The sequence below is a fragment of the Phyllostomus hastatus genome, unplaced genomic scaffold (assembly GCF_019186645.2).
Source record: "Phyllostomus hastatus isolate PE091 unplaced genomic scaffold, TTU_PhHast_1.1 phas_contig_34, whole genome shotgun sequence".
In the NCBI taxonomy this organism is placed as follows: Eukaryota; Metazoa; Chordata; class Mammalia; order Chiroptera; family Phyllostomidae; genus Phyllostomus; species Phyllostomus hastatus.
In genome coordinates, this window is record NW_025333857.1 from 18,084,005 (window position 1) to 18,156,093 (window position 72,089).

Genomic DNA, 72,089 nt, shown 5'->3' on the forward strand with positions numbered 1-72,089 from the left:
ATAAAAAATACAAAGATAATGCTTGAGAGGAAGGCCAAGAGACAAGAGGATGGAATGCATCAGTGATAAAAGAATCAGAGATTTTATGACTCCTCACATATATTCCTTTGCATAAGAAGAAAAAATGCAAAGTTGATAGCTAAAACTACATTTGATTTATAGGTGGATTTAGCTGGTATAAAAATAATTGTAGTAAATTATTCTGAGAATAATCTAAAAACATCAAGAATGTGGCATTTCCCCTACTGGTACACCATCCCTTGTTAGTCAGAAATGAGATGATGCAGGTTCTGACAACCCTTCCTCCCACATTGGATGAACAGGCTCTGTGTGCGATGTTAATGACTTGAAAGATGCCAGCTCTGGGGAGTGTTTGGAATTTCACACTCTAAATACAGGTGGATGTGAGCTGATCTCAGCATTGGCACTAGTTTGGCTTGACCAAACCTCTGGTTAAACATGCTACACAATCCAAAATGATAGGTGAGAAGATTTGAAAGAATGTGTATTTAGTGGGAGTGCTCTACTAAACATTTAAACAGAGATAACTATGATTACATAGAAATAGTGTGAGATTGATGCACCAGTCAATAAAATCCAAATAGAAACTATATATCCTGTTGTGCAAGGAATTAAAACCCTGTAAAAATCCAATTCTGTCTACTTCCTTCTCTGTCCTATCATATCATACTTCTACCATATCTCTGTACTTATCCTGAGAACGCCTTTTGCTTTGCAAAACTGGATTTAAATCTTCTAGACTTAAATGACATGTGACCATACTAAAGACACGTTGTCTATAAATATAACTGCATGCAGACAAATATTCTTTTGAAACATCTCATGCTAAGACACATGGAGTTAAGCATAATGTTTTTGTGCTACAATCCGCATGTTCTGAGAAGTTTTGGAGTCTATAAAGCTCAAGTTAAAATCTTAGATCTGACCATTACTCTCTGAATGAACTCGAGTAACTTATTTAGAGATTTACCTCAGATAGCAGAGAGCATGGACTTGCTAACATATATGAAGTCATCAGACTCCCCCAAGAGAATAATGTTCCATGTGACAGTTTATGGTATTCAGTGGCTGGTATTAATCAAGGAAATAGTATTTTTGCTAATTTTTGTATTTATACTGATTCTATTTAATAAATCCATCTTCTTGGAACAGGCAACAAATGAGTACTATGACAAACTCTAAACTACCAATTTATTAGCATTATCTTAATAGTTCTCTTGGAAAATGGTCTAGGATTAAAACACAATTTAATGGTGATCAGTAAGATTTGTGAAGAAATAATTTTATTATGCTGTGCCTTTGTTAATAATGAAATAAGTAAAATAAACCTCCCTAAGATATGCCTTTGATATTTCCCAGTGATACAATTTAGTGATTTTTGCATTAATTCAATTCCTCTTTCCATATTGGACCATGCTTCTTATTTAGCATCTATCATACTATTTCATAATTGCCTTTCTTTATTTTTCTTTAGCTTATTACCTCCATATGGGCAAGAAACATATCTTTTCAACATAACTAAATATTTTAGAACAACTTTTATTTTTATCTTTGGTTTAGGTGGCCCTGAAAATAAAGAGAAAAGGAGGCTGTGTTATTGGCTACAGAGACATTTTATTGAAACTAATAATTAGAAGCACTTTTATAATATCTTTTTTTGACAGTACAGAAAATGTATTCGAAGCTTAATAGATTTTCAAACAAATAGCCATCCAATAGTAAATACTTCAAGATATGGTAATCTTGTGTATGAATCATTGAAGAAATAAGCAAATGAAAATTATCTTATGGAAATTAAAGTACCCAGTTTTTAAAATGAGTGCTCTCCCACTTAACCACTGTGCTGGGCAGAGTACAGTGCACACAGCTGATCTGCCTTAGTAACGTGCTTCAGCCCCCCGAAGTGAGTGCTTCTCAGGAAGGTGTGCTTTCAGGGCTTCCTCCCAGAGCTGTGGCTGATAGTGGTGTCACTTTAGCTGTTAGGAGCCCAAGAATAGTTATAGAACTCATCATATTTATTCATGAAGTCAGAAGGAGTGGGAGTTTGTTTCTACAGCGGTTATCCTAAAACATTATTTATAAAAATTGTGGGCAGTTGGCCAAGTCTAAATATAGCTTTTCTCTTATAATTTAGCCCAGAACTCCTTGTTCAGGTATCTTCTTTGGCAGTAAAAAAGCAGAGAATAAAGCAGAGAAAGACATCAGGAGAAGCACTGTATTTGTAAGATAACACAAGGTAACATATTCACAGGTTTTGAAGATTAGGGTGTAGGCATCTTTGGGGTATCAGTACACCACATATGAAAGTTCCCTCCCTGGACCCCCACAGTGCATGCCCATCTCATATGCAAATTACATTCACCCAATTCCAAGATTCCCAAATGTCTCAACTCAATAAATATCAACTTTTAAGTCTGAAATCTCGTTGAAAACTCATCATCTCAAAAGTCCTACACATCTTTATCTAGATTATCTAAATCAAGTATGGGTGAGGTTCTGGGTATAATCCATTCTGAGGCATAATTCCTCTTTATGTGCAAACATGTGAAACTCAAGAAACAAGTTATTTGTTCCACAATGGTGGGCTAGGCATGAGATACCAATTATAGATATTTCAATTCAAAAATGGAGGAAGGGAAGAGGTGAAAAAAATTCAACAGTCCCAAGCAACTTTAAAATGCAGCTGAGACATCAACATTAGGTTTAGAAGCCTGGGACTCATTCTCTGTGGTTTTCAGCTCTCTCTGGATTTATGACTCATCCCTCTGAGGTTGAGGACCCGCCCTGGTAGTCATCCTCCTTTTTTTTTTTTTTTCATCAGGAGAAGCCTGTATTTGCAGCTGCATAGTTTTACCAGCCTGTCTCCTGATTCTGGGATTTTGGGGGGTTCTGTAGCCTTTTTTCACTTTGACCTCTCTATCCTTTCCAGTCCAAGCTGACAATGTCTCTGCTAGTATGAAATTATCAAGACCTTTATGAGTCTCCTGTGTATGTCACAGGAATTCACGCCACTAGACGAGAAGCTCCTCTGCAGGCCTTTCATAAGTAGTCATATCTTTTCATTTTTGTGTTCTGCTGATGTGGCTGAGGGGATCCACAAATCACATGCCTAATCTCTTTAAAGAGATTTCTCTGTGACTGAATGCTGTGACCTTCTGAGACATTAGAAAAAAAGTTGCCCAGCCACACTCTTGGCTTTCCATCCAGAACACTTTTTCTTGACATTGATTGTTGAATGTTAGCCTCTTTTGCAATCTGGATAGTTAAGAATGTTCCATTTCATCAAGTCCTGCTTCTTTTCGATTAAGTTCTTCCCTCTTGCTTATATCTCTCCCCTTGCATTTTACTATAAGAAGCAGGAAGAAATCAAGCCAAATCTTGAACCACTTTGCTTGTGAATCTCCTCAGAACAATATCCAAGTTCATTGGTTACAAGTTATGCCTTTCATATAACTGTAGGACACAGTTCTGCTAAGCTTTCTGCTACTATGTAACAGGACTTCTTTTTCTTCCAGTTTCCAGTATCTTTTTTGTTTCCTTCTGAGCCCTCATCAGCAGTACAAAAGTACTCATCTTTCTACTAGTCATCAGCTTATGATGATTTAAGTATTCTCTGAGACAGTATAGATTTTCTTTCCTGTGCTTCTCACTTCCTTTTGACTCTTAATTAGCAGAGCTATTAAAATCCATATTTCTAATGATAGTTTGTTTAAAGCAATTTAGGCTTTTTCTATCATGCCCCTCAAAATTCATTTACTATTTACCCTTTACTCCATTCCAAAGCCACTTCCACATTTTTAGGTATTTGTTACAGCAGCTTCCTACTTCCAGTTTCCAAGATCTGTATTAGTTTCTGATTGCTGCATTAACAAATTCCTACAAGCTAGTGGCTGAAAACAACACTAATTCATTATCTTATAATTCTGGAGGTCAGAAGTTCAAAATAGGTCTCACTCAGCTAAAATTAGTTGTCAATAGGACTCTAGGGGATATCTATGTCTTTGCCTATTTTAGCTTCTAGAAGCTTCTTGTGTTTTTTGACTCATGACTCTTCTATTCTCACAGCCAGAGTTATAATACATTCATACCTAATGCTACTGCCTCTTGTACAGAGCCTCATAATTACATTGGGCCCACTTGGATAGGTCATACATAGATCAGGGTAATCTTCCAATCTCAAGATCCTTTACTAAATCATATCTGCAAAGTTCCTTTTGCCATATAAAGCATTCACAGATTCTAAGAATTAGGATATGGACATCATTAGGGAGGTGGAACATTATATTTCCTACCAGAGAAATATAGTATACATAGCTTCTTAAAAGTAGAATTTACACCTTCCTTGTTTTTACATAGCCAGAACCTAGCACAGTCATTGCCTGGTACCTAGAAGGCATTCAGTAAATTTTTATTAATTGTTTTAGTACAAATAACATGTATTTGGCATTTGCTATGTGACAGAGACTCTTCTAAGAGATATGGCAGTGAAAAATGCACAGTTCTTATTCTCACAGACTTTACATTCTAGTGTGGGGGAAAAGAGAGTATACACATAAAATATTATTTATTAGGTGATGATATGAAGAAAAATCATCCAGGATAAGTATAGAATATGCCAGGGGTGCTATGTAAGAAATCCTCTCAACAAGGCATCATTTGATTGGAGACTAAAAAGAACTAGGGAGTCAAGTCATAAATATTTGGGAAAAGAACATTTCAGAATGAGAAAATGCTAAGTGCAAAGATTCTGAGTTAGGAACATTCAGGGGTTTTGAGATTTTTAAGGAATAGGAGGAAGGCAAACGAGGTTCACAATGTGGGGGGATGGAATAAGATGAAGTCAGACAGGTAGAAAGGTAGCAGACTGAATAGTATTTTGTAGTCTACAGTAAAAAGTTGGATTATACTCAGGGAAATGGAAGCACATTATAGGGATAGAACAGGCTGGCAAAAATCTGACTTGTATTTTGAAACATTATTGTGGTTGCTATGTCAAATACTGCCTGCAGGAAGGTAAGGCAGAAGCAAGGAGACAAGACACAGCTGTTGCAGTGGTCCCAGGGACAAATGAGGCTGACTTGGATCAGACTGGTAGCAGAGCTAATGTGAGAATTTGTAGCTCATTCTGGTTATGTATCTAAAGTAGAGCTCATGTGATTTCCAAGGCAGACTGAATGTGGTATGAGAGAGAGAAGTTAAAAATGATTTCAAGAATTTGGGCTGAGCATTTGATAAGTGGAGGCACCATTTACTGAACTGGGGAAGATTATAGAACATGAACAAATTTCCGTTTTGGATAGGTTTACATTGAGATGCTTGTCAGACATTAAGTAGAGATGCTGCAGGGTCAGATGGACATGGGAGACTTGAGTTCAGGAGAGAGACCGAAGCTAGAGATACACCTGTAGGAATCTGAGCACCTAGGTGACATTCAATGCTGTGAAGCTGGATGAAATCCCAGGGGGAGCCATTTTAGCGGAGAAGTGGTGCCAGCACTGGGCAAAGAGGCACTGCTGTGTTTGTAGGTCAGGAATCTGAAGAGAAACTAGCACAGAGTGTACTAACAAGCAGGCAGTGGGGAGTGAAGGGGTCCAAGAGAGAGTGAGGTCCAGGAATCCAAATGAAGACACTTTTTTAAGAAAGGAGCCATCAGCCCTGGCTGGGTAATTCAGCTGGTTAGAGCACTGCCTGGATATACCAAGGTTGCAGGTTCAATCCTCAGTCAGGACACATATAAGAATCAACCAATAATGCATAAATAAGTGGAATAACAAATCGATGTTTCTCTCTCTCTTTCCCTTCCTAAGTCAATCAATCAATATAAAAGATTTAGAAAAATATTGGAGTGATCAAATGTGTTAGCTTCTGTTCTTCTGTTCAAATGTCAGTAAGATGAGTACCTCAAAATAACCATTTGTTCTGGCATCATGGAGGTGATTGTGTTTTGATGGAGTTGGGGATAGAAAGGTATCATTGAAGTTCTTCATGGAACTCCAAGGGCCTTTATAATCCACTAGACAGCAAAGAATCCTTACTACATTTCTAATTGTTGAAGAAATACTTAAAACTTACTGCTGAGGAATTTGAGCTGACTGGTAGTATAAACACTGGAATTTATTTGAAGTGTAGTCATGACTTCTAATGTAGTCATCTAGAGTTCATTTTTTTTTTTGCAAAACCCTGAAAATGTACTAGCTTTAAATTGTCTGAAATTCCTTACCTTCAATTATCTCCCTCTCATAAGGCAGATGAGTCTATAAAAATGGAGAGATTAATATAACTAGGAAAATTCCATTCTTCTGGGAGAACACAACTCAGTCCATGTGGAATAATTTGAAAGGCAGTTTTGTGTTAACATTTTTATCCCATTTCCTTATGGTGCTGACAGAGATCAAATATCAAATGCTTCAGGTCAGAGATTAGTTATGGGATTCTTTAGTTGAAAATGCATTTATTCTCTTGAGACCAATGAATATGTTGGCAATTAACTAGTGGTGTTTAACTGCATATTTCCCTCCTCTTAGTAAAATCAGCTATGAAAACACTGTTGGCTTATACATTGACTACATATATCTAAATCACAGAATCTATATTTGGTATCTTTTGAAAAAAATGGGCATAACTGTAAAGCACATAACATACTGAAACCTGTGGAGCTAAAAAAATTCTCCTTAAATATTCTGCCAAAGTTCCTTACAGGTTCTTTAAAATTTAATGTATAAATGAAAACTATCTCACACACTTTTCTCATAGTATATTCCTATGCTTTTTCATTTCCTTTCTATGGATGAAATGTATAGAGGGCATGGGATGGACAAATGACAGGAAGCTGATGGGGAAAAAGGAGGGTGTAAAAGGAATTTGCAGGATTGAATTTATAATGTGAAACTGTGGATCCGAGGACAGAAACCAACTTCTCTGTGCCTGGCTTGATCTAGGCAAATGCTAGATTTTGAAGGGGTTAGAATTTGCCCTTGATGCTTCATGCACTCTTGCCCTCTGCCTGCTTCCTTCTTATTAGGGATGTTCTCCTTGCAGTGGTGCAGATATAAGGTTATATATTTCATCACCCTGTGTTTGAAATTTATCAGTCTTAGTTCTAAGAATGTTTTCTTGGCTGGTTCATGAGTGCTCTTGGATTTTAATCTAGTAAGCTATTTGTGCTAAAAATTGCTTGGTTTAGTTTCATATTAAAACCAAACAGAACAGTCAACCAACCAGCCTTTTTTAAGTTGAATGTAAAAGAAAGCAGAAAGAGTGGAAACATATGAGGAACAGTTAGCATATGACCAACTCCCTGATTCACCTATAGGCACAAAACTGACTCCGGACTTGTGATTTCAAGAAAGGGTTTGGAAAGCTCAGTATTGGAAAATGTGTGTCCCACTGATTGGAAGGAGAATGGGTGGTCACATTTTTCTTTTTTTCATGAGCTTATATTTGCTTTCTCATCCATACTTAATTATTTAACTTCAATAGGTATCAAGAGGGCTCCTGCGTGTTATTGTTAAGGATAAGATATACCTAAGTTCACATCCCAGCTCTACCACTTACTAAGTGATTTGACCCAGTAATCTACATTTCCTCAAACATAGAAGGAAAGTCCCCTCATTATGAAATTGTAATAAGCATTATATCAAGAAGTTTATGGGAAAAGACCAGTGTAAAATACAGAGCCTGTAGATTTTAATTGATAAGTGAATATTACATATCCTGGAAACAAACATGGTTCATTACAAAAATATAATTTGACATCTCAGTAGATTCACTTACTAGGAATCATCAAGGTAAAAGAACTGTCAAGAATTAATAATACTGCATCAAAACTAAATGTTTATCACATAAGTTATATTTATGCGATATAACATTTATATGTTATTTGAGAGAACTAAGAGATCATTTATCCATCCCAGGATGAAATGATATCATATTAGACTTCATAAGTGAGTTATGATTCTGCTTTTCATGCTATATATCTACCCATCCATCCATATGCATTATCTAAGTTTTTATCTATCCTATTAGGATTGCAAGTGCTGACTGGTGTGGCTCAGTTGGTTGGATGCCATCCCACAAGGCAAAGGGTTCGCAGCTGGGGCACATGCGAGAAGCAGCTGATTGATGTTTCTCTCATGTTGATGTTTCTTTCTCCCTCCCCTTCCTCTCTCTATAAATAAATAAAATCTTTTCAAAAAAGAATTGAAAAATGCACCTAAGTAAATTACAACAAAATCTCAAAATACAGTTAAAATCAAGACAACTTAACCTCTAATCACCATCATACATGATCTTAATTATCTCTGAAATTTGGGAGGTCAAATATTATCACAAAACCTAGTCTACGGTTTCAGTTAGAATTACTGATGAGAAAATGCTGATCTACTATATAAACACAAAGGTGAACTGACTGCATATAGTTGGGGCTACCAAATGATTGCCTTAAGAAGTGTGTGACTAAGAGTATTGTTGATTTTTATGCTAGGAGGTTGGGAACTAGAAACAATGGCTAACTTGGTCCCAAGCATTGTGTTCAGTCTACTGTACACACAATAATAAACATCATTATCTTCAAAGACAATAAAACTTTGAGTGAATTAAGAACACAAGCAACAAAATTAGCTGTTATCAGACTTTGGTTTATTGTAAAATTTAGCAAAGTTTTTGATGTAATCCCTGACCCCTTGCTCTGAAAACAAAAGCAAAAACATTAATTATTGCTTATTCTTCCCCCCTACTTTATTTGTGCCACTGTAAAAGAAGGGAGAAAAATCATTGTAATAAATAAAAATAGAAATGTAGGAAAGAAAGATAAATCAGTCCAGATGAGAAATGTTAGGAGCAACAGAAATATCAAGCAGTTTCAAAATATGCATCTTTTTTAAAGGTTGTCATGTAAAAAAAGTCACACCAAAAATATAGCAGCAGAGAAGAAAGATAAATACTAGTTAATTGCACACCAATCCCATGCAAAAAACTGGGTCATTAGCCAAAGCAGTAGTATTCAGAATCCAATTTGGGATGCTTGTGCAGTGCCTGGGAGTCATCTATTATGGAGCTATCACTGAACTGGTCCAAGTCCGATGGGGTCTGATGGCCTGGGACATCATCTGCCAAAGTGTCCAGATAGCTCCCCACAGAGATGCCATCCAGCCCATCACTGCCGTCATGTAGGCTGTTGTAGCTGCCATGGAAGGAGGTGCTCTGACTCTCCAATAGACTGCACAGGCTGCCACTGAGACTGCTGCCTCGGCTCGTGATGGTGGCTTTCTCTTCAATCATCCACTTGATGGACTCAATGCTCTCATTGATAATGAGCAACTGGCGCATGAGCCTGACATCTGTGGCTCTGAGATTAACCTATGGAGAAGAGAGAGAGGGAAGGAAATTATAGTTAGTCGACATTCCTGAAAGACCCAAAACTCAATTGGGTTCAGTCTTATTCAGTCCATAATTTTAGGTTCATAGACTAAATTCACTTCATCTCAGGATGTTTTGAAAACTGCTGACCAATGGTAGGAGTCATAAAGAACTCACTTCCTGCCAGACACATCAGGCTGCAAAAGGGACAACAAAACTCCGGCTGAATCCCTGATCAAGAGGCCTGGAAATACTGTATTGAACTTCAGGTTCTCAGCTAAAAAATGTATTCTCTCTCTGGCCTGATTCAGTCATTTATCCAAGTTTACTTGGGAATATGTATGTGGATGCTGAGAGGTAAGGAGAAGAGAAATGTCTGGAATTAAGGAATCATCATACCATCCATGTAGCAGCTTCTATTTTTTGAGTGATAATGTGACAGCATTGTTAAAAAAGCTTGACATTCATTATAGCAACTCTGTACCACAGGTATTATTATTTTCATCCCCATTTTACAGATGAAGAAAAAGAAAAGAGTTAAGAGTACAGAATAGATCTGTTTTCTTTGTGGCTGTATTGACATAATATTGCTGAATTTATGTCTAAGAGGAACCAAATTGCTGTAATATTCCCTGAATCCATGAGAGTACCAATATACTAGACTGATCTACCTCACAAGATGAAACGTGCAGATATTTTCTGTAGATCTGTCTATTTGCTTCAGATATATCAGGGGCAGCCCCAACCAAAACTGGGATATGATTCTCTTAGAAGGTTCTAAAACTCTCCTAGGTGCCTTCTAGGTATGTATTTCTTCTGATAGTTTTAAGTTACTTTGGAGAAATAGGTCTTCAAAGCCACAAAGCAGAATATCTTTCTAGATCCTGCACTTCAGTGGGAACATTTCCTGACATCAAAGACGTGGCATTTCTGGGGAAGGTGGGAAAGGGAGGCTGCGCCAACACTCAGGGTGCCCTTCAGAGTCACTGGAGTTGGAGAGGTTGGGCTCCTCTAGACTTCAGTGCCTGGACTGGGAGACAGGGGCACATCTGGCCACTAGCGGTCCAAGTCACACTCGGAAGTCACAAACATATGGTTTCAAATGGATTCCTGTCTTTTCCGTTGGAGTCTTTCTTTAACCCATGAGGCTGGGTTTTGCTAATTCTCTCCCTAAGATCCATGGCTAATTCAGATTTGTGGGTTTCTAGAATTATCAAAGGCACTCAGTCGTGAGTGATTCAACCCACAAGGGAGAAAGGAGCCCATTGTCTTCAAGTGTGTGCATTCATTTTTGTAGAAATAGTTCCTGGTGAGGAGTTAATTCATAACTGAAGGAAAACTTTGGATTTAGTGAATGTGATGAACAAACATTAGGAGGGATGAAATTTCTACCAATGCTTTCAAAAAAGTAAGATTACATGTTAGAATATATATATGCACAAACACAAAATGCACAAAGTCCAATTTAAAACCCTTAATTTTGCCAGGATATTCAATAAAGTGCCTAGTGATTTCATTATTTTCCCTGGAAAAAAGCAGTGAAAATAAATTCTCTGGAAGGTAACCAGTGAAAATCATTCCTGGCTGAGGCATTCACTAACAGAAGGATGTAAACTAGTAGGTTTTGAGATGTTTTTCTACTTGTGGTGTCATCTCAGTGACCTTGCAGTGACCTGTTGGGGAAGGAGTCTTTCTGGAAGTTTATGTTCAAATTCACTCATAGACCCCATGAGCCATCAAGATACTGTAATGCAACAAATATTTACAAATCAGCAACAATTTGCCTAGGTCCACTGAAGGGCCTAGAAAATCAGTATGAGCCAAAGTCTTACAAGATTTTTCAGTTAGGCATCTGTAGCTGATAAAGCTCACTGTGCCCACTGCAGTAATGGTTCCATATAAATGTGGCCATTTCCCAAGTGGTCCCCAAATGAACTACAGCTGCCCTTGTTCACATTTCCACCCTGTCCCATGGAAATACTACAGCTCATGCTCAGCTCTGGGTATATTCCCTGTTGTTCTCCTCACTTGAAATATTCTACTCTCTTCCTCCATAAATCCTCTCCATTCTTGAAGTCCTAGACTTCCATCAAGCCTGCTTGCTGGCTCCAGCATTCTCTGCAGTCTTTTTAGTTTGGATCTCAGTGTATAGCTTAATTTTGTACTGTATTATATTGCTACTTATTGTTGTATCATCAACTACATTTGAAGTTTCTTTTAGAAAGAAGACATGGCTCCAAATCTTCTTCCATCTCTTCATGTGTGTCCTAAGCATTGACTGATTTTGTTTTTTTAGAAATAGTCATCATTTTAGGATTATGCCTATTCTGAAACGTTCAGCTGTTAAGAATTTTTCAGCAATTTTGTCTGAGTCACACAGTGGCTGCATCAAATATAATTTTTTAAAATTTTATTGTACAATATTGCCCTGCCTGGTGTGGCTCAGTTGGTTGAGCATCATCCCACAAAGCGAAAGGTCACCGGTTTGATTTCTGGTCAGGGCACATGCCTGGGTTGCAGATCTGGTCCCCACTGGGGCACATGCAGGAGGAAACTAATAGATGTCTCTGTCCTTTTCTCCCTCCCTTCCCCTCTCTAAAAAAAATATTGCACAATATGAATAAGAGGGGAGTAGACTATGAAGTAACAAAAGCTTCCTTTGACCGTGAATGATTTATTTAAATAAAAAAATTCTTTTCTTCTGAAAGCAAACATTCACAGGCCATTGAACCACTGTTGGAGAAAAAACTGACGACAGTTGGAACATGTTGATCTGGCTGATAATGATTACAGAGTTACTGTGTCTAATTCTCTGTCCTCTGTCCTCCGGGTGGTGGGAGAGTAAACAGCTTCCCGCTGTGGGAGCACTGGGCCAGCCGGTTCACACGGCTGCCTGTCCATTTCCTGGAGCTCCAGGCTGCTTGCTCCATACTTGCTGCTTTCTCCTAGTACTAAGGTGTGGTTATGCTACTACTGATGAACCTTGAAAGTATGAGCAATCCACCCCAGGACTAAATCACAATGTCACCTCTGTCTCCAGTAGCTGCCCCACCTTTCCTCAATATTATTCATGTCAGTCCTTATAAAGTCTGGCGATTGATTAAGAAGGCGGTACACTTAAAAAAAAAAAGAAAGGAAGGAAGGAAAGAGAGGGTAGACTTGCCCTGTTGGCAGGGAACAGTGCTGTTCTTTCACTTGAGGCTTTGTAAGGTCCTGTGGCTTTACTTCTTATGGTCTGCATTTGTGTCCCCACTTTGGAGAAGGGGACATGATATCCAATCCACACATCGTATTTCTAGTGTTTTGCTCCCTTCATAATATTTATGACTAGTTGACATCATTGTGTATATCGTCTGTTTATTAATTTTCCATCTCCCCCATACTGATGTGTGTATATGCACAGAGTACTCAGGACTTAGTGTATCCTCTTCACCCCTCTGTGCCCAAGACCTACAAGAGTGCTTGGCATATAGTAAGAGTGCTTGGTGTATTACTTACTCAAGGCTAAGTAATTGCTTCAGATTAGGCCATCCGTCAGGAACGTCCCTCCCTTGGGTTTTGCTGTGGGCTGCTGAAATGTGACTTGAGAGGAAGGAAGGAGAGTTTCCGGGCAGAGCACTTGCGCACTGAAGCATTCCCAGCATGCTGTCCCACTCCTATTCATTCATAGGATTCAAACACTGAGAAACTGGTGCAAGGTAATTCCTTTTTTAATACACAGATTAGGAGATAGTATCTCTGAAAGGAAGTGGACTTTAAGGTATGAATCACACTCCAAACATTTCTGTGTTTGTTCTGAGGTGATAACCTAGCACAGCACAGGTGTTCTGTAAACACTTGGTGAAATGAGTTAAACAAAGGGAATACACAAACAAGTAGGATATTTACAAAAAAATATGGTTTGTACTAATTGATACAAAGAGATGTGGATGTCCTTTCCTCTTCTCCTGTTCACTCTCCCCCACTCTGGCCCTTACAGATGTTGAAATGTGGTTCATCTTCATACTTAAGTCTCTCATGCTTCAGGGCTGTAGCATAACAGGTCTTTGTACTCTAGACTGAATAAATGCTGAAATTGCATTTCATTTTTAAACAGTTGGATATGAACTGGGTCTATGGTAGAGCTTGAAATGAGGGGTCTGGAAAGAGCATATGTTCCTAATAGTACACTTTTCCAGATCTATGTTTTCTTCCAACTATCATTTTAATACTGAGAAAATACAAGGTTATGAACTGGCTCAATGGAATCAAAGACAGAGAATGCAGTCAAATTTTCAATTAATAAGAGAATCAACAAGTCAACTTGTTTTGTGGTGGCATGTGAGGAGCATGGTGCAGGGTTCTGGGCTGCCCCTGTCGCTGCCTCTGTCCACCTATGTGGCCTTTGGGCAAAGCTTCCAGGCACATAGGACCTGAAAACAAATTTGTGGTGTTTTATGTGAGCTGCAGTGGATTCAGTGGACATAGTAAAGCAGTCTTACTGCTACCCAATTGTGAAGACTTAATTGGCTGAGGAACCCAGCTACCCCTTTTGTCTGCCTTTGGTGGTAAGGTGTTATTTGATAAGCAGATTCTGCAGATCTGATCACCTCAGTATTTCCCTCCATTCTGACACTGTCTCTGATTCTTTGTCATTCCCGTGGCCATTTGATTACTAAATTGTTTTCTGCTATGAGAAAATTCTGCAAGTTATAGAGAAAATAAGTTGTATCAATTTTGTTGCTCAGTGTCTCCAGCAAAAGATTTAGCTGATACTCAGGGCCACAGCCAGAAGTTTGGGCTCTATGTGAATGATAATCACCTGTGGTAATTGTAATTTTAGCTCTCACCATTTGGGTTTAAATAAAAATCATATTGTGTTCTGCCCCAAGATAAACATATATATCCTCTGTAATATGCCTATACATTAACTGGTATATGCACATGAACTGCAGAGCTATATTTTCAAATAAGGACATTATTCACTCTATCTTGTCATACCACAGGCTTGGACAGCACTGTGTTCTTATATCTCTTTCAAAGCTCTCCTTCACTATTTTTATCCTTTTATTTATGAGACTTGACTAACGAGGTAAAAGCAAGCCATCTCTCTTAGTTATCCAGTCCGACTGCAAAGTCCATGATGTCCATGACCTAAATCTCAAATGTCCAGCAAGCTGTAATATGAATGAGAAGGGAAAAAGACTACTTTGCAAGCCAGTCCATAATAATGTACAAGTAGAAAGGAAAACAGATTAGACTTGCCTTTTAATGTGATGCTCTAATCCTACTTTCAAATTAGAGGCAACCAATCAACATTTTTTTTCAGCTATGTAATTGGTGGAAGCTCTCTTTTCTAGCCATATTTATTTCTAAATATACAAAAAACATCAAAAGCATCTCTGTATACTAAGTGAAGGAGCTGTTTAAAAAATGCTTGGAATATTGTTTTTCCAGCAGTTTATCCCAGTTCATGTGCATGTTCACTTTACCCAACCTTATTGTGTCCAAATTTGCAATTTCTTCAAATTGACCACATCCTCAATTTGATGATCACAGGAGATTTTCTGCCTACCCATCCTTAGAATTTCTGGCAGTCTTATTAATAGCTTTATTTATATAAAGCACTCCTTGCTTTTCTCAGAGGATCCATAAGCATATTATTGCCTCTGTGCTGTCTCAGGAAACATTGTACATTTCCACCTACTGTCTTTGGTTTGGAATGCTTCAGGAGAGACGCCTTGAACAAGTCAGTGCTATTCTGCCAAAGTTTTCCTCCACTTTCTCAGCCAGTTCAAAATGTATAGCAAAATTTGTTTCTAATTGGGCAACAGAGGATTCCATTTTTATATCAGTCAGCTTTGTCTCCCTTTATTTGTGTTGTTTATATGTGGAATTGAACAATGACTAAAACGGTTCACTCTTTTCCCAAGCCCTTATAGAAGAGTAATTTCCCCAAAGATTAAATTACATACATAAAAAGCTCAGCTGACTGATGGATGTTGTTTTGATAAATCAGAAAGCTGCATCTGGTTTATTTGAAAGGCACACATGTGACTTCTCTGAATCTAAAACATAAATTCCTACTACCAGTGCTACTCATGAGCCCTGCGGAGTTCTGCTGATGAGCCCTCTGATTATCAAAGTAACAGAGGGAGATTTTCAGTCTTGCTCCATCAGGGTTTAGGTCCAACTGATACTTAGTTGCCTATGAAGTCAATTCCCTTTCCACGTCCTATCTAATATAGTGGAATTGTTTCCCTGAGTGCTTTCACTATGTACATGCAAAGTGGAATCACCTGGGCTGAAGTTCATTTGGAATAATGTAACAGACACCCCACCTTTGTCCCAGAGAAATTCACACACACAGACCAGTCAAGAAGTGTTTCCACTAATTTTTTATAAAAATAAATGTTCTTTCTGCACTGGTATTTTTCTAATTTAGAACTTAAGATAGTCTTTTTACATGGAAGACAAGTATACGGTAATGTGCTCCTCTGTAATATGCACTAGCTGTGCTTGCACTGGGGGAATGGAAGCTACAAAGCCGTGTGCTGGGAAATGCTTATCAGCTGGTTCCCTGGGAAACTACACACACACACACACACACACACACACACACACACACACACACACACTAGAAATTGTACTGATATAGATGTGCAGCGTATACTTTATAGGTACTACTAAAATATACAGTGCCTACCTTTAATTGTAAATTTCAGATAACTAATAGATTTTCAGGAATGAAATGCTTTTGTTCATTTTTGTTAAACTGAACTGTAGGTGCTGTAGTTCAACCACAATTTAACAAATAGAATTGATCCTACTCCACTGACTCTCTTTTCAATAATCTTCTGTCATTAAATCTGATTTGTGGTCTTCTGCTAAACTGTTTTTCACCCTAGTAAAAATTATATTTGTTAAACTGAAACCTGTTTCGCCTGCAGCACTAATTACGATGTCCAAGCTTTGCTGGTTGGTCAGTGGTGTGAGCAACTTTGTGAAACTGGATAATAGTTTTTGAATACATGAAGAATATTTCCCTTTCTGTGTGTACTACTGATAGAGTAATAGCTAAAGACACAACCCCCTTAAAGCCTAATCTGCATTATTAACATTTTCCCTATCACTGTTTTGTGACAGAAAATAAAAGGCAAGTCCTGTTTTTTAGTATTTTCTAATTGCTGTGCTGTAAATTTTCCTACCACAGTCAATTTCACACTACTAATGGGATATAACTACACACAGGGCTGGTAGGAGATTTTTGGTAGCACAGCATTCTGCAGTATTTTCACCCTACAGAAACAATAAGTGTTTTGAATAGCCTCAATGCAGTAAAATAATTACCAAGTGATGAATTCTGAGTATTGATTACTTTAGTTTTCATATAACTTATTAACTTGTATGTTTATATAAATACAAAAAGGTTGGAAAAGTGACTGTGATTAAAAACTAGTTCATAAAACAGACAATTTAACAAACAGCTCATACAGGCCAGTAGGAAGGAGCTCTAATATACCACTGAAGGTGCTGAATAAAGGCTTGCCTGAATCCACTGTACTTTTTTTAAGTATATTAAAGATTTTTCAGTTTCCCCCTTAAGGCATTTATTTTCCTATACAGGAATAAAAGCCTACCGTAATTTTATCTTTTCTTCTAACCACAATTTGAGGAAAACATCAAGGATTCATACCAACGTTAGTATTTTTTATGTCTAGATTTGAAACTCACTTCAGTAGTTGTGTTTTTATAATTTTTGAGGGATAGATTTCTAAATATGCAACACACTTCTCTAGATAAATATAACCAAGCAGAATCAAGTATAAACAACATTTCTAATGCATAGTTACTCAGCAGTGCACTTAAGGGTTGTTGAAAGAATAGGATCACGGTCCTCCTCCCTTTTTTTTATAGCTCCACACATCCCTACCCACTCAAATGCTTAATCTTCTCTTTCAGTAATTTTTTGATGTTCAGACTAGGTTTCTATCAGTCATTATGCCCCCTTTCTCTTTCACAGTCTCTCAATTCTCTTTCTAATCTGCTATCTGCAGCGGTAGGGCAGAACTGAATTGCAAAAAAAACTGATCTTTGCTCTTCTTGGAAATTAACATATACTAATGAGTAAAATTAAGCGAGGAAGCATCCTCCCTAACACAATAAAGTGCATGGGCCTTGCTCCCTAGATCAGTGCTTCTTAGCTTTTAATACACAGATCAGTTTGGAATCTTGTTCAAATTCAGATTCTTTCACTAGTCTGTCATCCTGCATTTCTAATAAGTTCCCAGCTAGTGCCAGTGAAGGTAGGCAACCTCTTCAATGTCTCCTAAGAATCCCCTCTCTCCTGGTCTCTACATCTTTGTGTAGTTCCCTGTCCTTGTTTGCAACCTGATCTATTGACTTGTTCCTATGGAACACAATAAGGAGAAGTGGTGGGACATCATTGCTGAAAAAAGTAACAAAAAGACTGTGGTTCCTGTCTGGGGCACATTACTTGCTCTGGTGAGAGCCATCTGCCAGGCTGTGAAGTGTGCTGTTGTGTGATCTACATGATAAGGAACTAATGTCTCTGGACAACAGCTAGCAAGAAACTAGGCCTGCCAACTGCTACTGGCTGTGTGGGTGCACTTGGAAGCAGATCCTCCCTGAATTCAGCCTTGAGGTGACTGCCGCCCCAACTGGCAGGATGATTGCAGACTTTTGCTAGGAGACTCTGAGCCAGAGGAACTCAGTTAATTGGTGCCCAAACTCTGACTCACAGAAGCTGTGAGATAACACGTTACTTGTTTACCTTGCTAAGTTTTAGAGTCTTTGTTATGAAGCATGAATAAGGAATAAGGAATACACCCATGAATGTTTTTGGTAAATGGACCACATTGAGTGGCAAGGGCCTAGAGATCTTTTTACTTGTGGATAATTTTGGTTAATAGATGATGGACCATTCTGTTGATGAAATCTTACTCTACTGATACATTATCATATAGTTTGAAAAAAGTGAAAAATAGAGTAAGTAGGTAAATATTTATTGATGAAGACAAAAATGTTCATGGGCAGTCAAGGTCTTCATTGAGGGGGCCATTTGCATCTCCCACAGCATAACCTTTTTTCTTCCTAAGGAAAGGCGGTTTATTACCCTGAAGGGGAAGTGATAGGCTCAGATATAGCACAAATTTTAGAACTATTAGACTGAAAATTTAAAATAGCTATGATTAATATGCCAAGGGATCTAATGAAAAAATAGACTATATGCAAGAACAGTTGGGTAAAGAAAACAGAGAGTTGAAAATCCAAAGATTCAAAATGAAATGCTATAAATCAAAAACACTGTAATGTAAATGGAGAATGCCTTTGATAAATATAGCAATAGGCTGGACAGAGAGAAAGAGAGAATCGATGAGTTTGAAAATAATTTAAATACTCTGAATGTCTCTTTAATGAAATCCTTAGCTGGGCCTAAGAGAATCAGCAAAGCATTATTTAATTATCTATGGGATTACCTTTATGTGACCTGCCATTTACTATTAATTTGGCCAGATTTATGAAGTTAGAAATTGGTTTATAGATCTATGTCTGGGAGACCTGAAAATGACTTCTGTCTAGCTAAAAAATAATCTCAAAGGTTATGGTTATCTTTGTCTTTCTGGACATTAAACACTTTGTCTCTCACTTAACAAAATGATTTCATGTGTCTTTTTGAGAAAATATATCAAACTTTCCTCCAGTTCCCTTTTGAACCAGCTGTATCATTATGGGAAAGTCAGTACAGGGAGATCCAACCATAAACTCCTGACCAGGCAGTGAGGATGGGTAGTCAAGCCTTAGGCATATAGCATCTTTAGCAAAAGGTTTATCTTTGCCTTAAGCAAACCCTGTCCATTATTTCTTTGCATTTAGGTTAACCACACCTTTGAAGTAAGGATAACTACTCTGAAGAGAGCGCATAATCTTGTTAACTATCCTGTAATCTAATCCCCACCTTGCCTGGGGAAAATAATCTTCCTTTGTTCCCTCCAGAACTTCAAATGATAAGAGCAATTGCAAAACTGCAATTCCCCAGAGAATTTGAGATCTTGCTTCTCAGCAATTGTCATTATTTTTGGCTCAAATTAACTGTAATAAAAATTCTCTACAGGTTTGGACATTTTCCATGTCCACACCATCTTGCTGGTTCTCTCATTAAATGAGCTAAATAAATCTGCGACTTGTGCTCTCTCTGTTTGTATAAGAGTCATGTTTTCATCTTTTCAAAAAGTACCCTTTGCTCACCTGCTAGAACTAGTAAAACTGAGTTGCCCAGGAAGAGGCTTCTGGAGTGAGTGAATCACCAGTAGCAATAGAATTTAACCTTTTCTGACTCAGTTTTCTTTGAATCTGGTTCTTTTTTTTTCTGATTTGTTTAGTCTCTGTTGTTTCAGATTCTTGGCCAACAACAAATACATTAGTGGGTCTGTATTGCTTGTCTACTGGTGTGCTCAGATCCATGTGGAAAATATTCTGTCCCCACTGATCAAGTGTGTGACCTTTTGGGAATGTGTGTTCTGTGTTTTCCAATGCCATGTGCCCAGGGTGATAGGATTAGAGTTTCAAGTCCTGTTGATGGTTGAGCATTTGAGAAACACCTTTTACTGCTTATGATAAAAAAATAAAATATTTTTCTACTTTTAGAGTATATCAATCCACTAGATTATAAAGTCTACTTTTAGAGTATATCAATAAGTTAGATTATAAAGTCTTATAACTTTCTAATTATAGAGGCAAATAAATACTTGCAAAAATTTAATATTTCCCAGAATTTCAAGAAAATAAAAAAAGCTGAACTCTAATACACTGAATGTACTGACATTTTAAAGAAAAAACAACAAAAAACATTCCTTACAGACAATGCTAGCTCAGAAGCATTTTTGTAAAAAATCAAAGGGAATCTTTAGAGAGGAATTGGTTTCATAAATTTAGGTTATAAATGGGTAAAGCCTTTTTCTTGGTTTCTTCAGTATGAAGAATAAGCATAATTTAATTTAATTTTTTGAGATTGGTTTTATTTTCCAATAAAGAGACTAGTTAATATTAACTTCCTAAAATGTTTTTTTAAGATTTTATTAATTTATTTTTAGAGAGAGGAGAAGGGAGAGAGAGAGGAAAACATCAGTGTGTGGTTGCCTCTCACACACCCCCTACTGGGAACCTGGCCCATGACTGGGGCATGTGCCCTGACTGGGAATCCAACCTGTGACTTTTTGGTTCTCAGGCTGGTACTCAATCCACTAAACCACACCAGCCAGAGCTAACTTCCTAAATGTCTTATACTAGTTTACTGATAAGCTATGTGTCTTCTCTGTATTATGTAAGCATAAGAAAATATGCAATTATGTATTCTGCTATATGTTAAATTATTATTCTTAGTTTTTTAATTCAGCTGTAATTATTTTCTTTACTGTATCAGCTTAAATATAATTTGTAAGATATTAATTTAGAACTTAGACTAATATCAAGTTAATAAACAAAAATTTATAAATATCTGTGTAATTACTAAGGAGGATAGAATATTGAAACACAGGTCACCAATTGTCATCGACATCTTTGCTTTTTATTTTAATAGTAATAAAGTGTATTTTTGGATCATTTTAACGATGATTTTGCCATCAACAAAGGTGTAGAAAGTATGTTTTTGGCTGTGGAGAACTTTTAATGCAGCATGTAAGCTTTGCTGGATTGCTAAAGGGCTTGTTTATGACACTGATTATAATTTCTCTCTGAAATATGAGTAAATTTGATTAAAAGTTATTGCTTGTCTGGGTAGTTGAGACTACACTAGGAATAATCATAAGAAAGAACTTTAACCAAAATATGGTTTTGTGTATCAAAGAGGAGAGTATTTTTGCTCTTAATCAAAATTGTTCCGTAATGTGAAAGGAGACAGTGAAGGACAGAACTTAACTTGAAATAGAATTCTAGACACAAAAAAAATTTATTTGCCTTGAATTATAATGTCTACAAAGAATAATTCTGAAAATAATAAAATTTATAGAAATGTGCGTAAAATTTGCTCAGTTTAGATGAACTTATTGGGAGATAAATTTTCATACGCGCATGTGAGTAAATTACTGCTAAATATATTAATGCAAAACTAGAACTATTTTTTTTGCCCTCTGTTGGAATAAAAAATTGGTTTAGAAGAATTTATTTTGCTCAATTTAGTTTGCTCTTAGGTATAGATAATAAAAGATTATTCTTTTTGTGATCTGCCCAGATAGCAGAGATTCTTTATCTAGCCTGAAAGTTTCCTGCTTTGTGCTGACTCTGACTTGTCCTGTCTTAAAAAAAAAAAAAAGGAGGGGGTGGTTACTTAATTATGTTGAAATCTTACTCTAAACTGTAATCATTCATTGTTTCCAGACACATATGAAAGTGTTTTAATCAAATAATGAAATCTACTCAAATAATACTTAAAACCTTTTAATTTGGCCTTCCCAAGACAAAGCCCTAAATTTAGGTAAAAAAATTAAGATATCTTTTACTCCCAAACTATTCTTTGAGGTCTCTGCAAGGACCCCCAGGTGAGTGCCTTAGAAGAAGACTGGTAGATAGTAGCCATGGCAGTCTTAGTAAATAACTGGGCATGCCTGTGTTCCAATAAAAGTATTTACAAAAACAGGCAAGCTGGATTTAGGCATTCTGTTGCTGTGGGGTACCAGTCTTACAGGTTTGTTTTTTTTAAAGGCACTTCCTAGTGAATTAAATGCAGTATATCTTTCCTAACAGACTATTTGCCCTCTGCTCCTCTATTTCTTCCTGTATCCACCTTTTCCAGCCTGATGGTTCACTTCATTAAAAATTAAATAGCCCTGACTGGTGAGGCTCAGTGGGCTGGGCATTGTCCCACAAACTGAAAGGTCACCAGTTTGATTCCCAATCAGGAAACAAGCCTGGGTTGCAGGCCAGGTCTGTGGTTGGGAGCATGTGAGAGGCAACTGATCCATGTTTCTCTCCCTCTCTCTCTTCCCCTCTCTCTAAAAATAAATACATATCATCTTAAAAAAGATAAATAAATCTTTAGCATATAGTTGAGTTATCTGTATGAGTCGTGTTTTGACATTTTTTAAAATTTACTTTGATGAAATCAAATACTGGAGCCACAGATAGAAATCTGTTAGACTTGGCGTGAATGCATTGGGGCTCAGAACAGTATAGATAGTGCAGATGGTATACTGTAAGGAACTTAAAAGTGTTGTAACAAAACTTTCTGTTAAGTTTCTGTTGCTAATACATTAACTGCTTTTTATCTTTATTTAGTCACTTCTTATCTTCTATGTATTGCATAAGAACACTTGATACCCTAAATGTAATATTCCAAATAAGAATAAGTTGTCTTTTCAGTGTGAACCAAGGTAAATTCTATGAGGAAGGAGTGGGTTTGTTGGTTATTTCCAATGGGTTTATCTCTTTGATTATTTGTGATTCAGCATATACCAAGTATTGTGATGATTCAGAGCTCATTATCTTACTGCAGTGTTCACATTTTATTTCCCACAAATAGCTTAATGATATCTTTGGCACTTGCAGATTATCAAAGGCTAAATTTATGTCTACTATCTTGTAGTCTTTTAGAAATTAAAGTGCTTAAAATATCCCTTTGCATGATACTGTTTTGAAAAATTGTTTATTTTAATGAGATTAATTATAGTCATTAAAATAATACCACAGAAAATATTATATTAATTTTTCCAATATAGTATTCTTCTAGAACTTTACTCTAATTAATGTAGATTATTTTACCTGTGTATGTGAGTTTTTTCTCCTACGAATGTGATGTAATTTGTCATGTTTATATCTATATTGACCCATTTCCAACAGAAATAATATGCAAAGAAATTTAAAACAGAGGTGATGGCTGATTTATTTGTTCACACAAATGATGCCCTGAGACCCAACTACCAACTGATGATGTAGTTAGTGAGAATAGAAAGGAAAATTTTGGTTCTCGTCTTGGTTTCATTAATAACTTAACCTATGAATTGTAGCAAGTTACTCAACCTAATCTTCCCATGCCTCTGTTTTCCTTTGTTAGATGAGCATATTGGAGGCCATCTTTAAAATTCCTTTGAGCCCTAAAATGTCTTGATTCTTGGGTATAGCTAATTAACAGTGAAAGATCAGCATAGAATTTATTAAAAGAGAGAGAAAGAGAGAACAAGGTTTATCTATGTGTCCGATAGAGGATAGCTGGAATGATCTTCGAGTCTGATTCTGAGTGATGACTACATTGGTAGAAAGAGTTTACATATGAACAAGGGGATTTTTCAAGATAGAGAATTTTTAAAGATATGGGAGAAACAAACACATAGGTGACAGTTGAAAGATAAATGTCAAAGAAGTGGTAAGCATAAACAACTCTAATGTAGTAGGTCCATCTTGTCCACTAACCATAGTTTCTAACTAGGATTATTGGTACATGGCAAATCAGTGAAGGAATGGCTGAGAGAGGAAAAACAGGAACATATGTATATGGTAGTACAGCAGAGAATCAGGATGGGTTTGTTTTCTTTGGGAAAAGAAGAAATAACAGTTTAATTAAAAAAAAAAGATGGATTTGGATAGAGAGAGGTGGGTATGGGTAGCCTATGCTAAGAAAGATGCAATAATTTGAGCCTGCAATGAGGAAGATAAGCAAAGGTCTAGAGATGTAAAAGTTCATTTCATGCTCAGGAAGTAGCAAGCCAGCCAGATGGCTGAGGATCTAGAATGTGCTAGGAAGGTAATCTGTTGGCATATCACGTTTGCAGTGTTGAGCAAGGACAGCTCTGAGAAATGGCTTTATAATCCATTCCATAGAACAGCTCACCACATTGTCTTAGAAGCTCTTGATCAGAATACTACTACACAGTTGTGATCTTGGTTGCTGACTTGGAGCTGACCTCAAAAGAGCATAAGGGGGTTTCATTAGCATCTAAGCCTGTTTTTTAGTTTGGGCAAAAATTTACAGTGTCCATCTCTTTCTGGAATGGATGCTGACTCTTCCAGGATGAGTCTTAGGACTCTTAGTCAGGATGCTGACTAGTTTTGCTAAACTTTGAGTGACTTACCATTTCATTCTCCAGAATCCAAAGTGACAGATTCACTGGTAGGGAGAATTTGCTGAGAATTCAAAGAGAGTTTATTTGTATATGTGAAGCGAGGATGTTTACCATTTTCCTGAAGCAAAGTGGGGTGAAGTACTTTTCAAGTATATGACATAAAAAGGCAGAGGTCTTGACTCCAAATTCTTATTTTCATCTCCCATTTCCTGCCCATAAATTCAGTCTTATTGTTCTTAAAATTCTCATGACAAATACGTTCTTTCTTTTGGATTTTGACTTGTTCTCCCACAATTTAGGGACATACTTAAGTTTTTCTGGAGTCTATGTATTTTTTTTGCTTTAAAAAAATTGGACACAAAGGAAGTTTGTTACTTGCCTTTCAAATGCAGTAACATTAGTTGTTCCTAACCTAATTGCTAAACATATTTGTTTTAATTGAGTCCATGTATAAAGGACACATGGACAAAGCCAAAGGGAGGTAGGATCGAGGGTGGGAAGTGGGGATGGGTGGGGTGAGGGGAAAGTGGTGGGGGAAAAATGGAAACAAGTATACTTGAACAACAATAAAATTTTTTAAAAAAATGTTCTTAAAGCAGAATTTCCTTTTTAAGTTGTATTCTTATACCAGTTTAATGAAGACAATATAGTATAAACTTTTTTAAAGGATGGATGATTTGAGAATCCCATGTTTCCCTTTAGGACAGAAAAAATGGTTCAGTACTCCATGATAAGGAACAGGACACAGATTCCTATGAAATACTTCTAGGTACTCCTAATTCATTTCACTATGAGAAAGTTTCTGAACAGCTTTTGCCATCTTTAATATACTTAACCACCAATAAAATAGTATCTTGATGCTACTTCAGAGAGATGCAGCTGGATCCAGTTAGTCATAGCTTGGCATGATTATTTATAGTTATAACAGTCAGGTATAGATGGTCTTGAATGAAAGATGCTATGCAGAACTGCAGTATGGTTATTATAATGAGATCACCTTCTCAGTTTATGCAATGCATTAGGAAAATATTTTTGTACCAACAATAAGAATTACATAATTATCATTATGTAAAAGACCTAAATATTTTCAGTTGCTTTTACACCATAGGTATCACAATTAACTTTATGCCTAGTCAAAAATAAAATAAGAGGTACCATTTTCTGTGTGAGCTTGTCAAGAAAGACTACCATCCAGACACTATTTCTTTTCCATTGTGAAAATTACAAAAACATATCAGACATTCAGGTGATCTTAAGAGATTTTTGCTTAGACAGCCACTATGTTACTATAATCATAATATAATTTAATGTGTATATCATAATATAATTTAATGTAATCATATAGAGTTTACCTAATTGCTTTCCCTAAAATCAACTAAGGAACAATATATATTTTTTTGTTTTATTTTATTTTTTTTCCTTTTTGACTCAGTATGTTTGGCCATTTCTTTGCTATATTCTTATGAAGTTCAAAATAAAAAGTGTAGGAAAATTATATTCCAGAGGGACTGGAACCCTAGGAAAAAATATGGGTTTGGATATTTAAAGACCAGGAATAAAATGCAATTCTTCCTCTAATTAGCTTCTTGAATTTTAATGTTACTTAATAATTTGTTTACATCAATTTTATAATCCATAAAATGGATTACTCAATGAATATGGTTGGTAGAAATGTATGAGATAGATGCAGCATGAACCTTTCCCAGTGGTGCTCAATAAAATTTAGTTACCTCTTGAAGTTTATAGTGGTAAGCACCTATGTTAGAAAAGAAAAAAAACCCTCAGTTCAACAACCTAACTTTATACCTCAAGGAACTAGGAGAGAAAAACAAAATAAACCCAAGGTTAACAGAAAGAAGGAAATATTTTAAATATGTCAGTAGAAATAAACAAAATAGAGAATAGGAAAAAGATAAATGTAACATCTGATTTTTAAAAAATAGCAACAAAATTGATGAACCCTAAGCTAAACTAAGACAAAAAGAGAAAACAACACAAATCAGAAGTGAAAGAGGAGACATTACAACTGATGTCACAGAAGTAACAAGAATGACAACAGACTACAGTGAACAATTATATGCTAACTAATTAGATAATTCAGATGAAGTGGATACATTGTAGCAATAAAACCTTTGAATGCTGAGTTATAAAGAATAAAATATCTAGACAGACCTAAGATGGTAATTAGGACAGGCTACTCCCCAAAATAGTACCTTGGCATATTAAATATTTTAAGCTGAAGGAATCTGAGAAAACAGCAGAAGCAGACTGCTAGAGCTAAAAGACCTGCAGTTAATAACTGAATCAGGCTACTACATTCTATGAGAAAAGTAGACTCAAAATCGATGACTTGCCAAAATTGCATTATTGCTTAATGATAGAAATAGGACTGACACTTTGGTCTTCTAACTCCAATCAACTGATAATTCCACAATGCTGAAGAATTGAGAAATATAACATTATGGTCTGATCAGTGTGGGGCTAGCCTTTAATATTTTGTCAACTTTCTGATGACAGTTTGGGATTCATTAAAAATCTTATTAAAAAGAGACAATTCTACAACTTGGAGTAAACAGGCACTGACCTGTGTAAGTATTCATTAACAGCTCTAGTGGCAAAAGTAGGCTTAGAGGTGTTCATACAACTAATGCAACAGTTAATAAATAATACAAGAATAAACACTGTGTTTCGTGTACTCACAAGTATAAACCTACTTTTGCCTACCCTGTATGATGTCACATTTACTTTGTTGTAAATTCAACACATTTTACAATCAAGGATCACTTGTCCTGATTTGCTGTTAAATAAATGGGATTATAGAGGTATTACAATTATCTGAAAATTATACACCTATTCATAAAAGGCACCTGGGAATAAAACTACATTGTTATTTCTAGTCTTGTCCTCTTGTAGTTCCTTACATCTGAGGATCATTGCTGCCAGACTAAATAATTTGTGAATAGCTGTTCTCTTGCAGTAAAGATTAGCATAAATTCAATGTTAATTTATCATTTCTATCTTTGAAGGATCATAAATGAGGATGATAAATACAGATGCCTGGCATATGGCAACAGATTGATCACCGCATTTAAAAAGAACTAGTGGGAACAGGATGGTTCATTTTTCTCAATTCTTATCACATAAGGTGAAAAGGATGGAGAAGAAAACAATCAAGGCAATGCAGACTTAACTGAGTCCTAATTTTCCTACAGCTTTTAAGTGTCTTATTACAATATAAGACTTATAGTTTGCTACCATGTTCCAGGGCATAGTCATGCAGAAATCTCCATGCAAGGAAGAATCAATGTAGGAATCTACAGTGCCTACTGGCAAAATATGGCTGCTGGTGGCAAGAATTATTGGAGCAGATGCTACATGAAGAATTCTTCAGGACATGTCCAGATACTCAGCTTCATAATAATATCAAGCTTTTTACTATTTTGCTCAGATGATGACTTATCCTAACATTACACTGAAAGTTTCATCTATGAAGTATTTAAAATTTTATTATAGTTACATATGCCTTTTATTATAAATAAAAATAAGAATGGTGCTTATAATAAAACTTTGACTCAATACCCATAAAATATTAGAGAGATACCCTAAGATGGGATGCTTGCCCAATGAACGAGCATCCAAATTACTATTAATCTTTAAGGTATTTCATTTATCTATTTGGAATTCATTCCATAAATATAATTCATAAACTCAGATGATAAAAAAAGAAACAAAGTATTTGTACTCATATACATTATACAAAAGAATAGCTGGGCTTTATTGAATATAACTGTTTCCATATAATTAGCAAAGATGATGTCAGATCATGTTTTCCCTTGGCTGTGAATTTTCTAAATAAGGCTCTATTTGGGTTGGTTTAATCTCTCTCTGTTAAAGAAAATATATGATTCTTATTCCAATAAAATCCTTAAAGATTTTCTGAAGTTAAAACTCAAAAGTTTATTCTGAATTATAATACAGAAAAAGAAGACAAAGTTACCTCAATAAAAGCTCAAACTTTCATTAGAATTTGAGGTTGTTTTTTATTAATTAAAATCTTGGTAGATACAGCTTAAAAATGTAAGCAGAATTGTATTTAGGCTCCTCTGAAAGTAGTAAAATAGCCTGTTTTCTTTTCCCACTATCTGTCTCCTGATTCAGAAATGTAATTTCTGCCATCGTCTACAACTTGGCATTGGTCTCTCCTAACATTCTGTATATGCTGCTTTTATAAACTAATCAGTGTGACTGTCACTGTCAATCTTCAATAATAGCAATCACATCTTTCTAGGCTGGCTTTGCAATGATAGGAATTCACTGATCAGGAAGTAGGGTAAAGAGTGCCTGGAGATGGTATGTTGAATTTTAGGAAATACGTATAATTCTCCTAAGTGAAGCCCTCACTTGCGGTGATGGCAGCTAGAGGAAGGATCCTGGTAGCAATGCATTTTAGTGATAGTAGAGCTATTTGCTGCTTTAATTTTTTATTGTGTTTGTAATCCCACATAGAAATTTTTTACTAATCCAGGTGACAGCAAAGAATTCCAGCAACATTAATAATAGCATAAACAATAGCTAGCACTAGTTCCAGGCACTATGACAAATACTTTATATATACTTGCATTTTATCTTCATGAAAACTCTAATGTTAGATACTATCTTTAAATTGCAACTCGGAGAGGATCTGTAATTGCCAATATTACACAAGTACCAAGCAGTGGACCTGGGATTCAGACCTAGCTCTACCTGGTGCTGAACTGCCAAGTGCACTCTGTGCAAGGGCTCAGAAAACACAGCATTCATGAACCCCTTAGCAAAAACCTTCTAGAATACTCAGTCTGACAAAAAAAGAATCAAGCATTAGAAAATCGTGTTATAAATTGAATGACATTTATTCCCTCAGCCTAGGAATTATTAGGGAAATTACCTGAAATGTTGTATCATCACAACAAAAATATAAGAAACAAGTTAAATATCCAATATTAGAAAAATGCACGTAAAATATCTCAGCATGCCTGTTACTTTCTAAGGTGCAGAGCCTCAGGTATTTGCCAGGGCAAGGCAACCGATGTCACTTGCTTGGCTCTCAGAGGCTTTTGGTCACTTCCCCCGCTACCCATAAGCCAAGTGGGCCCTTCTGGTGCTAATCCCAAGGTAGGTGGGTTTGTGTATGTTCTAGGACTCTGTGGGTCTCTCCAATGAACTCTTCTGTGAGCCTAGGAGTTTCTCCCTGCACCAAAACCCCCATAAGTTTTTACAGCCAGAGGTTTTGAGGCTTTATTTCCCTGCGCTGGAACCCTGGGTCGTGTGGTCTGTCTCCCTCCCCAGTTGTTCCTCCTGGTTTATCCGCATGCAAATGTGGGAGCTTAGTCCTCTAGCCACGGTCTTGGTACATGTGCTCTCTGCCCAAGCTCACCATCTCTGCCCCTCCTACCAGTCAAATGAATGTTTCTTCAACGCTTTGGTTGTTGGACTTCATATAGTTCGATTTTCTGGCAGTTCTGATTATTTTCTATTTTTAAATTTTTCGTTGTCCTTTTGGTTGTGCGAGGAGGCAAAGTGTATCTACCTATGCCAACATTTTGGCCAGAAGTCCCAGGCACACCAACACAAAAAAATATGGCCCAAATGAAAGAACAGATCAAAACTCCAAAAATAGAACTAAGCAGTGAAGAGATAGCCAACCTATCAGACACACAGTTCAGAACATTGGTAATTAGGATGCTCACAGAAATGGTAACTATGGTCACAAAATAAAGGAAAAAGTGAAGGCTATGTAAAGTGAAATAAAGAAAAATATACAGGGAACCAACAGTGAAAGGAAGAAAAACAAGACTCAAATCAACAATTTGGAGCAGAAGGAAGAAATAAACATTCAACCACAACAGAATGAAGAAACAAGAGTTCAAAAAAAAATAAGGAGAGGCTTAGGAACCTCCAGGACAACTTTAAACATTACAATACCTGAATCATAGGGATGCCAGAAGGAGAAGAGGGAGAGCAAGAAATTGAAAACTTATTTGAAAAAATAATGAAGTAGAACTTCCCCAATATGGCAAAGAAAATAGACTTCCAGGAAGTACAGGAAGCTCAGAATCCCAAAGGAGTTGGACCCAAGCAAGCACACACCAAGGCACATCATAATTACATTTCCCAAGATGAAAGATAAGGAGATCTTAAAAGCAGCAAGAGGAAAGGAGACAGTTACCTACAAAGGAGTTTCCATTAGACTATCAGCTGTTTTCTCAAAAGAAACCTTACAGGCAAGAAGGGGCTGGAAAAAAAGTATTCCAAGTCATGAAAGGCAAGGACCTATATCCAAGGTTACTCTATCTAGCAGAGCTATCATTTCAAATGGAAGGGTAGATGAAGTGCTTCCCAGATAAGGTGAAATTAAAGGAGTTCATCATCACCAAGCCCTCATTATATGAAATGTTAAAGGGACTTATCTAAGAAAAACAAGGTGATCAAAACGATGAACAATAAAATGACAACAAACTCACAACTATGAACAACTGAACCAAAAAACCCAAAACCAAAAACAAACTAAGCAAACAACTAGAACAGGAACAAAATCACAGAAAGGGAGATCACATGGAAGGTAGGGTTATCAGCTGGGCGGGGCAGGGGGAGAATGGGGGAAAGGTATAGGGAATAAGAAGCATAATTGGTAGGTACAAAATAGACAGGGGGAGGTCAAGAATAGTATGGGTAATGGAGAAGTCAAAAAACTTATATGCATGACCCATGGACATGAACTAAGGGGTGGGTGGGGGGAATGCTGGTGGACAGGTGTTGCAGGGCAGAGGGAAATAAAGGGGAGGAAAACAATGGGATATCTGTAATGGCATAATCAATAAAATATTTTTTTAAAAAATAAAAATGTACATTAAATGGCATATCACTCAGGCAATAACAATTAGGTTTAGGAAAATCACATGTGAAAAAGTTTATGATACTATGTCAAACAAAAACAGAAACAAAGGCTATACAAAAAAATAACATATAAGTTACATATTATAATTTCAACAATGCAAAGGAAAAATTACAGAATAAAAATAATTTAAGACAAATTATATAATAATGGTCTTGAGTATTATGATAATTATTTTTGTATACCCTTATATGTATGTACCATCTAAAATATTTATCTGGTATGTCTATTACATTTTAATCAGTAAAAAACTTAATGACAACATAAATCACATGATCATAAACATGGAAATTTACATAAATAACTAATTTAATGTTAATTGAATGATTAAAACATTAAAATTTTTATTTAGAAAACACCAGTGTACTAATAAAAGCAACTTAGATTAATTGATGGTATATTGTGTAATTATAAAATCTATATAACTATGAAATTAAATCTGATGGGAAAAAGTTTATTTCAAGATATAAACTTATGAAATATTTATATCTTGTACAAGTATAAGTTCTCTCTTTCCTTGTTCCAAAAATATTTTTGTCATTTTTTACTTTATTGCATACTTTCATTCCTTAGTAATCAACAGTATGCTTTTTCGTTTATGAGTATTTCAAAAGTACAGCATACTTTAAGGATTCCATAATAGAAAACACATGGAAACTGTTTAGTTCTCAAGAAGAAAAATTTTAAGTAAAAAATAAAGAATGCAAAAATATAACCCAGCTCTCATTACATAACTTCCCTAAAATAACAACTACAAATGGTCCTTATTGCTTGTCCAACCATACTCCAACTTTTTAGCTCAGAATTCTCTGTTAATTGTGATTGTTTTACCTTTTCTGTCTTATTTTCATTAACTCCAACATATCTTTTCTCCTACCTCAATCATTCTCATTTTAGATTCCTAGGTAATCAGTGCTTATTTTACACCCAAATTTGCTCAGGCTGTTAGCTCTACCTATGTTCACTCTCCTGTCTAATTACTTCTTGAAGGTCACTTCAAGATACCTTTACTAATTTATTGATCCAATACTGAGCTCTTATACTCTACTAAATTTATAGAGATGAAATATATTGGACATGGTTCTAGCAATGAAAGAACTTATAGTCCAGAGAGTGATATGAAAAGTAAAAAAATAAAACAAAACCAAGATATATAGTGTCATCAGTGATATGACTTGAAGAATAAAAAAGTCCAAGTTAACTGGATGAGGTGTGAGGTACAGTGGTGGTAAAGGAAGAAATATCCAGGCAAGAGGTACAACCTGAATGAATGTAAAGAAATAAAAGTATTTATGGAGCATCTGAGGAATTGAGTAGGGCTGGAGTTGTACACGAAGATGTAAATGACCAGGTCTTAGGCATAATATTAAGTGGTTATAATATAATTTGTTTCTTATAAAATTACATTTTATTGTAGATCATGTTCCTCTAGAATTAGAACAGAAATTTTCAATACCATGGGGTTAAACATTGCTAATATTTCAGTAATAACCTCATTGATTTACAAGTAACCAGAAATACATGTCTTCAACTTCATTTGTATTTCTTCTGGAGCCCATAGTGTGGGATATAGTCCATGCTTAAAAATGTGTTGTATTCACTCGACTACTACTATAGTAACACTTCTAGCAGCAGAGGTGGGGAACAGGGTGGATATTTATATAGTTAAATGGTGTGCAACTGAGAATTTCTATCTGTCTTCAAGGCCCAATAATGGGTGAGGATTTGGAAATATGTATGTTTACTATAGATACAGCATTTAATTGGAATATCCAAGATTTTTATGAAAAGTTAATTTGATGTGTAAAGTCAAGAGATGGCAAATAGATTCTTGTTAGATTAATTTCCAACTATGTGAGTCACTCAGTATATACTTATTTTATTTGTTCTCAGAAGAGTTAGCAAATATGAGCAGCATTCAGAGCCCACTTACAAAAAGGCACAGGGTTATTTTCATGTAGAATATAATTTTTTCAAGTTACTTGATACTATTGTCACAAAATTAACTCAATGACATAAAAAAGAGTAAAAGTGTAGTTCTCCTTAAAGAATTTTGGGGGAAATCCAAATAGAATGAATTTCTTTTAAGACTTTTGGCAAACAAAAATAACTGAATACTTAATGTTATAGAATTGCTGAGCATTGCCAGTCATGATCTGGACTTCTGGAAGGTGTTAAGTGTAAATTCCTCTCCTCTGTTTATGTTGGCCACTCCATGGCACCCAAAGCAACCAACTGGAAAGTGGAAAACCCTGGCCTTGTCTGTATCTACCGTAAATCACTACCTGTCTGCATTCCCAACTCAGCAATGTGAGCATTTGATAGCTCTCTTATGAGACTTAATGGTTAGTGGTTTCGAATAAAACAGTGTTACAGAATCTAACAATAATTGTTTCAACCCACTTGCTTATCAATAAGGTATGATGGTTGTGCTGTGATTATTTAAAAGGACCGACACAGAAAGTAGCATCCATTTATGAGTTCAGCCTTGTTATTAATTTTTTTACCATATTCATATTCAGTACTAATGATCAATTCAGAACTCATTTCATTAATAAAATCAAAATATTCAAGCAATTCCATTTTGTGCTCACACTGGGCTCCACAGCATGTCGATTTCCCATGCCTGATGCCAAGTAAAGCTATGGTTCAATAAAAAGATTACTTTCTCTATCATGACTGAAAGAAGCCCTGTTTGAAGAAGCCTTTTCACTGTCTTTTTAGCTGCTCTTTAAAATTATAGTATACTACATTATAATAATGTAATAATGATAGTAAAGGTGTAGTATACATCAACATAAAACATGACAACCATTCAGATCTTCTCAAAATTCCTGACCTTATCATGTATGAATCCACATAAGATTTCAACTTTAATAGCAAGGAAGTAGGACAACTGCTTCATTAAATAAATCTTCCATCTTCTATGAAATTAGTCTTTTAATCCAACTTATAAATGTAAATTGTAACATGGTTAGAAAGGACAGCAATTTAAAATTACTGCCATTGAATAACTGAATATGTCCAAAAATGCTTCTTTTCACATAAATGATGTCTATCAGTTTAAATGTACTCCAAAGTATAGATCACAATCATGGACAACAAATATGTATGCTAATAAAAATCAACTTGATTAAGTGATAACCCAAAGATATTATACCAATACAAACATCTAAGAAAATAGTTTTATTTTACATTAAATGTACTGGAGTAGAGGATACAGATTTCATTTCCCTATGGCACAAGATTACCTTGAACAGGACACACATTTGTAGACATGGTGGTGATTTATACAATTTCCCTGACTACTGAAAGATGGTGATTGGAGGGAGGGGAACTGACAAGAATGGGAGGAAATTTCAAGATCCATCTTTGTCCTTGTTTATGTTTGGTTCCTAGTAAAACAACATGTACTCTGAGTTCATCATGATAAGTACAAAGTCTACCAAAATAATCATGGTTATATTCTATCTTATTTTTCCCCACTGACAAAAACACACATACAAAGAAGACCATAAATCTCTTAGTTATCCTGATTTTCTTCCTACATACTTATTCTGGCATTCCCAAATTAATTTTTAAGAACTCCCAAATAAGAGATAATTGGAACAAATATTACTTTACAAAGTAAACACAAAAATTTAAAGAATTAATTAATAAACTCAAAGTTAAGAAGTGGAATATAAGCCCTGATCAGTATGTCTCAGCTGGTTGGCCATCATTCCACAAAGCGAAAGATCGCATTCCTGGTCAGGGCACATGCCTGGGTTGCAGGCTAGTCCCTGGTTGGGATGCATGCAAGAGGCAACCAATAGATGATTCTCTCACATGCTGATGTTTCTCTCTCTTTCTTTCTCCTTCCTTTCTCCTCTCTCTAAAAGTAAATAAAATCTTTTTAAAAAGAAGTAGAATATGAAAGTTAAAATTTGATTTCATTTTATCAGAGTTGTCAGGACCAAATTCTGAACATAGCCAAAGGAAAAACAAGTGAACATTTTTGAAGAATTAATTCAACACAGGGCTTTTACTATTAAACATCAACCTCAAAAGGAGTTTAGCACATGGCAATAGTGATAGTCTAGCTTGATTCATTACTTACTTGGCCAAGTAACTATTATTAGGCAGAAGGCTACCATTAATAGTCACGTTTATCGGGCAAATAGTATATTCTAGAAAATATATCCTATAAACATTGCATTGAACATATGTAGCAAATTTATATTCACTGTCTAAGCATTATAACATCATCAACTCCAGGAGTGAGAAAAGAAGATAGCATATGTGAAAATGCTTGGTAAACTATGGTACATAGTGCAAAATAATGACTCACAGGAAAAGTCTTTTCTTAGACAAAAATGCTAAAAAATTATCTCCTTTTCCTGTGATCTTTCCTCTCACTTAATAAAACTGGCTCTTCAAATCCTTGTTCCCATACTACTTAAAGAACAGAAGGCAATAGTGTTATTACTATATTCAGCTTTCAAAATATATTTACTGAATACCACCTATGGTGCAAAATCTTCCAGCTCCTACTTCCTATTTTCATATGGATCATAAGCTTTGGCTAAAAAGGTTATTTTGTGAGAACAGGATTTCTGACGTTAAGTCAATAGGAAGGTGAGAAATTGAGGTCATTTTCTGATTGCCCCTAGTATGCTGGTCTGATTGATGTGAGGTGGCTACTTGCAGTGCTCTTTTGAAAGATATTCTTAGGAAAGGTCTGAACTCAGCAGGAAAAAGGATGCAAGTCATTAATTATGACTGTAATTATGCAAGAGGGAGGAAGGACATTTATGCCCTATAACTGTTCTTGTTTATGAGAAATGCTCACTGATGTATTTAGAAGTAAAGTGCTATCATATCTGCCCCCCTTTTTTGAGAGTACATTTATTAAGGCTGGGGACAGTGAACCAAATGAAGGACTTAGGTTAGAAGAACTAGCAGGGGAGAGACTATGTGGTGTTGTGCTTTGGCTCACTAGAAATATTATAGGAAAGGAATGAGCCAAGGCAGGGCTGCTGTTAGCTCACTGGGAAGCCAGGGAAAGGGGGGCCTTACAGATAGGTTCAAAGGGTTAGTCTGATCTGCTGCTAACCCTTGTTCCCCTGGCTGCAAGTCTCATGGGGACCCCTGGGATTTTGGAGAGAAAAGTAAAGATGCATGTCTGAGAGGGAAGAAAGGCATGGTCGTGCTCCAGAGACAGGCCACCTATCTGCTACTCTTTAAGTCGAAGAATCTTTAAGAAAATTGTGTGTGTGCGTGCACATAATGCATATACATAGACAGAGACAGACAGACAGAAATAGACAGACAGAGGAGTGGGGGAGAGAGAATGAGAAGGTCAATGTAAATTGTTAACAGGTGGAAGAATTCTGGATGAGGGTTATATAGTGATTTTTGGTTCTGTTTTTGTAGCTTTTATGTAAAGTCTAACATTATTTTTAAATAAAACATTTTTTAAATGCCTGTCACATATTTGGAACTTTTGCTGTGGATGATATAAATAAAAAAGAGCAAGGTTAGAAACAGCAAAAGCCCATTAGTGTAGCTTTTGGAAGGTGGTTAAACTAATGACTTTGGGAAAATGAATATTTAAAAAGTTCACATAGGGACACAACCCAGAAGGAAGGCCATCTAGTTGCTGGTTTAATAGCAATACTATAATATTTGGTAGCCATTTTTCACCTTTTCAAATTAGTTCCAAATTAAAAACAGAAAAACAGCTTGATTCCTTGAAACTCCTTTCAATTCTGTAATCTTATATTGAATTCTCAGGAAACATACCTTTTTTCACTTTGTCCACTCAGCATATCCATCTAGATATTGAAAATGTGATGCTCACTGAAGTTTGCTTAACTGCTTCAAACATCTAAGATACAGGGTGCCCAAGTTGCATTGCACTCATAGGTCCCCAACTCTGCACTGAGGACTGTGCCAAGAATAGTCTGAGAATTAATGCCCTTGATGATTAAGGCTGCCCAGGTACTAAATTAGGCTGCCAAAATGAATGATTATTTATATTCAACCCAAACCACGTAGATTGTACTGTATATCAATATGCATACTATTCATGATATCAATAACATTTTTTTTCAGTTCTGTCTTTTTACTCTGAAACTTCAAAACCTCATTCCAGAGCAGGAAAAAAAGATGGCAAAAACTAAAATGTGCACTTTCTCAGTGTACTTATCAGAGATGAAAAATGACTCATTTTTGTGTTCTGCCAGTACCCCTGAGAACAGTGATTCTTGAGACTGACAATATCAAGGATAGAGTAGGTCCTGCAACCAGGAAGAAATCCTGCTGGTCTACTTCAAAAAAAGAAGAAAAGTTATCTCTTTTTTTCTCTCTCTCTGGGCATGCTAACAGATATTTGAAAGATGCTTTACTTTTTCTTCAACCAAAACCCTAAGTTGCAGGTAATGGGGTTTGGCTGATGGGAGGCAGGGGAGGAACTGGGATTCTATGTTCCAGTCCAATGAGGACACTTTGCTAATGCTTTCCAAACACAACAAATTAGAAGCAGGACTGAGGCATACTTTAATTTATATGTGAAATGCTGAGTCTCTAAATAATTGGCTGGGCATTATGGAAATATAAGCATTGATTAGTCATAGCCTCTGCCCTCAAAGTGATTATAGTGAGGAAGAAGACAGTGAGTGATATTACTAACCAAGTTGAAATATATAGCCTAAAACTTGGCACAATAGGAACATGACAAATGAAGTCATATACATAGAACTTTTCAGACTCTCACCCTGTGGAAATATTTAGCCCCAGGGACTTATAAATGCATTTTAACTAATAATGTGCTTTTCTGCAGAAAGATTTTTTTCAATGAACAATATTTAGTTGACCATTAAATCATTAAGTTTTCTCTTTTTTAAAGATTTTGTATTTATTTATTCATTTTTATACAGAGGGGAAGGGAGAAAGAAGGGGGGGAGAGAAACAGCAATATGTGGTTGCTTCTCACATGCCCCATACTGGGGATCTGGCCCACAACCCAGGCATGTGCCTTGACTGGGAATCGAACCAGTGACCCTTTGCTTTGCAGGCCAGCACTCAATCCACTGGAGCCACACCAGCCGTGGCTAAATCATTACGTTGTGTAGTGTGACTAAAATCACTGACCTAGTGATTAAATTTACTTGACAGTTCCATATGTATTACTTCTTTGCAATACAACTTTATCATCCCCTTTTAAAAGTAACTATTATTTACCTGATTTCTGTTTCTGATATTTTGTTGTTGGTATACAAAAAATGCTTTTGATTTCTGAATGTTGACTTTGTATCCCACTGTTTGCCAAATTCACTTATTAGGTTGAGTAGATTTTTTGGTGAAATCTATAGGGTTTTCTATGTACACTATCATATCATCTGCAAACAATGACAACTTTACTTCCTCCTTTCCAGTTTGTATGCCTTTTATTTCTTCTTGTCTGATTGCTATGGCTAGGACTTCCAACACTATGTGGAATAGAACATACTATGGGAAAATATATTTGCCAATGATATTTTGGACAAGGGTTTGATCTCCAAAATATATAAAGAATTCACACAACTCTACACCAGGAAGACAGATAATCCAATTAAAAAATGGGCAAAGGACTTGAACAGATACTTCTTCAAGGAGGACATACATGGGGCACAGAGACATATGAAAGGATGCTCAGCATCACTAGCCATCAGAGAGATGCAAATTAAAACCACAATGAGATGCCACTTCATACCAGTCAGAATGGCCATGATAAACAAATCAACAAACAATAAGTACTGGCAAAGTTGTGGAGAAAAGAGAACCCTAGTACACTGTTGGTGAGAAAGGCAGGTGGGTGCAGCCACTGTGGAAAACGTTATGGAATTTCCTCAGAAAAGTAAAAATGGAATTGCCTTTTGACCCAGCAATTCCACTGCTGGGATTATAACCTAAGAATCCTGAGAGATTATTTTAAAAGAACGTATGCACCCCAATGTTCATAGCAGCACAATTTACAATAGCCAATTGCTGGAAGCAGCCTAGGTGCCCGTCAGTAAATGAGTGGATCAAAAAAACTGTGGTACATTTACACAATGGAATACTATGCAGCAGAAAGAAAGAAGCTCCTACCCTTTGCGACAGCATGGATGGAACTGAAGAGCATTATGCTAAGTAAAGTAAGACAGGTGGTAAAAGACAGATACCATATGATCTCACCTATAAATGGAACTTAATTAACAAAAAACTAACAAGCAAGCAAAATACAACCAGGGATGTTGAAATAAAGAACAAACTGACAGTAAGCAGAGGGGAGGAAGTTGGGAAATAATGGGGGAAAGAAGGGAAAGGGTCACCAAGGAACACATATAAAGGATCCATGGACAAAGCCAAATGTGGGTAGGATTGATGGTGGGAGGTGTGGGAGGAAAGGATGGAAGAAAGTTGTGGTGGGAAAATGGAGACAACTGTATTCAAACAGTAATCAATTAATCAACCAATAGGAGAATATCAGAAAACAGGTTCAGATTCTTGCCCATGAAATCTTATTTGATTATATCTTACCCTTTTCTGCATTCTGAACAGTGACTAATTTCTCTCTAAAAAATGTGTACAGACATCCATTTGAGTCCTAATATTTTCTTCTCACTTATTTCTGGTAATAAGTATGAGGTTCATATGAAGAGATTATGGAATGCTTTGTAAATATTTCTAAGATTAGTTGTCAACCTCATTACCTTCCTATGGTGAACTTGTCCATGTTTAGCATCAGCCACTATAACTAAAATCCTGAAGGGTGAGTGATTTTTAATTCACTTTATTCTACAGAGAGGACATTCCCAAGTTAAGGTGGCCAATTCTTACTTGGGCACTAAACATTTCAGGTGTCACTTCTGTGCAGGGATGCTCAGGGCCAAATTTAGCTACTTGGACATAGTATGTGCAGGACAAGAAGTTATTGTACTTGTAGCCATGCCCCTTCTCATATGAAATGGAATAAAAGGAAGAAAGAGAAAAATGGGTAGTAGGGACAATTCTAATCTTATCTTTTCCTATAAGCATCAAAGAGCTAAGCCATTAATCAAATGGGAAGGATATAGAAACTAATGCTTAAGAGCTCTTACTATGTAGCAGGCAGAATCCCAGCTATTTTACACATAATAAACTCATTATATGCTTAAAGACACTTAGCTGGCAAAAGGCAGGGCTATAATTCCTTCATTTCAGCTCTACCTGATGCTAAAGCATGTATTCTTTTATTTTTTATTGGTATTTTTAAAATTCTATCTGTGATTTTTCTTATCAAAATACAATATATACTAGGTGTCAAGAAACTGGATAAAACAAGAGTTCAACAGAAAAACAAAATATGTCACCGATAACCCCACCATCCAATGATACCACTGTGAATATTATAGGATATTTTATTTCTAGCCTTTTGCTCTAATCATATTATATCCACAACTATTTTCTCTCTTCCATAAAAAACTTTACAACATAATTTCAATAGCTAAACACATTTCTAGCATACACATATAAGGAACCTACCTAACATTATTAGGCATTTAGATTATTTCCATTTTTCAATCATGTATATTACCAAAGGAAAAAGACTACATTTTTTGTACAAATTCATCATCATTTCCTTAGGGAAAGCACATTTCTATATTTATCCTGAGTGTTCCTGGCACCAGAATTGCTATGTGAAAGAGTATTTTTTTCCTTTGTTAAATATAGTGTAAAGTTTATCTCTAAAGGTGCCTTAAACATACACACTTCTGGCAGCAGTGCAGCAGACTGCCTGCCCATTTGTCTCCACCCTTGCCAGTACATGGCATTGCCCTTCTCTTCTCATTTTGCAAGAAAGGCAGGGAAGTCTTTTATTTTGGTCACATACACATAGACCCAGATAGAACTTATTGAGCTTTCCTTGTATTTTATACTTGAGAGCTTCCATCTTAAGTTATATATCCATTGCTTATAGACATACATGCTAGAGCATTGTTTTCCCCATACTGAATGATTCTAGATTTTGTCTTTTGATGAACAACTGGAATTGCCAGTTAATAGATATAATGCACAGAGATGTCTGAAAGTGAAATATTCTGTTTTGTGAGCCAGTGAAGTATTCCATTACTGAAGAAGTTCAAGCAAAAAAAACGGACAATCAGCTGACTAGGATGCTCATGGGTCTAGATGATCTCTATTGTTTCTTCTTCCCTGAAGGTTCTATGATGCTATTTTCTGTTTCTAGAAATTATTGACTCTGTATGTTTGCTTCATCAGTTGTAATATTTTTATACAAAAATAGTGATTCTCTCTGACTGCTGTACTTTGTCAGTAATCTATTTAAAGTGGCAGCACTGTAAGTTGTGCTTTGGAGCAATATCAGTATAATAAACACCAGAGTGTTTGCTCATCTAGAAAATTAGCTGAAACATGAGCTCCTGATAGTCTCGACTTGAAAATTATACATGCACATACATCCACAAGTGTATGTCTATAATTATAATTATAGCTAAAGGTACATAAAAAACTATAGGTATGTTTTCATATGTTCAGAAAATTTCTAGAATACATAAAAATATTATTCTTAGTCATCTCTAAGGAGTGGAAATTGGGTAAAGGGATGTGGGGAACTTTTATTTTTCACTTAAATCCTTTAATATTGTTTGCATGTTTCAATAACTGCATGTATCATTTTAACAATAATTTTAAGATTTTATAAAATTAAGAAAAAGCCTGGACACAAAGTTACATTCATGCCAATGAGCTATTTATAATTAAATTGTCAGCAAAGGATCTATAAGTCTCCCAGTTGAGCAGCCTTTAAAGTTGGACTTTATCAACATGAGGAGGGACTTTTCTTCTCAGTTTTGGTTGGCATCAAAACAACAAATCAATGTAGACAAGTTTAATGTTTTTTGCAAAACAAAAACAGGGAAACTGTTAGAATAATAAATTACCTAGTTGTAATAGACATATCTCACCATTTGGGATGTGGTCTTTAAATCTTTTTATGAGCATAACGAGGTAGGTATTAATATAGCAACAATTTTACCCTCTCACCAAATTTATGGTATGTTGGAAACTTAAATCCTAATTTAAAATATAGAAAAAAAATAAAATTCCATAATTTCCATTACAACCAACAATCCTGATCACTTTTGTTTATATAAAAAGAAACCATAGCATCTATCAAATATTTTTTAAAACTTCAAAATTATTCAAGAAAAGCAATGTGATGCTGATAGTAGAGGGGGAGATTCATGAGAATGTGGTGTGGTCCTTACAACTTAAAAAATCTGAAGTTAATCCTAAAACATCAGAGGATTGAGAACTCGCCCCCAAAGACAGTCCAGTATGCCTGACTCTAACTGATGGGGTTAACATTTTGAAGAATAAGGTGTGTCAGAATATGGGCTTAACAGCAATGGACATGCTGGCAGAACCAACCAAGACAGTTATCTTGGCAGCTGCCCTGAAACTGCCGAAAGAAGGGCTGGGTTCAGTGGTGCCAGGACACAATCCAATTCTAGCTCATTCTCACCCTGATTTCTGGCTTTGCCAATCTCCTGGCTTTCCATGATATGGGCCTTCAGAGAGAGGGCTTATTAGTAATACTATTGTCATTTTATATATCACTTTCTTGTAATAATCACATTGAAGGTTATTATTTCTTCAACTGAAGAGTCTAAAGTTCTGATTATGTGTGATCTCTTGGAACAGAGCCTGTTTTTTCATAATGAGCATTCCAAAGTCTGAACACATCTAAGATTGTTTGAGTCATGAGGACTGAAGTCACACTAAATTCTTGAGTGGCCATTCTGCCTTCTCTATGTGGTGTGGATCACCTTGTGCCATGTTAGCCTTTGGATCCAACTCTTAGGGGTTTTATTAACATTATTGTCACCTGGAAAAACTCAACAAAAAGGTTATGTGCAAAAGGTATATGAATGAGGAGAGGCACGTTCTAATTTGAAGACTTAGTTATTATTTCTTCAATGGAAGAATGAAATATTCTAAGTCAGAAATCTATAGATGGAATTTACTTTCTAAAAACTATTAAACATTTGTATAATCACTTATAATAAAAAGTGAAATAATTACCTTTTATTTTAATTAGTAACTCATTGAGGTTTATATAAGAGAAGTGACAAAATAAGATAAAACTTAACTAGATAAACATTTCTTAAGCTCTTTCAGGAATCTGTTTATATTATCTCATACCCCAAAGTGCGTACGTCAGAAGTGGGTGAGGGGTGAGAATGAAATGACATACTATATGAAAACTGTTCACAATAGTAATTAGCATTTTGTTATCACCCAATAAATGTCAGATAATATAATAAAATTTATTATGTAAACAAAGAAATTGAAATCTTAACACATCAAAATTACATAAATATTTATCTATATTTATATCTACATATTATCTATCTATCTATCTATCTATCTATCTATCTATCGGCAAAGACATAGAAAAAGACCAGAGAGGATTCACACCAAATCATCAGCAGTGGTTTCCTTTGGGGTATAGAGTAATATGGGGGAGATAAAGTATTGGGACTAGGTGAAGGGGAAACTTTTTTCTTTTCACAATAGTCTATATTTCTGGAAGTCTTACAATGAAAAAGCTATCTTTAATTTTAAAAAAGGAAATAATTTTTTAAAGGAAATAACAAAAGATCCATTGGTAGATGTGTGTAAAAATGTTCATTCACAATAAATGAGCACATTTCATGGTACTTACATATAGTATGATTTCAGAGTAATTTGGACCTACCACATAGCCAGGCTCATAGTGGTTCTTGCTTGAATAAATGGCTGAGAAACCACTTACAGTGATTTAGTCAAGGTACTTACTTAATTCCTATAAGCCAGTTTTCTCATCTATAAAATGAGCATAATTATAGCTACAAATAAACATCCAGCACAGTACGTAACTCCTTTTTAGAAAGATAAATTAATAGGTTTTATTTAGAAGACTCAGACTCTGAAATTTTTGAAATACAAGTTTGAACATATAATCTTTTTATCTTGTAAATTCTATAAACACAGTTTACATTGAGCACAATTTGGACCAGTGTTTTAAGCACACATCTGGGAAGTCATCCCATGTGTCAGCATTCCCAGTTTCTCATTCTTTCTGTGAGTGTTCTAAGATTCCAGCTTTATCCTGAACAGAGTCTCTCAGGGAACTAAAATGTTACCAATGGTAAGCTTTAAAACCCTAAGTTGTGAGCGCATTTTAGCTCTACTATGAAACTCTGAGCTTTGAACTGGTCAGGGCAGAAAATTCATCACTAGCAGCTCTTGTAAAGTCAAATTGTTCATGAAGGTCTTGGTTCTAGTGGCAAAAAAGAAAGGTCACAACAGATGGGAACCAGGTGACTCTTGTGTTCATCTAAACCTTAAGTGTTCCTGAGACAGGCACTTATCTTTAGTTCTTACTCTTCCTGGGAGAGCTTATGGTTAACAAACATACAGTTTAAATTATTTAATATTTTGAAATTCTGGAAGAAGAGCAGAGACACACATTTAATCCTGGGTACCCACCCAAGCATGACAACATTCTCAAACATGAAATGTAATACCACATTCATAGTTAAAAGCTCACATTCTGACCTCGATCTAGCTCATTACCTTACTATCTTAAACATTAACACACCCCAGTATTTTATCTATAAGATAGTTGTGAATATTATGTTTAGTTAACTATACGGTTTCAATGAGATAAAGTGTTTAATAAAATAAAACATATAAAGTGTTTAATACAATGCCTTGCACATAGAAAGATCTCATTATAAATAACCAACTTGTAATGAGTACTGGTCTCAATTCCTCAAACTGCCTGGGCGACCAGAAATTAGGTTCTTTAATCTATGCTATTATACTCTGCTTGCACCGAAGCTGGGGAAAGGCTGAACATATTTTTTTGCTTTTGTATAGAAATGTGGTCTCTATAGGAGATCAAATAACATGGTAGGTGCTATGATAATCAGTTTGATAAAAGAGGTGCCTATACTTTTATTAGTTGCAAACCACATTACCCATATAGGTCCAGTTGTGTAAGATCAATAGAACAGCCAAGTAATTGACCTAGTAACTATTAACTGTCATCATCCTCATTGTTGAATGCTATTTTTCTTATATCATTTCATTGAATTCTTACAGTGCCTTAATAGAGATGCCTTTGTCCCTGTGTGAACAAGAAAGTTAAGTTCCAGAATGGTTATAGAACTTGCCCAATTCCACATGCCAGTGAGTGAAAGAGCCCAGACTAGAAGGAGGGACATTGACTGCTGGACAGGCCCTGCCCCCAGGGAAGAGGGACTAAAAGTCTCTGCAGGGGTATGGTGTTGGGCCTTGACAGCCTGCTGAGTCCTGTTAGCTTGTGTCCTGACTTGCTCTGGACATGACTGGAATTTCAGCTCATCTGATTCCAAAGCCTGGGAAGTTTCCACCAAACCAGAGGTCCACCACTGGAGTAGTGAATAAACATCCTTCAAAGAAGAACAAAAAAAATGTCCTTCAAAGAAACAAAAATTCACAAATTCTCAGCGACCCCCAAAATTGCAGACATAAATCCCAGTTTCAGAAGTAGTATCTTAAAAACTAAAATGTTAATATGTGGAAGTCTTTTAATCATGACTCATCATTATAAAATGGAAGGTAAAATGTGTTTTTTATGTTATCACTGAAGAGAACATAATCAATGTTAAAATATGAATAAAACATGGTCTCTCAAGGTCAGGGCAGTTTATTTATGTAACCTGAATAAAAATGGAAGGTAATTCTCTTTTGTCAGAATATGTTCCTCATGTGGATACCAGTCATTCAAAGTACATTCCTAGGGATAGGGCAGGGATCGTCAGTTTTTGAAATGCCACTGTTCTCAAGCTATGTATAAATCCTTTAAATTCTGTGCATGTAACGTTACTATCTTTTTCTGCACCACTCTCAATTTTGAGCCACTGTGTAAGGAAACATGTTTCAACAAGATTTATTTATTAGATTAAGGAAGTATAATAACACTCTATGCACAAAATGACAGAAGAAACTACTGTTAGGAATCAGATTTCCTCATCTCCTTTATGTCTTTATCCCTAATATTAATCAAGCCTTTAATTTGCATAGTTATTAGCACTTTTAATTCCCTGTACAAGGCACATTTGCCATGAGAAATTTCCTCAGCTTCATCTATTAGTCTCAACATTCATGTCTGGTCTCCACTGTGGCATCACCACACCTGGGACATACTGGTTTGTAATCTTTCTCTGGCCAAACTGCATTACCATTTTATCTTTCCAGTTATCTTGTGAACTCACTGAGGAGGTACCTTCTATTTTACAGCTCCTCAATTATATACCTAAAGGTTTTCCTTAAGTTTATGTCTAACTTAAAAATAACTAAATCTTGTAGTCTACTTTGAAGTGTGTCTGAAGCAACTATGAAGTTCACTTAATGAAATTATCTGTGAGGGAATATAAAATTATTTTCCTTTTTATTTCAAAATAAGTAAGCTATTTAACATGGGCAAACAAATAAAAAAGACGAGTAAAAGAAAGTATTGATAACATTTTGACTTATGTTCCAGTATCACTTGATATGTTCGCATATGTGCATTTTTGTGCCTAGTACTGGGTATTGCCTAGAAAACTTTATTAAAGCAAGAGCTGGTGCACTGGGTGAAGTATCTGAATGCTTTAATAGTAGTAAAATGTAAGTAATTAGTTTGAGATTGTTTATACCTCAGTAGTAGTTCCTATGTAAGTAATTGCCAAAAATATGGAAATCAGGATACAATGTTTTCAAATTAGTTTTTATAATGACACTGCATTAATCATCCCGGAATAATGAAGAATTGACTAACATCCAGAATATGGCATCAACGGGTAGTATGTACTTCATTAAAAACTGTACTTTGATTTTATAAATGGTAATTTACAGGCAAATGTGAAAAAGTGCATTAAACTCCTTCTAGTTCCAGGTTAATTCTTTAGTAATTGTCTTTATAAACTTAAGTATTTCTAATTTCTTCCAGAGTAAATTGATGAAAATAATCTTCACTCTCAAACTAGAGGTATGACCTAGACATATTGAGATAGCTATAAAACCCTTTGAACATACTGTAAAAGGGCAATATAAAGTTTATCACTAAGAAGTAGAATACAGGCTTTGATGGAGATTACTGATATTATTGGAAAAATATTTTGGATATTATAAGATATTCTAAAACTTATCGAGTAATACCATTTGATAAGTAATGCTTAAAGTCTTACTTTTAAAATTTTGCAAAAGAAGTCTTTGTGTAGACGATGGGATGAAAACTTCAGCAGGACGGAAACTTTGATGACTGACTTCTTAAAGTATGCATTTTGTTTTATATACCCAAGGTCTTGAGGCATGCTTGGTACATAGGAGGCTCTCAGTAAATACTTGTTATTTACTGAATTAACCCCTATCTGAAACAACCCCTGACATGCATCCTGAGAGATTCGTTTTGTTAGTCTCTTAGTACTTTAAGAGGCAATGAGATATCACAGATTTATAAAACTATATTTATTTTGAAGGGAAATCATTGGGATGCACACGGGATTGGGTAAAAGCCACAGTGCATGGATTCAGATAATATGATGTTGTGATTCTGTTCACTAATTAGCTGTGTGACCACATTTGTAAAATGTCAAAGAAAATAGTTCCTATTCCCCGGTATTGCCTTATGTTCCAATGATATGACAGATACTAAAACTCTCAGTGAACTGAGAAGTAGCGAGTAAATATCATTGGGTGAACTTGGTACAAGAGGTCTGAAATCCATTTCTGATTACATTATATATTTCCTATGTATCTCTTTATTTGCTTATTGTATTGTCAATTTTCCATATCTCTAAATTCAAAATAAAAGAACTTCACACATTGGGAGTTTGCTCTTTCCCCAAAGCATCCTGATGGTTATCTTTAATTGGCCTATTGTACCAACTATATTCCTGAAAATTTTCTTTTCCAACATTTTCCTTCCTACAGCTTTTATTAATAAGAGTTTCAACATTAAGAAATTTGACCTCAAAAACAGTTTCTCTCCACCTCTTCAATTTCTTTCAACTTTCTTCCATTACATGTGCATTTCACAGACCTCCACGTGCATGGATTATAACATTGACAGATAAGAGTTAAAGAAATTATTTATAAAAGCATGAAAGGAGATGAGAGAGACAATGATCAGGTCATGTGTATGTAAAAATCCATAAGTGTTCAGACTACTTTTCAAGTCTTTGTTGTATTGTGTCAAAGGTATATGCATCCATTCTAATAGAAAAAGAAAGAAGGCTGATTTCTGGAAGTATCTAGACAGCCATGTGTATGGTTAAGGTGTTTCTTAAGAAGAAGATCTGAGGGCAAGACCAAAGCCTGGTAACTCTAGGCTATCCACAAGAAAAATCTTTGAACAACTCAAAATAATGAGCTTGAAATATGGGGTCATACATAATACCACTCAGGTTAACCCAATGCTCATGGTACATGGTAGACAAGGACATAAAATCATGAGTAAGAGGTCACAGCTCAACTTTTTTACATGGAATGCTAGAAGGAGATAGGAAGAACTGCATTTGTGTGGTGTTTGTAACAAAACTGCCAAGTCTACATCAAAACAAATCTGTTGCTTTGCAGTTATACTGAAGCTGGGGTTTTCAGCACCCACAGAGTTATGTTAAGATGGGGAGAAACTCTCTCATTACCAAGTGAATATCCCTGTTTTCAGTCCTTTTCTCTAAACTCTCATAGCCAGTGTTATCATTTGCTCAATGGAGATCTTTATTGACATACAAAGTTGAACATGAAACATCTGTTCTGGCATGAATTTCCTAAGTGCATAGATACTGATGCTTCACATAGAAAATATAATGAATAGTCGATTTGGCAATCTGCCTCTGCTGTTACTGTTTCTATTTGCTTTTTAAAATGTATTTATTAATGTACCACAATCATTATACATAGCAAGGGGAAGTAGATTTGTATTAACTCTATGAGACATTTTCATTTAGAAAAATAGATGTATCTAGAAAGTGCTGAAGAGAATAGAATACGTGACCCCTATATATGCCACTTTGGAATGTAGATTATTTTGACTTGAAGGCAATCAAGATCCAGCAAGCTCCAGAAAAATTTTTACTTCTCTCTTAACTACCCAAAAGAATTTAGAGAGGAGGCCTGGTTCAGAGAGAGCTATTACAGAGATAACTTTCATCTGAACGACATTTCATCATAAGGCAGGCAAACATGTAATTACAAAACATCTGCTCTTCTTACTGTCCTTTGAATTACCTCTCTCCCCTTTGAAGCCCTCAGACCCTATTCTATTACTTTTCTTTCTTTTTTTAATTTAATCTTTATTGTATTTTTTTCCATTACCCATTGGCCCCCTTAGACCTCCCGCCCCCCAGCAATTACTACACTGTTGTCCATGTCCATGAGCCCTTCCCCATTGCTTTTCTCAGGATGGCAAATAAGCCTCAACTGCCTAAAATGCCCATGTGTCTCACATTCTAATGGGGCACCGTACGTATGAAATTAAATTTGTTTTTCTCCTGTTAATGTCTTATGTCAACTTAATTGTTAGACCAGCCAAAGAAACAATAAGAGCAGAAGAAAATTTTTCTCTTCAGCAGTGTCTTTAGTTGATAATAACCAGATTTTTTAACCCTACAGAGTTCTAGTACACACTAGAGTTGATATACTACAAATAATAAATGGCAAATGAGTACAAGAAATTTGAGAGCCCTACATAAACAGGTGCCTTGACTTTTTCATGTAGTATTTTCATCAGCCAGTTAATTACCAGGTATAATAAATTCTTAATAAAAACTTACTGAATAGCTAATACATATAACCTGTATATCTGGGCAGTGAAACATACAAAATCATTTGCATTACATTGATGTATGAGTATATACACACAAAAAAAAATATATTTCCACGCACACATCTATATATTTTTTAAACATCTGGGCATTCCAAGTAGGAAGAAAGCAAATACTTGAGACATAAAAATGATAGACTCAAAGATCTTGAGAGAGATTTTCAGAGTAATATCCTAGCAGGAGTGTCCAACCTTTTGGCCTCTCTGGGCCACACTGAAAGAAGAGTTGTCTTGGGCCACACATTAAATACAAAAACAGTAATGAAAACTGATGAGCAAAAAAAAAGTTTTTAAGTAAACGTGATTTTGTGTGGGGCATATTCATATCCATCCTGGGCTGCGTGTGGCTGGCCTGTGGGTTGGACACCCCTGCTAGAACCTTCATGTGGATAGTGTGGTGGAAATTCTTAACATAAGACATGATCTTGAAGACTGGCTTTTTGCACTAATATATTTGCCAATTACTTTATGATGTGGAATTTATTCCCTCCTGAGTGTTCCAACTACAGAGAGGATGGAAACACCTTGTTACTATTTTTTTTAATGCAAAGCTCCAGTAGACAGCATCATTTATGTAGAAAATCCTTTTCACCATGCTTTGGGAAGGCCCCTATTTCAACTTTCCTCCTCTCCTAGCTAGTAGGAAATGCCGTGTATTTGTAGTAATTTTCTTAAAAAGATTTAGGTAGGAATCATTCCCTCCCACCAGTTCATTGTACAAATAAACTGAAGTCCGCAAAAGAGAAGTGACTTGCATAAGAGTTTATGGCAAGTAAGTATCTTTATGTAAGTACATCCGGGAGTATGTAATATTCTCTGAACCTTTATGAATCCCATCCTCCCCTTCTTAGGCTAACATTTGCCAACAGCGCAGAAAACAATTGCAGAATGAGGGTTGAGTGGGAAGGGTAGGAAGTGGTAATTAGCAAATCCCCAGGCCTGGGGATCACCTGCTCTCTTGGATCAAAACAGTGTAACAAGCTATTCATAAGAACATCAAGGAAGAGTGGGTCATTGTTTTTCCAGAACCAGCTGTGGCGAATCAGCTCAACAGTGGCCTTGGAACAGCTGCTGCACCAAAGGGCGGAGGCCATAGAGGTGGAAGAAAAGTGAGCAAGGCAGGCTGCAGGAACCCTTCCGCCACCTCCCGGCAAACCAGGAAGTATTTTTGCATTAAGTGCAAGGCTCGAGCAACCTTTTCAACTGGAAGTGTGAATGGGTCATAGCGGCCCCCAGATGTGTGTAGAAACCACAAACCTTCTGGGAACTAGTGCCCAGGAGGCTGTGGGCTAGCCGCTAGGTGGTCAGAGCCTGGGAGCGCCCAGTCCGCGCTATCAGAAAGTACACAGAACAGAGCAGGCTCTGCTATCTTAGCAAACCGTGAACGGACAAAGTCCAGGGTAAACAAGACTCTCCGCTACCTCCAGCCTTGCACTCCCTGCGAGCTCCTCTACCCCTCATTTCCCACGCTCCCGGCACCTTCACCCGGCAGCCGTAGCTACCCTGTCTCCCAGGCCCCATCATGCGATTGCTGCAGCATGACACGGGCTTGCACTCCCACGGCTGGCGCACCTCACTCACCATCTCTTTCCTGAGGAGGTGAAGCTTGGTTTCCAGCCTCTCCAGGGCACTGGAGTGGCTACGTCTTCGTGGGGAGCTTGAGGTTGGGGAAGATGAAGAGGAGGAAGGCAAGGAGGGAGGGAAGCTGCAGCTGCTGCTACTGCTACTGCAGCCACCGCCACTGCCACTGCTCCCCCCGCAGGGGTCCCTGTCTTTTTCCAGGGGAACCAGCTCCTCCCCACGGAGCGAGCGCACTAGGCTCTCCGGTACTTTGCGTCCCAGCTTCAGCTCGATGTCTCTGAGGTCTGGCAGCGCCCCGTCTTCCATGACTTTTCAAGAACGGTGATAATGGTAGTAAAATGTTGTGGATGAAAGGGGCAGCGGCCTCCAAGTCTGCTGTGAGACCAGCAGAGCCCTCCTGCTGCCCGAGTCTCTATCCTCTGCTGATCTAGTGCGCCATCCGCTCCATAACCGCCTTCGCTGTGTCAGCCCTGCAGTCTGCACAGGACTCGGCAGGTCCCAGCCGCTGTTCCCTGATCGCGTAACACCTCTGACTCTTACCAAGATTATAGAGACTAATTCATCCTCTTCCTTTTTGGTCACTCGACTGCAAAGTTGAGTTAATTGGTATTGCAGAGAGGGAGAACATGCAAGTACCAGAGACCAAAAGAAAATAGAGGGAAATGAAGTCTGTTTTAGCTTTATGGGGGGAAAAATCACATTATAAAACTGTCCGTCACATCCCTGCGCCATTCACTGACTGCCCATCTGGTACCATGCGACACGATAATGATGTGGCCATACTCCAGCGCCGTTTCATTTTCCAGCCATAAATCTCCAAGCTTTCGAAGTATCGTTAGAAATAATCTCTGGTCTGGGATGGAGGAGGATAGTCGGGTGCATGGACGCACAAAAAGGAGATAGTTTAGCGGGAGCTTAACGGCTTTCTCCATGCAGCAGAAATACTCTTCTTGCCATTTAGGCTGTTTGATCCAAGTCGTTGTGTTCTGGCGAGTCTCGGAAACTTTAAACTCCGCTGGCAGGTGGACCAAACCAGGGCCAACCCCTGTACCGTATATCATAGGCAAGAAGAGCAACAAATTTCCCCACCCCCTGTTGTCAGTGGTAGTTTCAGAGTCCTATTTTAGTTGGGAGTTCCTAATACGTGTATTAGATTTTCAGTTTTCCTGGCGGAATTGCCTGGCACCTACAACAATGAACAAATATTAGAAGGAAATAAATGAGTTCAAACGTAGTGTCATTCCTCACCCCACCTCCCGTATTCCTAAAACAAAAATCTAGCTTTAGAATCCTTTCCTAATAATTTTATATTAATAAAAGTGACTAGCAAGAATGTGCAATCAAAATTAATGGTTTTACCAAGTGTAACAGTGTGTTATTACAAGCAGAAGTGAAGAATTAAATAGCCAGAATAATGTATGTGACTATGGATGAAAGCAGTGGATTTTAAAATGGGGAACTGGTCGAGATATTTTACTTTAATTTTGGAGGGAAAATATCGAGTGTAAGTAGTTAAAAGGTTCTCTTTGATAATTTATCTATATTTTTAAACCAGTTAAAAGCATGTAGTCTATCAAGGTGAAATACTACTTCTACCAAGTGAGTTATTATGAACTATAATGGATTATAGGTTTGATTCAACACTGAATTTGTGCTAATAATCTTCAAGTAGAGGATACTATTTTCTACAGAGTAAACCCTAATTTGGGGGTTCCATTGGAATATTTTGAAATATGTCCTCTCTGTTTCTGGGACAAGTAAGTATTTTTGTTCTTGGTCCTTCCAACCCTCCATGCCCAGAGACATCACCCAGGTTTGGTAAACATTTGTATGTTCATAGATGGACACATCTCAAGAGTTTGTTTTTAGCATAACCTCATCTAAGAAGTCTAAGGATAGCAAAAAGGCCTTCTGAATGAAATATTTCATGTCAGGAAGAAAGTTGAAGTTTTCTTGTTAACATATCAAATATTTGTATGTTTTTTCTCACTCAAAAAAGAAAGAAAGAAATTTGTTGTAAATTAAGTGGCCCATTTTAAAGTTGGAACTATCATTTATGGAATCAAAGACAGCAAGACTTAAGTCTCAACTAACTGATAAAACTATACACTTTTCACTTGGAAAACCACAGCTCAGTGGGTAAGAACTGCACTGTGCTGTGTAATTATGGAAGGCTTGCATCTCAGACAAGAAGGGCTTTTTTTGTTTGTTTGTTTTAATTATAAAACCCTTACAAATTTCAGCAGAGAGCTGGCTGAGAAGAGTAGCTTACAAATGCAATATGTACCTTGAACTTAAGTAATTAAAACCTTATTTTCAAATTATGATCAATCTCATCTACAAAAAAGGAATATGTACTTTACTGTGAGTCACAGATGGTGAAATTAGTATTTGATACTGATGATAACTCAAAATAGAAAACTATTTTTTTGCTTTTTAAATGTCTGCAAACTCCTCCAAAATTAAAAATACGATCTATATTGAAAGTAATACTTTGTGCCAGTACAGTATAAAACAAATGTTCAGTCTTTTAAAATTTCTCAATTTAATGCTTTATGACATTTTAGTTTAAAATGGAGATATTTTGAGTGCTGAAATGCTAATTTCCAAAACACACTGGAATCACAAAACTCTTATCAGGCCTCTAATAGATTGTGTTAACTCTATTATTACTGCTTTATGTGGTCTGATCTCAGGACGTTCCTTATCCAAAATGTTAAAAATTAAGGATCTTTTTACCTTCGGGTCTGGACAGTATTTTTGTTTCCTTTTTAGATTTTTCTATGATTTTAGCCTGGTATGTTAATTACACACAACACCTTGGTCCAGGATGGTGAATTAAGATAGGAGGAAGAGAGGTCATCCATGAGATGAAGAGTGTGCAGAGAGAGAACTGAGAAAGAAATGAGGAAAAACGCCTCACAGCAGCCATTTTCTATTTTGCTGGACCCTCAGTCTTAGAAGCACTCCCTTCCTGCTTCAGTCTTTTTGTCCATCTCCAGTCACCTCTTATTTCTTTAATTAAGAGTATCTGCCAGCAACAACCTAAGCTCAGGGTATTTCTCCAAGGCTGATATATTGAAAAAATAAAATTATGAAACTAGTTATATTTGTGTCTGTGGTATATATATGTTTTTAGACCCAGACTATCTTACATATGCTTCCTTTTCTGACCACCTAATGTATAAAACTGGGTTTGCCTTTTTTTTTCCCTATTTAGACTAAGGAATCTAGGAATGAGCATTAAACTATGGAGAACTCTAAGAAACCGAGTTTCTTCCCCAGTTGCATTGTGTTTATAGAGAAGGAAAGGGAGATTCTTATTTATCATTTATTTTTAAAAATACCCAATGGCTAATTTAATAAGAATGTTGTTGGACTCAGATGATAGGTTTTAAAAGAATATCTCAGTCCCCAAAACAGAGTGATGTGGCTCATGCTTCACACATTTCACACCTAAAACACTTCTGGGTGTGAGACTTAGAGCAAAGGTAGACTCAGCAAGACTTTGTGTAATGTGAGTAGTGCCACTCCTTAATCTGCTGGCATTGTTGTTAAAAGAAAAAAGACCTGCCACCTTCTCTCAGCCACAGATTGAAAGTTTGCAGAATTTCCAGCTCTTGCTGGCACCAGGTTCAAGGACTAGGGCACATTCCCTCACCTGAGACTCCATTGCCCACAGTGCAGGATAATATCAGGCAGTTTATAGCCTCAAATTACTGTTAAGAATTTTGAGAAGTAACTATTTATGGGTATCAGCTTTTTTAGATCTTTGTTTTAAATGTAGAGATGCTGTTTTCTAAAAACATTTTTGTTTAGCTGTGACATACTTAACAAGGAAGATGTCATAGCAACACTAAAGATCCTATCCATACATTGTAGAATTACATGAATATATCTGCTAAAACTATAAAGATTTTACCCTATTTATAAAGTGATTTCATTTGCCTAAAATTTTGTATCTGAGTCTGTTTTACAGCATAAAATCATCTAGTTTATTACCAACTTGAATAACTTGTACATGTGTATGCCATCCATTATCACTACATCTATCTATCTATCTATCATCTGTCTACCAGGAATGTCTCTCTTTAAGGAGCACAGATCCTTTAAACACTATTCTGATTGGAATCTAATTAATATTTATTATCAGAGCTCCCTGGGAGATTTTGTAGACAACACCAAAAGTAGGTCACCAGCATCTAAGTCAGCCTTATCCCCTCTTCACAATCCCTGTCAAATCTCTCTGCCTTCTTTATTTAATAGAGTCCTTTATTTGTTTTTACCTGTTTTGCTGAGCTCTGAAATCCTGCTGAAATGTGCAAAGCAGGGCCCAGAAAAGAGATCTCTTCAATGAAGCTAATCTGGGTTTTTCTTGTATAGCCATTCTAGTTTGGCTTATAGCATAGGCTTATGGGTTGTATTTCAAAGGCATGTTCACAACTCCCTCTCTGAAAATACAAAAAATAACTTTTGTAGCTTTTGACAATTTTCATGGTGTAAATACTCCACTATGGTTGATTTCAAGCTATGGAGGCAGATTTGAAGGTTTAAAGCCACAGGGAAGAAATAGATAACAGGCTTATTCCTAATCAGGAAAAATATATTAAAAATGACAGGCTAATTTACCCTTTATTCATAATCACCTATGATTAGATAATAACAACTGTAGGCTTTCTTTTTAAAAATGTATGCTTTTATAGTCTAGAAAACTTTGATCACAGACACATTCTTATCCTGCAATCCAGTGGCACAGTCATGGACGTAATTCATGTAACCTACCTTGATGTCTTTTACCAAACACCTTGACTATTTCTAAGATTGAATATGAGGTGAGGTCTAACAATAGATAGTATAAACATGGAAATAAACATAAAAGGCCTAAAGAAATATCCTATTTCCATGTCCTGGATTAGAGAGAGTTTTATGAATTTGATTTGAAAAAAACTTGACAGATTTAACTTGAAATATTGATTTTATACAATGTGGAATCTAAGCATTCATTATTAAACTAGATGCCCAGTGAGGGTGGAGAAAAACAATGGTGAACACTCATAGAGAGGATGGTGTCTAAGAAGTTGAGGGAGACCTATGATTTTCCACAAAGGTTTTGACCTATAAATGTGGCACATGCCACAGAATTCCCACTTGAATGTCATAGCGTCGTGTTCAATGCCCATTTCTGTCAATGTCTTATAAATAGCTCAGTTCTTCATAGTTAAGCTTCTAGATTCTCATTATCCTTGGTGTTATAGTTGTGAGAAAAAAGGCAGAAGTGTCTTTCAGTAGTCTTGAAAATAAGAAAATAAGGAATAAAAGCTTGTATGTATGTTTTTAATTTTAAAAATATCACAAAGATTCTATGTAAAGACACACATGAATAAGTTAGCATTATTTGGGAGTTAAAACTCAAGAACTCCCTATATTAGAATTTCAGATCTTAGTTTTATGAGTTAAGACCATTACAGTTGAAAGTTAGCCTTTTAAAACTATTAAATAGCCTTGCTGCGTGGGGCAGGGAGGATAGCGCTGGGGAGAGAGAGGAGGGAGGGAAGGAGAAAGAAGAGAGAAAAGGGAAGAGAGGGAAAGCATATGGATGTCATTTTGTTTCAGAAGTAGGTATGAGTCAATGCAAATACTTTTGTGACCATAATGAGACACTTTGAGTGTATGCACCTTATATAAAAGATAAATATTGTAATTATGTCCTCAGAATATTAAGGCAGATAGTTACTGGTTATTTCACCCATTTGATGAATCAGAGAGAAGATTTTTTGAAGTAGAAAAACACTTTTAAATCAGAGCAGCACAAATTACAATGACAAAATAAAGTGGGGGAAACTGAAAAGGTTCTGGCTACAGGCTCTGTTATATGTCAAACACTATTTTTTGATAGACTCTTTGCATGTTTGTATCATTTAATCCCCACAACAAGCCAGAGAAACAAATTAAATTAACCCTGCTCTCCTAAGATTAATTTGAAGCTCCAGGAGGTGAAACTACTTGCCCAATGTTCACTGGCCTCTTTCAGTAGCGAAGCTGGGATTTGCCCCAAGTTACAGTTTACTCTCACACTCATGTTTCCCTTTCTTACCAATGGGCATTAATTAGCTCTCCTTCAGAACTCTTAAGGGGTTCTTCTGCTGAACAGGTATTTTTAAGAAGCTAGCACAAAGTCACTGCTTCTGATGTTTTGGGGAAATTCATATCCTAAGTGAGGTAGTGATACAAATTGAAATAGATTTAAAAATAAGTGCATTCACAGAGGATCTATTTATAATGAATTATTTAGGGACGTTAGGGTATTCTGCCAGGCTGTTCAACTTTCCTTCCCTACAAATTACCACTTCCTCCTCTAGCACAGGGCCGGTATTTCAGACTAAACATACCATTTAGCGGAACCCAGGTCTGTATAGATGTGGGAATTAAGTTTTTGGTTTACAAAGTGATGGCCCTAAAAGAAATGAAAGAGTTGTGAGAGAAAACCAACCATGAATGGGTGGTATATGAAAGATTGTGCAATAATCAGGGCTAGACATGAGGGTGTAAGACCTTTTGACCAGGGAAATTTCTCCTTGCCAGTCTGATGTGGCAAGTGCCAATGGCATAGCAAAGTCACCCTGCCACTGCAGAAGATAAAAGGCAGTAAGAGTGCAATTGCTTTACCTCTTTCTTGTTCATCTTCCTATACTCAATACATGTGGTAATTTTGTGATAGCTCACGCTCAATTCCATAGTAACCTTTGGCTTATAATCTTAGGCTCTACTTCAGTGGGTCAAACACTTGAATGTTTGTTTTAAGAACACTGCTAAAGTCCATTTAAACTTCATTATGCTCTACCAGAACCACTTCATATTTGGATTGAGTTTGTGGGTCAATTCTGATTCTTAGGCAGTCAATTAAAATGATGTGACTGTAAATATCTGTGGTGCCTGCCACAGCACAAGCTATGGTCTCAGAGAGAAACAGAGGGAGGAAGGGAGGGAGGAAAGAAGGAAAGAGAGCAAGGGTGGGAGAGAGAGTGACAGAGCTCTCCTGACAGGTAAAAACCTAACATTTTCATGCAGACAGGCACGGTTGCTGTTGCTACAATAGCAACCAATCTCATTTGACAGCTGTGTAGAAATTTAGAGCAGAAACACCGCTCATTCTCATTCTCTCAGTTTTGTGCTAGAGATGATTTAGGGGAGTAATGGGACTCTGAAAAGACAGTTTGGGTTACTTGTAAGTAGGTTGTTACAACTCCTTTGCAAAGAAAAAAAAGCAGAAAGCAAAGCATTTATTTATTTTTTTATTTCCTTACCAACTTACCTAAAATTAAAAAAACCCTGGGTTGTGACTATATCTGGTCTGAAGTAAATATATTACTGGTGAACATGTAAATTGGAAGCATTTTTAGAGGATAAATGATCAAATTTTAAGGTCAGGCATAGCATGAGATTCAGCAATTTATTTTCTAGGACTTTATCTCTAAAAAGGTAATCAGCAATATGTAGAGAGATTTATTTATAAATATGTTCAATACAAATCCCGAAGAAAACAACCAAGTAAGCAAAAGTAGCTATATAAATGTTTGGCAATAAGGAATTAGTTAAATAAAGTATGTATAGCCCTAGCTTGGACAACTTTGCAACCGATGAAAAGGAAATGATAGAAAAATACTTAAGAGCATGGGTAATTGTGAATATGTTGTTAATTTTTTTTACAAAAGCTAAAATAATGCTGGTGTCAGCAACATATTCAAATATATATACATACACATGCTCATACACATATACATGGAGGTATATAAGTCACTAAATTCATATAAAAAATATATATATTTTGTACATATGTATATACAAAAGTGAAGAAACTACCACTTTGATTCTGGTGAGATTATGGGAGGGTTTAATTCAATCTTTGTGCTTTTCTCTTTTTACTAACTTTAATTATAAAAACTCAGAACATTGCTTTGAAATTTCTTTTTAGTGCTTTCCATTTTATTCTTAAATGTTTATATATACCTTTTATAGCAGGTGTGTTTTCTTTAACCTTAAATAAAGAAATTTAAGCCCTGGCTGGCGTAGCTCAGTGGATTGAGCACGGGCTGCGAACCAAAGTGTTGCAGGTTCAATTCCCAGTAAGGGTACATGCCAGGGTTGCAGGCCATGACCCCCAGCAACCACACATTGTTGTTTTTCTCTCTCTCTCCCTCCCTTCCCTCTCTAAAAATAAATAAAATCTTTAAAAAAAGGAAATTTAATGGAATATATTTGAAGGGGAATCCTGGGTGTTTTAATAAGTGCAGACATAATTTTTTTATATATTCCTAAAGTGCAAATTCCTAAATCAGGAATTTTCTAAATTGCCTTTACTAATGTAACTATTAAAACCCTAATGCTATACAGTGCCAATAATATTATTGTTTTCTGGCTATTTCATGGCAAATTTGTGTTCTGCTGCTCCAACGTTGAAGGAGGCTGCCTACTTTGGCACAGTATATGATTTTGGAATAACTCCCTTAAGTAGGGAGCAAAGGGTAACTCTAGAAACTAGGCAGGATTATTGCCTGATATAATATGGAATAAAATAGGCAAAAGCAGACTACATGTAACATAAAATAATGAGTTATCTATACTTTTAATAAATGATCTAGCAAGATTATCTTTGCTATAGCACTACCACTGAACTTTTTCTTTTTAAAAGTATACTTTTCAAATTTAAATAACTAGAAAGGAATTAAATTCATGAATGTTCAGGAACCTTTTAGCCTTATTTGTGTTATGTCAGGTTGGGTAACAAATACTTGGGTAGGAGGAACTGAAATACAAGGTAATATTATAGAAAAGGATCAAAGACCAAACTAGAGGGTAGGGAGTTATATGAGTCCCTGGGTGTGTATACCTATGGCTGTGTGGGAGGTAGAGTGGGTCGAGAGATGAGAGATGATGAGTCATCAACTATAATAGCAGGTACTACACAGCCTTTCTTCTGGCCAGTCCTGAATGTACATGTCTTACACATTAAAAGTTTGCACAAGTCTCTGGTCAATAAACATGTGAATACCAGTCTGTATGAAGAATTTCTCAACTCACAACTAAAGTGCATTCAGCCCTAATTCAATGAACTGTCCTCATTTATTAATATTCATTTTCTAAGCATAATATAACTTAAATTGAATTATTTTTTGGTTCCTGTATGAGAACTGTAGTAATCTATAAAAAGTAAACCACAGAGTGTAATCATTTCTTCAACATGCCATCAATTTCAGACAGATTTTTCAGGCATTTGAGTCAGAGGTTCATTGAAAGAATGGTTTAGTTGATATATAACCTGGCATTACCTCATTCCAAATTGTGTATGAATAGGGATTATAAAGAAAGATTTGCTAGTTTGCTGGAATGTAGCCTCTGTTTTATAGAACTTAAATTTCCTGGTGTAATAAAATATCTTTGCTTTGTATTATAGTACCATTCCTTATTAGATAAGTTTACTTTGTTTAAAATAGTGTATAAAGTCCAAACCAAATTTAACTAAGAAGGCTTGTAATGTACATTATTTAAACAAGCATTTTTATATAGCCATAGAAATATAAAAAAAGAAGACACAAAAAGGAATTAGATGAAGTCATATTTCACTATTTTAATCAACTTTTTAATTTTAATTGTTGTTCAAGTACAGTTTTCTATCTTTTACTCACATCCCAGCTCACCCCCTCCAATCCTCCCCACCTCCCTCCCATTTCCACCCCCCGCTAGTGTTTTTGTCCATATGTCCTTTATACTTGTTCCTGTAAACCCTTCCCCTTTTCCCCTGAAGTTCCCTCCCCTCTGGTCACTGTCAGCCTGTTCTCTATCTCAGTGTCTTTGGTTATATTTTGCTTGTTTGTTTGTTTTGTTGTTTAGGTTCCTGTTAAAGGTGAGATCATATGGTATTTGTCTTTCACTGCCTGGCTTATTTCGCTTAGCATGCTTTCCAGTTCCATCCATGCTGCTGCAAAAAGGTAGGCGCTCCTTTTTTCTTTCTTCTGCATAGAATTCCATTGTGCAAATGTACCATAGTTTTTTGATCCATTCATTTACTGATGGGCACCTAGGTTGCTTCCAACACTTGGCTATTGTAAATTGTGCTGCTATGAACATTGGGGTACATAGGTTCTTTTGGATTGGTGTTTCAGGGTTCTTAGGATATAATCCTAGCAGTGGAATTGCTGGGTCGAATGGCAGATCCATTTTTAGTTTTCTTAGAAAATTCCATAGTTTTCCATAGTGGTTGTACCAGTCTGCAATTGCACCAACAGTGCCCTAGGGTTCCCTTTTCTCCCAAACCTCTCTAACACTTGCTGTTTGTTGCTTTGTTTATAATGGCCATTCTGACTGGTGTGAAGTGGTATCTCGTTGTAGTTTTAACTTGCATCTCTCTGATAGCTAGCGATATTGAGCATCTTTTCATGTGTCTCTGGATCCTCTGTATGTTCTCCTTGCAGAAGTGTCTGTTCAAGTACTTTTCCCATTTTTCAATTGGGTTGCTTGTCTTCTTAGAGTGGAGTCGTGTAAGTTCTTTATATATTTTGGAGATTAAACCCTTGTCTGAGGTATCATTGGAAAATATGTTTTCCCATACGGTTGGTTCTCTTTTTATTTTAGTACTGTTTTCTTTAGCTGTGCAAAAGTTCTTTATTTTGATGAGATCCCATTTGTTTATTCTTTCCTTTATGTCCCTTGCTCTAGGGGACATATCAGGGAAAATACTGCTGTGTGAAACATATGAGATTTTACTGCCTATGTTCTCCTCTAGTACTTTAATGGTGTCACAGCTTATATTTAAATCTTTTATCCACCCTGAATTTATTTTTGTGTATGGTGTAAATTTGTGCTCGAGTTTCATTTTTTTTTTTTTTGCATGTAGCTGTCCAGTTCTCTCAACACCATTTGTTGAAGAGGTATTTTTGCTCCATTTTATGTTGCTGCCCCCTTTGTCAAATATTAATTGACCATAGAAACTTGGGTTTATTTCTGGGCTCTCTGTTCTGTTCCACTGGTCCATGTGCCTGTTTTTATGCCAGTACCAGACTGTTTTGATTAGAGTGGCCTTGTAATACAGTTTGGTATCAGGTATTGTGATCCCTCCTACTTTGCTCTTCTTTCTCAAAATCGCAGCAGCTATTTGGGGTTGTTTATTTTAATCAATTCTTGTATGGCCAACGCCTAGGCTCTTTCCTCCCATAACATTCTGTTTCCCAAGTAAGCTTTCCAATGAGTTTTCCATTAACATTTGTTTCCAGTTTCATTCAGAATTATATTTTATTTTGTTGGGCTTGTATTTCAATAAGAGAAATACCACATGAAAATTTCAAATTATTAAGTATTAATTTTAAGAACTTTTCTGTTTCCTTCTACCACTGTTCTTATCTTTTCCTGTCACTTTTCTCCCTCATTCTGTCATTTTTATCTTATTTCTCCTTTGCCTGTCCCTGCTGCTTTCTCAGGCAAGAATATATAACTTTGCCCTTGACCTTTGATATATAAAATACTTGAAGGTTTGACAATTGTTATTTGACAATAACAGTTCTGACAGTCACCATCTTATTTTATCCTCCTAGCATGGTAATTATAGCAGGAATTTATGTACCCCTTTAATATTTTAGGGAACATAAATACCCAGATATATTAAGTGACTTAATAAAAATAAAAATTCACATCTAAATACCTTCTTCATGCTTTGCACAGAACTAGAAACTTTGCTTATTTTATCTTCAGGCATTTTATTTGCCCTTTAATTCTAAATAATAGCTTTGCTGGGTAGAGTAATTTTCTAAGTTGTAGGTCCTTGCTGTTCATCACTTTGAATACTTCTGGCCAATCCCTTCTAGCTTGCAAAGCTTCTTTTCAAAAATCAGCTGACAGTCTTATGGGAGCTCCCCTGTAGGTAACTAACTTCTTTTTCTCTTGCTACTTTTAAGATTCTCTCTTTATCTTTAACTTTTGATTATGATGTGTCTTGCAATGGGCCTCTTTGCATCCATCTTGTTTGGGACTTTCTGTGCTTCCAGTACTTGTATGTCTATTTCCTTTCCCAAATTAGGAAAGTTTTCTTTTATTATTTTTTCAAATAGGTTTCCAATTTCTTGCTCTTTTTCTTCTTCTTCTGGTACCCCTCTGATGCAAATGTTGGAATATTAAATGTTGTCCCAGAGGCTTCTTACACTATCCTCAATTTTGGGGGTTATTTTTACTTCTTTCCATACTGATTGGATGTCTTTCTTTCCTATGTTCCAAATCATTGATTTGATTCTTGGCTTCATCCACTCCATTGTTGCTTCCCTGTAGATTGTTCTTTTTTTTTCAATTAGTATATCCTTCATTTCTGTCTGTATTTTTTTATGCTGTTGAAGTACCCACTGAGCTCCTTGAGTATCCTTATAACTAGTGTGTTGAACTTTGCATCTGATGGATTGCTTAGCTACATTTTGTTTAGATCTTTTTCTGGATTTTTGTTCTGTTCTTTCATTCGGATCATGTTTCTTTGTCTCCTAATTTTGGCAGCCTCCCTGTGTTTGTTTATGTTAGGTAGAGCTGCTCTGACTGTCTCTCAGTAGCATGGCCTAATATAGTAGGTTTCCTGTAGGGTCCAGTGGCATACCCTCCCTTACCTCCCAAGCTGTGTACTCGAAGTTCACCCTTCCTGTGGCTTGAGTATACCCTCCTCTTGTGAATGAGTCTTCATTGCTGTCAGCAGGTCAATGTGAGGGATTTACCCAGGCCAGACAGATGGTAGGACAGGCTATGACCCCTGGCCAGCAACTACCTCTCTCCATGCCTTGTGAAGATGGTTGTGTGGTGTTTCAACATGGTCTGTAACTATACCCTAGTTGTGTAGGCTCTGGGGTTTCCTGGGTGGGGCATCCCAAGGTCAACCTCCACCTTGTTCTGTCTGGGGCTTGTTGGCATAAGCTATAAAGTGATCTGCAGATGGCTGCTGCTAGTGTTGGGCCTGGGGCCACTATGCAAGAGATATGGGGACTGGGCTCGGCTGCTGCTTGTTTGAGGGGATTTAGGAAGGTCTGAAGCCTGCACCTAACCCAGCCATTCATACAGGAAGATAACTGTTACCAGCTTGCATGGGCTCATAATTGGATGTCACGGAGACTTATATAATTGCCAGGATGGGGCTTACCATGTGAGCCAAGTCAAAGGAGGTTCGGACCTGGTACCTCAGCACTGTGGCTCTGTGTCAGGGAGAGAGCTCAGATAAAAGGTACAATGACCACTGTCTGCAGTTCTGTCTGGAAAGAAGCTGTCCCCTAGCACTTGCCCTGATGCCAGACACATTAGTTTCTCCCTATATGCCACTGGTACCCTTCATGCTGTTGCCCCGGTGCTGGAGCCCAGAGGCAATGTGTCTGAGTTAAGTCCATATGAGATGTGAGGCCCTTTAAGAGGAAAGGTCTGAGAATTCTGTAGTTTCTTCCATCAACCCAAACCCTGCTGGTTTTCACAGCCAGAAGTTATGGGAACTTATCTTCCTGGAACTGGAACCCTGGGCTGGGTGGTCTGGTGTGGGGCTGGGATCCCTCACTCCTGAGATATCCCTTAATTTTATATCCACCACACATGGGTTTTGGGATCAGCTCATTCCACATCTCCAGGTCTCCATGTCTGTCCCTCCATCCCTCTTACCAGTCTGGATGAATGTGGTTTCTTTAATACCTTAGTTGTCAGACTTCCATACAGCTCCATTTTTTTTGGATGGTTATAAGCGATGGTTGTTTTATAGTTTAGTTGTAATTTTCCTGTGGTTTTGTGAGGAGGTGAGTCATGTTTACCTATGTCTCCATCTTCACCGGAAGTCCTGAATGTTTATGTTCTTAAATAAGAACTTTAAAATACATGAAGCAAAAACAAATAGAATTGAAATAAGAAATAGACAAATACACAATATGGCCATGAAGACTTTAGTACTTCCCTTTTAGTATTTGAAGAAAGAAGTTAACAGTAAGTTAGCAAGTATAAAGAACTGAACAATATCATCAGCCAGTTAGGTCCACTTGATGTATGTAGGACACTCCATCTTACAACAGTGAAATCAATCATCAAGATAGAGTATATCCTTAAACAAAAATCATAAAATAAACCTTAACAAAACAAAAAAATGAATTTTCAAAAAAAACTGAATTGTTGTCTCTGACAACAATGTAATTAAAGTAGAAATTAATTACAGAACAATATTTGGGAAATCCACAAATAAAAATATTCATACAAATAATCATGAGATCAAAGATGAGGCCTCAAGGGAAATGAGAAAATAATTTACCTAAACTAAATTATAAATACAGTATATGAAAATGTATGGAATGAAACTATATCAGTGCTCTGAAGGAATTTTATATCATTAAATGCTTATATTAGAAAAGAAGAAATTCTCAGATCAACAATTTAAGTTTCTGCCTTAAGAAATTAGAAGTTAGAGAGCAATATTAAGTGAAAGGAATCAGAAAGAATTGAATAATAAAGGTAAGGTCAGAAGTAAATAAAAACCCAGACAAAATAAAGGGACAAATAAATGAAATTAAAAGCTCTTCCTTAGAAAAGACCAATAAAATTGATAATCCTCTAGCTGGAGTGATCAAGTGCAAAGGAGAAAGGACAAAAACCATCCCTCTCAGCAGGGAAAGAGGGTATATATCAGACAATAAAATGCTCACAAGGAAATGCCAAGAACAACTCTATGCACAGACATTTAACAACATAGGTGAAGTGGATCAATTCTTTCAAATAAATTCCATCTTTGCTGTCTTCCTCTTTGTTCCAGACTATCATCTTTTACTTGGACTACTGCATGAGTCTCTCTCTCTCTCTCTCTCTCTCTTTAAATTTTAATTGTTGTTCAAGTACAGTTTTCTGTCCTTTACTCCCACCCCAGCTCACCCACCCAATCCTCCCCACCTCCTTCCCATTTCCACCCCCCTAGTTTTTGTCCATGTGTCCTTTATATTTGTTCCTGTAAACCCTTCCCATTCTCCCCTGAAACTTCCTCCCCTTTCCCCTCTGGTCACTGTCAGCCTGTTCTCTATTTCAGTGTCTTTGGTTATATTTTGCTTGGGTTTTTTTTTTGTTTTGTTTTGTTGTTTAGGTTCCTGTTAAAGGTGAGATCATATGGTATTTGAGTCTCTTTAGTTGTCTTTCATTTTCTCTTTTTCCCCATTCCCATCCACTACACATATAGCAGCAAAAGTGATTTTTCTCATGATGTAGCTGCATGACGTCACTGCCTTGCTTAAAAATCCTTCATTTCTCCTGTGCTCAGTCTTAATCCACACTCTGATAAATGGTAAGGATCTGCCTTGTAGCACTCAGCTATGCTCTCTAAAGTCCTGCCATCCCTCTGGACCCACAGCAAGCAGAGCACACTGTACTTTGGGGCCTTTCATAGGCTGTGTCCCACTGTCTTCAGACAGCTCTTCCCCCAGGTCTGTGTGTCTAGTTCTTTCTATTCTTTAAGTTTCAGCATCAAATATCACCTCCTCAGAAGGACTTCCCTGATCATTCTGTTTAAATGGTTCCCAAGTTTTGATATCTCTTTTAGAGGAATAAGATCTAGCTTCTATTTAGGGATGCTCAAGTTTATCTTTTCAAATTCTATTTTGGTAGTTTCCCAAATATTTTTGGAGTTATTTTTATAATTATTGCAAGGGATCCAAGAAGCTTTATATAAGCTGTGAATTGCTTTTATATTGAATTAGTTCTATTTTATATTCATTGCTGCTATTTTTCAGTAGTATGTAGATGTTGCTATGATTAATAAAATAAAAATTTATTTAAGTGTATTTCTGGACTTCTGTTAGAATTTAATCTTGTTTTAATCAATCTAAAAAGCAAAGTAAAACCAAAGTAAAAAAGTAATCATGGAGTTTTAACAGAAGAGCTTTTCATCTGTAAAAAGTTATGAACTACTGCTCCATATTACTACAAATAAATTACAATTAAATTAATTCATTTTTACAATGTATTTTACATTTTTTTCCTAAGTTAGTTAAAATTTTCTATGTTTAGTACTAGAATGTTAGAAATTACAAAAATCCTTGAGATATTTCAGTTTAATTCCTTTATATTATAGAAGAGAAAACAATGGGTTAAAGATTTAAAATATTTATCTATCCTGACTAGTGTGGCTCAGTAGGTTGGGTGTCATCTGGCAAAGTGAAAGGTCACTGGTTCTATTCCTGGTCAGGCAAACATCTAGGTGGCAGGTTACGTCCCAGTCAGGGTGTGGGTGCATATAAGATATGACCATTTGATGTTTCTCTCTCACATCAACATGTCTCTTCCTCTCTTTCTCCTTCCCTTCCCTGCTCTGTAAAAATAAAATACATAAATACATAAATATATATATATATATATATATTTTTTTTAAGCAAGTATTTTTCCAATCACACAAATAGTAGGAGAGTTGAAGTGACAGACTGGTAGTGTCTTGTCTTGTAGTCCAGTGTGCCTTCCATCTCCCTTAACTTCCTTTTGACACACTGCTATCTCAGAGATGGGGCCAGAAACCAGATCCCTTAGCCAAGTGTCAAATGAGTTGCTCAGTCCATTCATTGTCTTTTTCATTCCCTCCTGCCCCCGCTTTCTAATTTATTTGGGCTACAATCTCACTGTATCAAGTGTTTGGTTTTTACTGGTTGTTGAAGAAATATTTAAACAGCTGCATGTTAACATGAAAATGACCACACAAGAAGAATGGTTGCTAAGTGAAGGTAGTTTAACTCTCTGCAAATAATCAAGTAATTGTACTGAGAGCTATAAAACATGCACAGAATCGTGTACCACCACTAAGGCATCCTTTCTACTCACATTTTTCTCATGGCCTCCCTGAGCAGAATAAAACTAGTTCCTTGATGCAAGTGGCAACAAACTTAAAATTTGACTTGTAATAAAGCTTGGTTCCCAGATGTTCCCATTGGCTATACTGTTATACAACTAATTTAATGATATCGTTGGACATTACATTCTTTCATAGATTCTTTTTTTTGCTTCAGTCAAATTGAAGTCAGTTTTAAATAGGAGCATAAAAATCCTAAAACTCAGATGGACCAGTAGTCAATATGCTGGACATAAATGTACTATGAAGATATGAGTTCTGTTGAGTTAAAGTATTTCTATATAAATCCACAGAAAGAAGTAGAAACCTTCTCCATTTAAATTTATTTTCAGACCAAGTTAATCTCCTAAAGACTGCTAGACACCACAGTTAGATAACTAGTGTATATTTGGGCTGTAATATTATCATTCTACCTTTTTCTCTGTTGTTCTCAAGTAAATACTTATGAGATTTACTTCAGAACCTTGCAAAATGCAGATTTCTGGGCACCATCCTCAGAGACTGTGATTCAGTAGATATTGGTTGAATTCAATACTTAGTATTTTCAGCAAGCTCCCTCAGGTGATTTTGAAGCTGGTGTTTGTGGACCACATTTGCAGGAAACATGGTAAGCCCAGCAGTAATGATTGAGTGGCACACAGACTTTTCTCATCCATGCATGTGTGAGGCCAGCGTGGCCAGAGACAGGGCTCAGCCTTCCAAATAGTCATGTGGTTAAGGAAATTCTCCCTATGTTAGCAATAACTTTAAAAAGACCTATGACAGTCCTGAAGTAAAAGCATTCTCCTCTTCACAGATTTTGTGAGATGAACCTCAAAGCTATTTTGCGTGACAAGAAGATAATATTATCCCAAATTTGGTTCATGATATTTCTCATTCAGCCCATACCTAAAAATGAGGCACAGCCTCATTTTTCAATAAAATAAATATTCAAGGGTACTTTTCAGCATTATTTTTTAAGTATTGGTACCACTGTGTAACGGTTCTAAACAGGATGATAGAGCCTGATTTGGCCCGCAACCCAGGCTTGTACCCTGAGTGGGAATCAAACCAGCAATCTTTTGCTTTGCAGGATGAAGCCCAATCCACTGAGCCACACCAGTCACGGCTGTGAAAAAACTTTTTAAAAGATAGCTCATACACCTTAAGTCAGTACCCTAATGGACAAAGGACAACTCTCCCTTTCATATTTTCTCAGTTAATCTTATAGATGCCATACTTTCTGCCCATATAACTACCTGTGTTACACTAAGATAAATAGGTTGTAGTCATTTTCAAATTATGTTCAGATGCAATACTTGAGTTTCATGACAAGATAAAACTACAACAGAAATCTTTTCTTAAACTGAGGGAAATAATTTAGTAAATTAATTTATAGATTTTTCTTTTTAAAAATATTTTGTTGTACTTATTTCCCATTACCATAATCCCTTTACACATCCTTCCCTCCAGCTATCACAAGTTCTTTGAAATCATTAATGTCTGCCACCACACATCCATTGTGAGGTTGCAACTGGGGGGTACAAAATTTTGCTACCCCAAAATACGTTTTGGGGGTTATTAATTTCAAGTTGGTTATTAAGAAACTAAAGACTCAGAAAGAAACTCTCACCCTCCCCACCCTTACCTGCCCCAAGGAATTTAGATAGAAAAACCTGCTTAAAAGAAGGGAACATTACCTTAGCATCATAACATCAATTAAATGAGGCACACCCTGAGAAACCCTGCAAAGCCTGTTTGTTGAGTTTTCTTTTGTGTCCCGTTGTCTCTAAATGGCCCAAAAAGAGTTTATTTACCAAGTTTGTTCTTTGTCATTCACCTGGATGAGGCAGCCCCTGGCCTACAGTGACCGTGAATGCTGCAGATGCTCAAGACACGAGAAAGCATACACATGGACTACTGAGTCCTGTGGAGAAATAGGAACAGAACTGGCCACTCTCTCAAGAGGGGAGCAGTCAGGCGACCGGTCTGTGCGCTTTCCTAACAGCGAGATTACGTGGTGTGGGAATTTTCTGCAAGGCCCCTACACGTCTTGGGACATAATCTCAGACACCCCCGCTGAGATTCCAACTCAAGTGGGAATACCCAAATGATTCTGGGCCAGAGGGGAGGAAGTGCCTTTTATCTTCGGAGCCTGGCAGATGCCAGAGTCCTCATATAAACCTAGGCTAACGTTTAAATCCTCGGAAGCTCAGGATTTAACACTGAAATCTTCAGAGCTCGGTAGAAACCGAAACCCTCATAGGCTATTGGCTTCCCTGATGCAGGCAGACGGAGAGAAAAGACAAGATTGAAGGCGCTGCGAAAAGCGGCTTTAACGAAAACAGATTGCCTGACTGCTTTTCTCAAGGCAAACACTTTGCTCTTTCTCCCAAGCCTGAAAGCAAAGTTCCTGCTTACAGTTTCAAAGCTGCCGGGAGAGAGGGCAACCTAGGAAGAAAACCCTATTTCTCTGAATCCAACAGACCCTACCACCTTCCCGAAAAGCACTCACGGTCATCGGCCCTTACCTGGGCTAACTGCGCATGATCCACTAGAGTTGGTGCATTGTCCACAGCGATGGCTCAGAGCCACTGAGTCCAAACAGTCCGGATTCCTTGGGCCCCATGTTCAGGCACCAGCTGAAGTAAGAGAGTTTTGGCTGCTCTTTCATTATCTATTTGTCTTTCAACGGCTTCCTGGAGGCGGTCAATAAAGTCAATATATGCCTGGGAAGCACCCTGACTGATATGGACAGAGGAAGAAATTTCCCTAGCCTGAGAATCAGGCACCGCTTTAAGCGAGGGGGCGGAGCTGCGCTTGAGCTGCGGAGGTAGCCAACTCGCCAGAACCAAGCAACATGGGAAGGGTGACAGGATTTTGCATTAGTGCATTTTCGGTTGCTTGGGTGCTGGCCGTTGGAAATACTCCGAATGCCAGACAGTGTACTGAGCTGGGGTTAAAACTGTCCTGGCAAGAGCAATCCGATCACGGGGGGCCATCTTATAACTATCAGTAAGGGCTTGAAACAGCCCACAGGTATAGGGAAACTGAAGCCCGTTCTCCTCAATGCTCCTTTTTAAAAGTTATAAAGAGGGAAAGGAAGGGGCTCACGGACGTTCCTCTGTCCCTCAACTGGAAAGGGGAAGGCTGACGAAGCATCCCATGCCCCGCCTCCGCGGCCTGCAGGAGGCACTTCCGCACAGCCGTGACCGGATATCTGCCTGAATGTTCCTGCTTTCTGGGTGGTGACTCAACCTGTGAGGAGGAACGCCCTCAGAGTTGCGAGGAAGAGCGGTAACTGTTGCGAGGCAAGCCTTTGTGTCGGGCTTGAAGGCAGGGCCTCCGTGACCTGCTCTCTGGAGTGTACGTAATTTCCTCCTCCGAACTAGACTCCTC

General features: G+C 36.7%; 1 protein-coding gene across 1 annotated transcript; it reads right to left on the bottom strand.

Moving 5' to 3' along the window:
- Positions 1–8,641: 8,641 nt before the first annotated feature.
- LURAP1L (leucine rich adaptor protein 1 like) lies at positions 8,642–52,829 on the bottom strand. The gene is made up of 2 exons (XM_045840538.1): positions 51,848–52,829; positions 8,642–9,378 (listed from the first exon to the last, which is right to left on the bottom strand). The coding sequence occupies exons 1-2, from the start codon at positions 52,151–52,153 to the stop codon at positions 9,004–9,006; spliced, it is 681 nt and encodes a 226-aa protein (XP_045696494.1). The 5' UTR covers positions 52,154–52,829; the 3' UTR covers positions 8,642–9,003.
- Positions 52,830–72,089: the final 19,260 nt, after the last annotated feature.

Excerpts from the sequence above, each read along its gene's own strand:
- LURAP1L (XM_045840538.1), bottom strand. The coding sequence starts at position 52,153 with ATGGAAGACGGGGCGCTGCCAGACCTCAGAGACATCGAGCTGAAGCTG. Across the intron at positions 9,379-51,847 it reads ACCTCCTCAGGAAAGAGATG|GTTAATCTCAGAGCCACAGA; the intron begins GTGAGTGAGGTG and ends TCTTCTCCATAG.